This window comes from Carya illinoinensis, chromosome 6 (assembly GCF_018687715.1).
Source record: "Carya illinoinensis cultivar Pawnee chromosome 6, C.illinoinensisPawnee_v1, whole genome shotgun sequence".
Lineage (NCBI taxonomy): Eukaryota > Viridiplantae > Streptophyta > Magnoliopsida > Fagales > Juglandaceae > Carya > Carya illinoinensis.
Genome location: NC_056757.1, coordinates 24,025,978 through 24,098,066, shown reverse-complemented (window position 1 = coordinate 24,098,066; position 72,089 = coordinate 24,025,978). Strand labels below are relative to the sequence as shown.

General features: G+C 35.7%; 2 protein-coding genes across 4 annotated transcripts; one reads left to right on the top strand and one right to left on the bottom strand.

Moving 5' to 3' along the window:
• Nucleotides 1-15,013: 15,013 nt before the first annotated feature.
• Nucleotides 15,014-19,006, top strand: LOC122314269 (lipase-like). Of its 2 annotated transcripts, XR_006243665.1 has the most exons (9): nt 15,014-15,500; nt 15,585-15,679; nt 15,810-15,913; nt 16,016-16,116; nt 16,209-16,312; nt 16,869-17,306; nt 17,733-17,864; nt 18,571-18,788; nt 18,891-19,006. XR_006243665.1 is itself a non-coding variant. In XM_043129753.1 (8 exons), exons 1-8 carry the CDS (start codon nt 15,249-15,251, stop codon nt 18,722-18,724), a joined length of 1,380 nt encoding a protein of 459 aa, XP_042985687.1. In that variant the 5' UTR covers nt 15,014-15,248; the 3' UTR covers nt 18,725-19,006. The 2 variants fall into 2 exon arrangements, 1 of the variants encoding a protein (XP_042985687.1); XM_043129753.1 differs by having other exon boundaries at nt 18,571-19,006.
• Nucleotides 19,007-42,117: 23,111 nt separating this feature from the next.
• Nucleotides 42,118-63,921, bottom strand: LOC122313301 (AP-1 complex subunit mu-2). 2 transcript variants are annotated; one of them, XM_043128175.1, is made up of 11 exons: nt 63,427-63,919; nt 62,852-62,998; nt 62,616-62,678; nt 62,293-62,469; nt 62,078-62,181; nt 59,005-59,112; nt 58,757-58,853; nt 58,561-58,658; nt 58,254-58,395; nt 57,973-58,095; nt 42,118-42,541 (listed from the first exon to the last, which is right to left on the bottom strand). In XM_043128175.1, exons 1-11 carry the CDS (start codon nt 63,550-63,552, stop codon nt 42,443-42,445), a joined length of 1,284 nt encoding a protein of 427 aa, XP_042984109.1. In that variant the 5' UTR covers nt 63,553-63,919; the 3' UTR covers nt 42,118-42,442. The 2 variants fall into 2 exon arrangements, with proteins under 2 accessions (XP_042984109.1, XP_042984108.1); XM_043128174.1 differs by lacking the exon at nt 42,118-42,541 and adding an exon at nt 54,426-54,811 and having other exon boundaries at nt 63,427-63,921.
• Between the last annotated feature and the right edge of the window lie 8,168 nt (nt 63,922-72,089).

Sequence of the window (72,089 nt, the reverse complement as noted above, 5' to 3'; positions counted from 1 at the left end):
CGACCCCCGAACTCCTCAGACTCAGTCCGGAATCAACCAACCAACAGCAGATAAAATTATTGAAAGAGCAATATATATTTAAATTTGAAAATAGGGTTTAGAAAATACTTACGGCGCTATATGGCAATTTTAGAAAATACGAGGCGTTGCAAACGGCCGAGAAAAAGCAACGTCACAGTGAAAATTCATTGTGGTCGTGGGTTGTGAAAAATCCACTTTTGAACGGGGACAAACTAGGGCTTGGGATTGATAGGGAATAATCTAGGGATGATTGTAAAGCTATTGGAAGTGGTGGTTGGCCGTGGGTGGGGGCAGAAACGGCGGTGGGAGGTCGGATTACCCAAAACGGAAACTAAGCTCGTAGGAGCTGTTCCGGTGGTCGTTGGAGGCCGGAAATGGGTGGGTTAGGACGGGAAGGGACCGGTAATGAAGTGGTGAAGAAATGGTGGCCGGAGGTGGAGCGACGGCGGCGGATCGGAGCCAAAACCGTGCGGCTTTGTTGGGCTTTTTCCGGCCAAATGGCCGGCCGGTTGGGGGTGAGCTTGGGTGGGGTGGTGCACCGGAGGGAGGGGAAGAGAATGGGACCGGTGGGGGGCCGAACGGTGGCCGGACGGCGATGGGTTGGGCTGAGGAGTGTTCCGGCGTGAGGGAGAGGGAGGAGAGAGAGAGAGAGCTCGGGGGGGTCCGATCGGGGAGAGAGAAGAGAGAAAAAGAAAAAAGAAAAAAAAGAAAAAGAAAGGAAAAAGAAAAGAAGAAGGAAAAAGAAAGAGGAAAAAGAAAAAAGAAAGGAAAAAAGAAAAGAAGTGTAGGGAAAAGAGGAGATCTAATCCTCATCCGGAAAACAAAACTAATCGCCAAAAAGAGATTAAAACCACAAAACAACTAAAAGAAATAAAACACAACATCAATTAAATTAAATTAAATTAAAAACCAATTTTAAAACGCAAATAAATTAAAATAAATAACTGATATATTAATTAAAATAAAAACAATTATTTCAGCGAAAATACACTCAAAAGCGGGTCATCACATTTCGTATTGTTGTCATTGGCTTATTTGTGCTTGTTGATGAAGATGAATATAGAGAGGAAGTTGAAACACAAAAAGAGACAATATAGAGATGTACTGACCATAAGATATGAGATCAGGAATGATCAAGTTAGCACGAGAATAAAGTGGATGAACATAAAATTAATATGAGAAATAGCTACTTCTTTTCTATACTGGTTGCGTGTATATACATTCATAAATTCAAGGTTGTGGGCCTCCTTCCTAGTTCCATAACTTTTAATCAATTCCAAATATTTTCTAATAAAACATGTGTAGCATTTTATTTATTCTTCCTTAAAAAAATTAAGCAAATGTTGGGAATAAAATTCGAGAAGATCTTTATTTGGATGTTTAGCATTAAAATATCTTGCAACAGCCTCAGAAGTAACTATTCCTCAACACATATCAAAGTAGAAAATTATATACTTAATTTCTTGACAATGAAATTATAATTTTGTATTTTATTGTTAACAAAAGTTTAGAAATTATTAGTATCTAACATCTTTAAGTAAAAAAAGAATCAATATAGTTATATAATATAGGTATATAATCTTATTATCTAATATAGTAAAACAAGAATCAATTAGTATCTAAATATAATATACGTAAAACAATCTTATTATCAATGAACACTAGGTATAAGAATCAATGGTTAATTATTAACAAAAAGAAAAACAAGAAGATAAAACTAGATATAACTTGAATGGTATTGACTTGCATTGTATTGTTGTCATAGGTTTATTGGTGCTTGTGGATGAAAATGAATATAGAGATTTTGTTTGAAAATATAAAAAATGGAGATGGAGACGTATTGACCATAAGAGAGGAGATTAGAAAGCTGGATCAAGTTAGCACAAGAATGAAGTGGATGAACACAAAATCAATATGAGAAATGACTAATTCTTTTCTTTATTGGTTGCACGTATATACGTTAATAGAATCACGATTATAGGTCTCATTCCTAATCACATAACTTTTGATTTATTTCAAAACTTTTTTAATCAAATATGTATAACATTTTTTTATATTATTCCTTACAACAATCAAGCAACTCTTGAGAATAAAGTTTGAGCAGATCTTTATATTAATTTTTAGTTTTAAGACCTGTTGCAACAGACTTAGAAACAACTATCACCCAACACATATCTAAATATAAAATATACTTAATTTCTTGATAATAATAGATTATAATGTTGCATTTTATTGTTTACAAAATTTTAGGAATTACTAGTATCTAATAACTTTTCGCACATGGTTAAATAATATAGTTATATTTACATAAGTGAAACAATCTTATTTCAAATAAATACTAGATACAAGAATCAATGGTTTAATAATTTAAACCATTATTAAACGGACAAACAACCATGTACAAACAAAAAAGTAACACTAGATATATCTAGAATAGCAATGTCATATATCATTTTATATTTATCATAGGCTTATTGGTGCTCGTTGTTGAAGATGAATATAAAAAGGAAGTTGAAGCATAAAAGAGAGGAGATGCAAACATATTGACCATAAGAAAGGTGAAACAACCATGTACAAACACAAGATACAAAAATCAATAGTTTAATCATTTGAACTATTATTAAGCGGATAAACAACAAAGCAACACTAGATATATTTTGAATAGTAGTGTTATGCATCATTGTATATTTATTATAAATTTATTGGTGCTCGTTGTTGAACATCAAGGCTGTTGCTCTCCTTCCTAATCCCATAACTTTTAATCTATTCCAAACCTTTTTCTAATCGAATATGTGTAGCATCTTATTCATTCTTCCTTACAACAATCAAGCAACTTTTTGGAAGAAAGTTTAAGATGATCTTTATTTGAGATTTTAGCTTTAAGACCTACTGCAACAATCTCAAAAGCAACTATTGCTCAACACATATCTAAACAAAAATTATATACTTAATTTCTTGATAATAATGGAATTATAATGTTGCATATTATAGTTTACAAAAATTCATAAATTATTAGTATTTAATATCATTACGCTCTAAGTTAAATAATATAGTTATATTTAAATAAATGAAATAATTGTATTCCCAACAAACACTAGATGCAAGAATCATAGGTTTAATCATTAACATCATTTTTAAGTAGACAAATAACCATGCACAAATAACAAGAAAACACTACATATATATTGAATAACATTGTCGTGTTTTGTATTGTTGTCATTGACTTATTGATACTCGTTGATAAAAATGAATAAAAAGAAGTTGAAATATAAAAGAAAGGAGATAAACACGTACTGACCACAAGAGATGAGATCAAGGAGGATTAAGCTAGCACAAGAATGAAATGGATGAACACAAAAGCAATATAAAAAATAGCTAACTATTTTCTCTACTAGTCGCACGTATATACATTCATAGAATTAGTGTTGCTAGCCTCCTTTCTAATCCCATAACTTTTAATCAATTCCCAAGCTTTTTTAATAAAATATGTGTAGCATTTTATTTATTTTTCTTTATAACAATCTAGCAACTCTTTAGAAGAAATTTTGAGAATATCTTTTTATGGATTTTTAACTTTAATACCTACTGCAACAGCTTTAGAAGCAACTATCACCAAACACATATCTAAAAAGAAAATTGTATACTTAATTTCTTGACAATAATAGAATTGTACTGTTGCATTTTATTATTTACAAAAGTTTAGAAATTATTAGCATATAATATCTTTATGTGCTAAGTTAAAAAAAAAATCGTTTTTTTTTTTCTTTTTGGAAAGGAGAACGGCATCTCCATATCTTTATTAGAAATCCTTACTTTTAGCAAAGGAATATCGTGGAAACATATAAATAGTAAAAAAAAATGAACAAATAAATCTATAATAACATAAAAACTAACCAACCAACTAGAGCTGAACATTTGGTTGACCCAATTTCTTTAATTTCAAAGACCCTTTGAGAGGCTTTGGTAGCTCGACAACATTCTTCTATATAGCCGAGCACCCCTCTACCCCTAACCTAGCAAGATAATCAATTGACGAATTTCCTTTACGATAAACATGATTGACGTTAACATCTAAATTTTTCAAGAGCAATTAAACCTCCTTCCAAAAATAAAAAATCTTCCAAGTACCAAAATTGTATAACGTTTATTCTACAACCAATTTATAACCAACAAAGAATCATTCTCTATGTCAATACAAGAGAAATCCAATGATTTTGCAAGATGTAAACCATGTAAAAGACCCATAAGCTCTACTTTATTATTTGTTCATTCTTCAAGATTTATGTAAAAGCCACTTGCAATTCACTATGTGAGTTTCGAATAACTCCACCAACCCCCATCATGCCCGGATTGCCAATACAGCTATCGTCAACATTTAGTTTAAATCCACTGACTTCAGGAGGCATCCACCGAACCAATTTAGAAATTTTACGTTTAACCTGTTTAATTGGCAAATGGAAAGTTGATAAAATTTCTTCATCCAAACTATTCAAACTAACACCACCCTTCAATTTTTCCCCCGACCAACTAACCCAGTATTTTATTTTCGCCCATGTCGACATCATCAACTCTTCCTTATCTTCCATCCTTGCTTTGCATCTCCTATTCGATAAGCACCAAATCAAGATATCAATGAATGATACCAAAAAGAGACTCTACTTGTGAATTTGTTTTAGTCTTAAGAAACCGACTCTCTATCGAATCCATCACCCACTACCTCACATAGATGTCATATCAACCAGAAAAGAGGCCCGCTCCTACATCTCTTCTGCAAAATCCCCTTAAACCAAAACATGGTTCAAGTCTTCGTACCCCCCAATGTCACAGCAATTACATCTAGAAACAAGCGGTATACCAAGCTTATAAACTTGATCATCAACACTCAAGGCACTGATAAAAGCTTTCCAAACCATAACTGAAATTTGTTTTGGTAAGGATGGGTGCCATACTCAGTTAAACTAGACAACCTTTGGTGCTTGAAATTGAATATGATTCCAAGCACCTTTAGTTGAGAAATTACCATCCACATTATCGGTCCATACTAGAATATCATACCCATGCTTGTTTCTTTCTAAACTGTCCACCATAGCCATTGCATTGATATCCCACCAATCAAGAGATAACATTGATATCCCAGCCATCCTCCAGTTTGCATTCTTTAATGTTAGTTTTCGAAAATGAAACATTGGAACAATGATTAATTAAAGGGCCCTCATCCGAACATTTATCATATCAAAAAATTATTTTACCTTCTCTAACATTCCAACAAGAAAGATTAAGAACCAAAGGCAAGCACTTAGCAATCATTCGCCAATTCTTGGATCCCTTATTTGCATCTACAAACGAGACATAGTTATTCTTCACATATTCTGCTCTAAAAAAATTCGCCCATAAGGAATTCTTATGAAGCAATTTCCAAGCAAATTTTACATGTAGAGACTGTTGAATCTCATCCAACCTCTTAATTCCCAAACCACCTTCCTCCTCTGGTAGATATATTTTATCTCATACTCTCCATCTATGTTTATTCTTCCCTTCTGAGGAGCCTTAAAAAAATTTCCTAAAGCAAGTATTTAACAATTTGAACATTACATTCGGTACTCGAAGAGTAGATAACAAATGAATAGGCATACTCGATAAAACTTGCTTGATCAAGATCAATTGAGCACCTTGTGAAAGCAACTGAGATTTCCAACCATAAACTCTTTTCCGTACTTGCACCACTAAGTCCTCCAAATGTACAACTTTTAGTTTTCCTGAGATAATTGGAACTCCAAAATCAAAAAGAAAAAAAAAAACCCTCTTTAAAACCTGTAGACTAAAGAAGAACAAGTTTATGAGCAGATGTAATATGTTTTTTTTTTTAAAAAAGAGAGAACATTTCTCCACACTTACAACCTATCCTGACCGTGACTCATATGTTGCAAAAATTCTCAATATGTTTTGAAGGGATTTGAGATTACCACTTATAAAAATAATGATGTCATCCGCATATAAAAAGTGCGAGATAAGCGGAACTCCTATTGGATGAGCAAAAAATTCAATTTTACCTTCCATAAATTCTCACTTTAAAAGCCAAGATAGGATTTCCTTAACCAAAATAAACAAAAGAGGAGATAACGAGCCTCCTTGCTGAAGACTCCGACCTCCTTTAAAAAAGCCTTTGGAAACTCCTTTCATCACCACTGAGAACCAAAGCAAAATAATACAATTTCGAATCAAACCACAAAATTGACTAGAGAAGCCAATAGCTTCAACAACATGCAATAAGAAATCCCATTCCACGCTATCATATGCTTTTGCCATGTTAACCTTCATCAACATATTCACATTCCTCCTTTTCTTATTAATCAAACGAATCAATTCCTAAGTCAAACTTATATTATCAAAAAAGTTTCTCCTAGGAAGAAAAGCCCTTTACTCAGGTGAGATCAATCTAGAAATAATAGGAGTTAGGCACTGCACAAGTATGTTCTAAAAATAATGGGAGTTAGGCACTGCTCAAGTATTTTAGAACATACTTTATACATGACTGAACATAAGCTAATAGGCTGAAACTTATCAAAAGATGACAGATTCTCCACTTTTGGAATAAGCACTAAAGAAGACGTTGTGTAAAACCGAGGGAGATCTTTACCTCTAAAGAAATCACCCACCACCTCCATCACATCTTGTTTAACAATATCCCAACAAGAGTGAAAAAATCCCAATCCAAACCCATTAGGGCCTGGACTACTATCCACAAGTATCGAGAAAATAGCATATTTCAGTTCCTCCATTGGCGGTAACTGACATAATAAAACATTTTTTTCATGTACAATAGATTTCTCAACTAAACATGACAAATCTAGTAAAGAATTCCTTAGCCAAGATCTCAGGAGTTGATCAAAATATTCCACTGCACCTTGAAGTAATTCCTCTGGAGAAGAGAGGTGTTGCTCATAAAATAAATTCATTTCATAGATCATCTTTTTTTTGGTTGCCTTTACTACATGAGAAAAACTAACCAAAGCCTCCCCTTTTGTAAGCCAGCGCACCTTTGAAACCTGTCGAAGCTTTATTTCTTCATGTTGGAGCCAAGTGTCTAGCTCAAGTTTTGAAGTAACCAAGTCTAAATCCACCTCCTCTAAAACATTATCTTGCAAAGCAGTTTCAAGACTTTCAATTCTCTTTTCCAACTCACGAATATGGACATGAATCTTCCCAAAAATATTTTTATTCCATTTCCGCAAATAGCTCTTGACACATTTTAATTTCCAAGCAAGCCGAAAAAAAAGAGGAATCACCCACTTCCTCCCAAGCCTTCATGATTAGACCCATAAAAGACTCATGTTCCACCCACATTTGTTGGAATTTAAAGTAAGGAAAACCATAGAATTGAGATCTAGAAAGACTTACAACCGTAGGGGCATGATCAGATGTGGTTCTAGATAAATACTTCAAGTGAATATCAAGCCAAGACAACAAGGTTTGAGAAGTCACTATCGCACGATCCAGTTGTGCCCAACTACGCACCTATCCCCCTTGCCCTTTATACCAAGAAAATCGACTACCTGCAAAAGGCAGCTCAACAAACCTGCAGTTGTCAATACAATCATTGAATTCATGCATAGTTGACGCCGACCTTAGATGACCACCTCTCCATTCATCATTCAATCTGATAATATTGAAGTCATCCACAATAATCCATCTAGCTTGGTTCGGAGTAACATTCATCAACTCCTCCCATAAACTTCTACACTCTCATTGAGAACACTAGGCATAAATGAAAGAAATAAAAACATCCATTCCATTAACTACAAAACAAACTATAATCTATTGGGAACCTATAGACACAATACAAACCTGCCAGGCACCATCCCAAATCACCCATAGTTTTCCTCCATGATCCTCGTTAGTTACTCCATCAACGGAATTCAAAATATTCTTCAAAAATACCAAATGATCTTACGAATGAAAATGTTCAGCAATCCCTAAAATACAAGGCTTAAACTTTTTTTTTATCAATCTTGTTATTTGAAGTACACAACCCCCTAATATTCTAGAACATCAAAGATTGTATCATATATTCATGTGAATAGGCTTGCTAGGAGCCCTAGTGGAACTTCTTAACTTAATTCCTACTTCTTTTTCGTTTTTTCATTGTCTAGGTCATAAACCTTCTCTTTGTTGATATGTTGCCTCACAACCATTGCCTCCCATCAGAAGTATTACCATTTTCAACAAGACCCAAACTATTACCCATCTACTGTCTCCTCCGAGAATTATTACACAAACCCACATGTATCTTCTGTCCCACCTCTAAAGACACAGTATTTTCAACTTCCATCTCCTTAATCGGAGAAGTCAAAATAACTTCCCTTTCAATTCAATCATACCTATCACACCACAATCATCTTCTAGAACCACGTTATTCTCCTCTGGCAACACATCATTATCTTCCTCTACAACAGGTTCAATTGTAACAAGTTTAACTGCAACAAATTCCTCAACCAATGGCACCCCTTGATAAGATGAAATGAAAACTGATGCATCTACCTCCTTTTCCATTCTTCCCAACTTAGTCCTTTTAGACGAAACCAAAACAATTTCCCCATGAGTGATTTCTACCGGTACCTCATCTTAAGTTTCATTGCCTACAACAAGTGTGGGGTTCATCCAATACATTTTTTAAATTTCCTTTCCCTACATCTGGACTGACCAATGAGTTATTTCTTACCCGAGCTTTTTCTTGTCTACCCTCATCTGGACCATGATCTCCATCTTTTTGTTTTACCCGCACCCTTACAATTCTTAAAAAAATGCTATTGCACCATACAACGCCAACAATAGCCTGGAAGAGTTTCGTATAGCATGTCTTGAAACCAATTATTCTGATTCTAAGGAGTCCCAATCCAAAAACTAACTATGCAGCATCCATTTCAACACAAGCTCAAGCCCTATCCATCCTAGTAGCACACTTAGTGCTATTATCCGAATGTAAAAATTTGCCTAGAGGGCTAACACTTAGTGCTTTTATACGAGGTTTTTAGGTGGGGGCACCCTGTACCTTGCCTTATGGGACTCACATCGCTTTAACTGTTATTTGGTCAGAATCTTTTAATGCAGCGTGACTGGAGTGACATCATTAATGTGGCATAAGGTCTGAGAAGCGGCGCCATTAATGTAGTGTGACTTCTTAACTAATCTTCTACCTATGAGTGGTCATTGCCAAGTCTCTCCATACCTACTATCAGGAGATCGAGAGTCCTCCACATCTCTTGCCTACTTGTCTGTACAGGCTCTTGAGGGCCAAGCGTTGGATGTGTTAGGGCGGCGAGTTCCATCTGTCTTATTGTTTGTCTTTCCCACATGATGGTTGCTTCTTGGGTTGGTTTTGCTCATGGGCCAAGTCCCTCACAGAGGCCTAGAGACTTAGCTTAGAAGAGGATCGTTGGGCCGGATTGGGCTCTTCTGGCCTCCCCTTTTCCTAAGATCCTTAATGGGCTTGTTATTTAGGCCTATAGAAATGAGGGGAAATTCCCTTACAATATCCATTAAGATTTTAACTTCTTTTTATATTTTTATTTTCATCTAAATACTTCTTAACATTTAAATAATTCTCAAATTATAGTAAAATTATTTATCCTGAACCTAAAAAATAATGCAAAAGCTCATCAAACTCAGTTACTATGCACCGTCTCGATTTTTCTTATTTTTTGAACAAAGTCATTTAATCTCTTTGATGTTTTCATTTAAAGTTACATCTAAATACTTCTTAACAGTTAAATAATTCTCAAATAATAGTAAAATTATTTATCCTGAACCTAAAAATAATGCAAAAGCTCATCAAACTCAGTTACTATGCACGGTCTCGATTTTTCTTATTTTTCTTATTTTTTTTCTTCTCTTCTTTAATGATCAAAGAAGTGAGTATTAATCAAACTGTAGTTTTTTTAATAATTAAAGATATAAAAAAATTTATTTAAAACAAAATTAAAGAAAAAATTTCAAATATACTAAAATAGCAGTGCTAGCATGAGTTTGGTCAGAGTATTTTATTCATTCATTTTTCTAATGTTATTAAATATTTTTTTTAAAATAAAAAAAATTATAATATCATTAAAAAATATTTTTTTAATCACTAAGTAAAACGAAAAAAGAAAATTGGGACACAAATTTGGAACCACATTCGGTGGATTTAGATTATGTTTAAAAAATAAAATGATCTCAAATACTTTACAAGTAGTAATAAAAAAATAATAAATAATAATATAAAATAATAAAATTTAAATAAAATATAATAATAAAATAATAAACTGAAACTCCACCACCCAATCCAACGGTTTTTCTATACTTAAATGGCACCCCAGCTGTACGTGCTAGACGAGTTTAGAGCATTAGTAATAATTTATTTATTTTTATTTTTATTTTTAAATTTGAATAAATTTGTCTTAAAATTATCTATATTGATTTATCTATTTTTATAATTTTAAATAATTATGAACAGTAATTATTCATCTTTAAAGATATTTTTTTCCTTTTTTAAATATTATTTTATTATTATTTTTCTCTCTTCTTGACTATCTTTTTTCTCTCTTTTTTTTTTCTTTTTTTTTTCTCTTCTCTTTTTATTATTTTATTATTATTTGATAAAAAATATATAATCTAATATAAGAATTTTTTTTATATTCAAAATCAAATTTTAAAATATGTAATTTTATATGTAAAGATAAAAAAAATTTATTGTCAATGCTCTTAGTATTGTCCTTACATTTTACAGTCGGAATTTATGACTATTGCCTGCAGGCAACGTGGCATGTGCATGTACCACAAATCGGCCGCATGCAAAAACGTAAAAGGCTAAACTCACAGATGTCTGCACTGCGTGCTACCTACGCTCCATATTTCTTTCCTCACCTATTACATAAAAAAAATAAGAAAAATAATATTTACAATTAAGAGTATAATTGATCCAATCTAATCTAATTTAAAAAAAAAATTTAAGACTAAATTTGTATGCATCGATTTTATATTTTTTAAAATTAATTACGTACCGATCATTCTTCTAAATTGATATTCTAGTTTTATTAATTTTCAATTCAATTAAGTTTGATTTTTCAATTTTAATATATGATATCATATATTATATATAATATATTATAGTATAATGATAATATATTGTACTATATTATAATTATATTATAGATTGTAGTGATATATTATAATAAATAATATAGTGATATATTATAGTATATTATAATATATAATGATATAATATTATCACAACTATTAATATGCACTATATAATATTAATATAACTATTAAAATAATAAACTAAAATGATATATGATTTTAAAATTTAATATTATATTAATTAATAATTTATCATATAATATAAAATTATTTTATATATAATTATATATTATATATAAAAATTATATTCAATATAAAAAATTGAAATATATATAAACCGGTCCGCTCCGGTTTTAGAAAAAGAAAAATTAAAACTGGATTGATTTTGACTAGTTTTAAGAAATATAATATCGATACCGGATTGAATCAAATTCGGTATCGAATCAAACTCATCAATTCAGTCCGGTTTCATTTTTTTTTAAACCCTATTTACAATCATAAATATACAAGTGTTGTGTAATTATTTTAAAAAAATTGAATAAATATGATATTCATATGAAAAGAAAATTAATTTTTTAATAATAAATCATACTATTTTTTAAATTAACTACCCCATTCTTATACATACTATTTTTTAAATTAACTACCCCATTCTTATACACTTCTCAACTATATGTAATACTACTTTAAAAATAATAAATTTCATTCATTCTAAGAGAAAAAAGTTCATACGTTTTAATGAATATAATTACAGAGATAATGGAAAATTTTATTATAAAATCTTTGAATTAAAGGGAAAAAAAAATTAAACAGCTTACTCCGTCAATTTCTCATTATTATTCTTTGCAAAACCAATATTATTGGGATACAGGAAATGATATATACGCAACTTTTTTAAAAAATTCTATTGTAAATTATGAGCATTTTTATTGATTTGTAAAATATTTTTAATTTAAAAAATAATTCTATAAATGTTTTTGACATATATCCTTATTCGATAATAAAAAAATCAATTACACGGTGTTAAAAAACAAAAAAAAAAACAAAAACGTAAGATACAAAAATTGAGGGCACGTGGGTAGGAAAATAGAGAGCAGAATTCGAGAACGGATAAGGTGGGTTACAGATGGGGGTACGTGCTCGTTAGGGAATCTTCCAGCTTAGATCCAGCCGGCGCCACCTGTCCTCGAAATTAACGCCTCCAACTCATATTTCATTATATTAATAGTAGTATTAGATATAATCGATTAGCGTTAGCGTATTATGATTTTGAAAAACTAAAATTTATTATTAAAAGATTATTTTTTTACGTGAAGTATATATTTATTTATTATTTTTAAAAAAATTATGTGATATTTATATATTTAAGATTATAAATATTATTTCCCTTCTATTAATATTATAGTTATAAATTGTATATATATCTCGTAAATATTTTTAAAAAATAAATAAATATAAAATTTATATTAAAAAAATTAATTTTTTAATAATAGACTTTAAAATTCTTAAATCCAACCTTAAAATGATCTATTTATTCAGTGGTCTATAAATATTAATTGAGTACACAAAAATAACTATATATTAATAGATTATATAAAAAAAAATGATTGCATATAAAATTTTTATATATTAATTATTATTATGAGAATATATCTAACTAAAAATTTATAAAATCTATTTGTAATAAATATTTCTAGAAATAGATTTTACATGTACTGTAAAAATATTCATTCTGCTTGGATAATTGGCAGTAGAAATGAAAAATTGATATATCCATATTATTTATACTTTTATATTAACAAGTATTAATTACGGTTGAATATTTAGAATATTTTAGAATATTTGTAAATAATAATAATAAAATAATTTGACTTAAAATTTTTTATTGATTTTTAAAAAATGAGAAAGAAAAAGTTGAATAAAAATATTATATAGTTAAAAATTATTTAAATATAATTTTTATTTTGAAATTTAAAAAGGTTGTATTATTTTTCTGTTTTGTTTGAAAATTTAAAAAAGTTATAATAATTAGATAATGATTTGATGAAAAAATTAAAAATTTGAAATTGAAAAATATTTTATATTTAAGTGATATTTGGAAAATAAATATCTAAAAATATCTAGAGGTGTAAATCGGTCCAGTACGGGGTGGTGATGGACCAAAATTTTCGATCATTCATTTTTCCTAAACTAAACATCCAAAGGGACTGGACTGGACCAATAGTTACTAGTTTGGTCGATCTTGTCTAATTATGCTTTTATTGTTTTATTCTTTTTTTTCAAATAAATTAATAAAAATATTTATTTAAATTATTAAATTAAAATTAAGTCAATTATTAATGTAAATTATATAACTAACTTATTAAAAAAAATTTATATGGTCAATGAAGATAAAATAAATGAAAAATAAATCATTAACTTATATAATTATTATATAAAAATAATATATTAAATTATTAAAAATATATATAGGAATTATGTCTGGTCTGGTCTAAAATTTATAGATCCTAATACCAGACTGAATGATTTCGATTCACAATTTATGAGACCGAGACCGACCTGTTTAGAGTTCGGTTCGATCCGAACCAAACGGCTTACACCCACCCCTAAGAATATATGGGAATACTTACATTTCCAAAGGCACCTATATTGTTTGGTTACATAAATCATTTCATCTCATATAATCATTACAATTTTTTTAATTTTCACATAAAATATAATAAATAATTAAGCTTTTTTAAATTTTAAAATAAAAATTATATTTAAATAATATTTTATTTAATTTTTAACTTTCGTCTTATCTCATCTATATAATTAAATGAGAAGAGTCTACTCAAATGTTTTATACAAGAAAATATATTTGATGATGTAATTTGACCTCATCAATTAAATGTCCTTTATAGTAAAAAAATCTTACAATTAGATAATATAAAATTTTTAGGTAGAGCAAATATATACACATATATATATATTATATATGTATGTATGTATGTGTGTATGTATGTATGTATGAGTTGTGCTAGGCCACCGATAAGTAATAATTATTGAGTGTCCTGTCTAGCATATTTGTATTTTTTTAATATATTTAAATATTTTTAAAAAATAAAAATATATATAAATAAACTAAAAATTATTTTCATAATTATTAAGTAAAAAATTAAAATAATAAACATTATAATGCGGCGGCATTATATATATATTTGTATGGCGGCTGTTTGAATGTTTAGGTTTTTGTTTTTAGTGGTATTTTAAGATTTTTGTTAGGTTTAAAATTTGGATGCTGTGATTCCTATGAAGGAAGGCCATCGAAACTCTTAGAATTGGTAAAAGATTTTAATTTTTTTCTTTCAAATAATTTTTTAAACTCATTAATTATTCTAAAAAATTTTATTTAAAAATATTTACTTAACTATTAATCTAAAATTAAAAATAAAAACCGACCGTCGGTAGCCACCATCAGCAATTCCCTTAAAATTTTGTGTGCTGTTCGGTGGTACCACCAAGAATATTACTAGTGGGAGAGAGGTCTAATAAAGGACACGTGGGATGTACCCAGACCAATCTTTTTGATTTTATTTATTTATTTTTGTTGTCTCTGGTCCCTCTGGCAAATTCACAAATGTCAAAGAAAAATATTTTTTACAGTTGAAAAATACAGTTGGTATGCAGTCGTGAAAAAAAAAATGAATTAATACGGGACTTACATAAAAAAAATTATTTTTATAATTTTTTTTATTCATGTAAATTTTCTTAAATATAAAATAATTTTTTTATATTTTTTTTTTTTCATTTCGTATAATCGACTGGACTGGACGCCAATTGCATTTTTTGCAAAGAGAAATACATGATTAAACAGTAAAAGTGTTGCATTGATGGCGACTATTTTTGGTTTCTCCGTGAGGGGGGCAATGTCAGAATCGGCAGAAACCCATTTCAAAAGAAAATCTCTTTCGTCTTATTTTTGATTCCCGAAGCATTTTCCAGCGGGACGGAGCCTTCTTCCTCTTCTCATAGTGTTTTGGGGGTTCGAAGAAGGCTCTGCATTGATATATTTGCCCCCCCTGCAGGGCCATTTTCTTTTTGGGTATTTCTTTCTTTGTGTGAAAAAGAGAATGATCAGATGGGGGATGGCTGCCCTGCAATTAGCGGAGCTGTTCGTCAGCTCCATGGTTCATTTGCTCTATGGGTTTTACATATTCAGCACAGCGGTGGCCGGTGATCTCTCCCTGGCTCTGAACGAGTGTCTTTTTAAGCCCAATATGAATGTTGAGGTCAAAGAGGACGTGCCCGGCGGGGCGAGCACTAATGCTAAGGGTCTGCCTCCAATTGTGTTAGTCCATGGAATCTTTGGATTTGGCAAAGGGGTAGTTACGATTTTATTTGATCTCATTCTTTCTTTTTACCCCGATTACTGTTGGAATTTGAATTTGTTTGTTTTGTTCTTTTAGAGATTGGGAGGTTTATCGTATTTCGCTGGGGCAGAGAAGAAAGACGAAAGGGTTCTGGTGCCTGATTTGGGGTCTTTAACCAGCATTTATGATAGGTACGCATGTGCCTTGGAGTTTTGGATTCAGGTTCTTTCATGGCTTATTTTCTTTCTTTCCTTTCTGCCCCTTCTTTTTTCTTTTACTCGTTTGAGCTGTGTAGTTTCAAGGATGGGGTGCTGGTTTCAGGGCTCGCGAATTATTCTATTATCTGAAAGGCGGACAGGTCGATTACGGAGAACAACACAGCAAGGCTTATGGGCACTCGCAGTTTGGACGGGTCTACGAACATGGTTCTAGATCCTCTGCCTTGCATTTAGCTTTCCTTGTTAGTGTTTACCAATTCTAATGTCCAAATCGTCCACGAAGTTGACCTTATTCTAACTTATCTACAGGACATTACCCTGAATGGGATGAGGATCATCCTATTCACTTTGTTGGACACTCGGCTGGAGCACAGGTTGCTCGTGTTTTGCAGCAAATGCTCTCCGATAAGGTTCATTTGAAATTTTATATGCAGACGAAGGGTTATCTTGATACGTCTTTAAACTGAAGGGATTATCATTTTCTATTTCATATTATTTGCAGGCATTCGAGGGGTATGAGAATACTTCAGAGAACTGGGTATTGAGCATTACATCCTTGTCCGGAGCGTTCAATGGGACTACAAGAACCTACTTAGATGGGATGCAGTGAGTTCCTTTTCGAACTTGTTCTTTTCTTTTCATTTTCCTTATCTTTAGTTCTAACTACAATGATGAAAATCTCCAACTTGATGCTAGTTTTTGCAAAATTTAGTGATGTTGAAATAATACCCGTCAAATGAGAAAATGTGATTAATAGCAATTTAATCATGACTTTGTCTTACATAATGAGAGGTATTTGAGCAAACAGAGACCAAACCTTTAGCATAACAACTAGAAAATAGCTTGACTGAGTAAAAGCTTACTGCTACCCCAAAGTGCACACATGATCTTTTTTATTTCAATTTTTAAAAAGAAAGAATTTAAGAAATTCTTCATCCAAGAAAGAGGCAGCAGACCAATTTGAACAGACTAGCTGATCATTCTGCTGAAATGCCACATAAGTCGCTCAATTTGATTATGCATTAGTTTCATTTGTTTCTTCGAAGTTTGGTCACAGTTGAAACTCATTGGCAAACTGTCTGTATATGTTTTACCGCACTTCCCATTATCCCTGCACTATTCCGGATGCTTAACATGTTAAGGTTGTTTGAACTTGTACCAGGCCAGAAGATGGAAGAACCTTGAAACCCATATGTCTGCTACAGTTTTGCCGTGTAGGAGCAATAATATATGATTGGTTTGACATTCCATGGCTGAAGGCATATTACAATTTTGGGTTTGATCAATTTAACATGTCATGGAAAAAAATTGGTGTTTGGGGTCTTTTTGATTGCCTCTTGGGAAATTCGGGCCCATTTGCTTCAGGAGACTGGATCCTCCCGGATCTTACTATTCAAGGATCCATGCAGCTCAACTGCCATCTACATACCTTTCCCAACACATACTACTTCAGCTATGCGACAAAGCGTACTAGGAAGATGTTTGGTGTCACAGTTCCTTCTAGCATACTTGGCATCCACCCATTGCTTTTTATACGAGTATTGCAGATGAGCCAATGGCATCATCCAACAGATGCCTCTCTGCCTTATAAAGGCTACAGGTATATTCTTTTTTATGGCATCAACTTCTTAACCACTACCCTTCACCAATCAGTTGAGGTTTTTATTCTGATATAGCTAATTGCAGTTTGAAAGTATTTTGAATTTGCATTTAGAGAATTTATATCTGTTGATATCTTACTAAGTGTGACACTTAAATATCAAGTAATTATATCCTTTTCTGTAAGGAAAATACTCTAGCCACAAAATGATTACATAAAAGTAATCCCACAAACTGATGTGGCTTGTCTGATTATAAAATTACTTTTATTGTAAAGTAGATCTAACAGATCGGATAAAGCCACATTAGTTTATGGATGTAGCAGTACTCTTTCTATAATTATCATAAATACTACTATAGTAAAAATCCTTCACGATGTCTAATATGTTTCACTAACCAAGGCACCCTCGTGTAAATGCATGTTCAGGGACGAGGATTGGCAGGACAATGATGGAGCACTCAATTCCATATCCATGACTCACCCTCGTCTTCCAATTGAACATCCAAGTCAATTTGTAGAAAATGATTCAACATGCCAACCATTGCAACCAGGCATCTGGTATGTCATACTTTGTTGTAAATTGTTAACCTAACAAAGTTACTAACAAAATCTTATTTACTGTTTGGAGTCTTTGGCCCATATAGAGCTTGATTTTTGTAAATTCGATTTTGATTGTGATTGTTTGTCATTTACACCAATAGCTATGAATAAATTGTCATTTTAATATACAAATTTATCAACATAGGTCTTAGCAAATTCTTACTGTATCAAATTTAACTAATAGTATATATGGAGTAGGATGATTTTCTATTTTAAGAAATACGGTTGAGGATTCATTACATTGCTACTATGCCTGCTTAGACAAGATGGCTTAACTGGACCACCGGAGTCAACTTATTGACTTGCTGGGTGATCCAGAAACTACTAGTCATCTAAATATTGCAAATAATGTTCTTATGGGACATACATTACAAACCATCATTATAGTTAAATAATTCATCCTCAGAATCAGACCCATTCGTAACATTCAATGTTCTTGTAATTGTAGTCTCACATTATAATGCTAAAAATAAATGAACAAAACATCAAGATTACCGGTCCATAGTTCAATTACATATCAGTTTCAAAATATTAGAATTTTAAAATTCTTAATGAAAATTCCAAACTTGCTATGGTTCTCTGCCCGCGTTTCATGTGGCCATTTCATCTTAGTTTGGAGAATTCTTATTTGAGCTTGCTCAGATATGGTATTTGATAAATCCAGGTACTACAAGATCGTGGAAGCTGATCATGTCTTGTTCATTGTAAATCGGGAGAGAGCAGGGGTTCAATTTGATCTGCTTTATGACAGCATTTTTGAACGCTGCAGAAAGCATGTATTTAGGAAGACTCCAATGTTACCTAACGAAGCACACTAATAGAAACACCCCCGCGGGGGGCTCTCTCATTTGATAGTCTACAAACTTTATTTTTACCTCAATGGTATACCTTTACTGTTCTTTGTTTTCGCTGCTGTAAAATGTAAAATGTTTTTTGTACTTCACTTTCTTCGCCCTTTCTAAATTTACCAACTTGTCTTTGTAGCTTTACCAGAGATATCAGAGGCTCAGTAAAGATGATACGCATTAGAAGAGACTTTATCGCTTGTAACATTGTACTTTTCCGTCTGGTGGTACTCCATTTCTTAATTGTTTTGGTAACTAATCGTGTGAATAGAAGTACTGAGATAGAATATATATATATATATATATATATAGTTAATTGAGATGGTGTGGGCAGAGTGAAAAAATTAGTTATCAAGAAAAAACCATAAAAATAAAATTATTTAATTTGATCTTTTAGAAAATTTGATAAAATAAAATTCCATTTTCTAGTGCATTGCACTGTAATAAACAGCGAAAGATGTAGTTTTTGTAAGGCCAAGTTATTAAATGTTAACATAACAGCCACTTGCACCTTTTGGAAATCTGTAACATCCGATGGATGTTGTTTGGGTGAATAGAAAATGTGAGAGAAAATGCAGGAAAATTGTTCAGATTTGAGGCCAACTTAACCAAATAGAAATAAGAGTTTTGCTACGTACAAGCAAAGTCACGTACTAATCTACGTACCAATACTGATTCTTTCATATTCAAAATTTAAATTAGCACTGTTTTTAATAAAATCTACTTTTTAACCAATCACATTAGATTGATACACATATTAGTACACAATTGTGCTTGCAACTAAATTTTTCTTAGAAATAAATAATAAATAGCCCATATAATGCTCACAACTATAAATGGGTCATGGTCCAAATCAACACTAACATGTAAATAAAATAAATGGCCACAAGCCAACACACCCAACAAGACTGAGCCCACCAAGCCCCAATGACTTCGGTCCATCATTGTGCATGTATAGAATTGTGACAATTCCTTTCCCTTCAAAGTACTTTGCCCATAAGGTGTGGGTATTCGTTCAAAGTAGACCTTAAGAAGCCATTGCACCAACACACTTCGAGCAATTTGGTTATTCTCTAATCTAGCATCTTCCCTAGTCTTCTTGATAGGTCCTATGATGGTCTTTCTATAATCAAATTCCTCACCTTTGATATGAATGTCACCATTAGGGACAAAAGACTCAAAAACACCATTTTCAATTGTCAAGAAGCTTACATCAAAGGTCGCACCCCCACCACCAAGGATAAGGAAAGCCGTCACACCATGTTTCACAAAAACCCCACCATTAAGGAGTGCTTGAGCAACAAGATAAGTAGGTGTTTCCAGATAATTATCTTTAAATGGAACCACAATATCCTTCCAAGGTCCAATGCTCACCACATATTTCCTAATGTAGTCAAAGTACTTATCAAAAGTAATTTTCCAATATGATTGATTGGTGTCTTGAGTTGGAATAGTAATATCATCAATTAATAAAATCTTGGACAAGCCTATCAAATTTGAGGCATATATAAGTGAAGTAGGGGCAAACGCCTAAATGAATACAGGTTATGCCAACCACTCTTTTAACATATATGAACCCTGGTATCCATACTTCTTGAGTGTCTCTACAAACTTATCTTCAAATCTCTCACCATTAGGTCATTTCACTTGCTGGTTAATAAACAGTGGATTCTTAATTCTTGGATATATTCCAACAACTCTGGGAGCATCTAGTGCAATCAAAATGTACTTTTCAAAAGTAATAATGGTAAATTGTCCATTGTCCCCAACCTTATATTTAAGTAGATATCCAACATCAATTGAACTTTTAATGGCACCAGTAACCACCTGACCCACCATCGCACCATCAACATCATTGTAGGTATCCCCACTTTTTTTATTTTTCCCTGTGTCATCAATTGCAAGTGTCATGGTTTTATTCTTCCCTAGCATCATATTTTTATTCTTTTGTGAACGACCTCGTTTCCGTCCATGATAACCAAACACACCCCTAAGTGACCTTTCATCGAGCAACTGAAGTGCAAGGTAAAGCACAAAGAGATCGTTGGCATTATGCAGAATGTGATGACCCGCTTTCGCTTGTGTTTTCGCTAAAATGGTTGTTTTTATTTTAATTAATATATTAGTTTATTTATTTCAATTTATTGCGTTTTAAAATTGGTTTTTAATTTAATTGATGTTGTGTTTTATTTCTTTTAGTTGTTTACGGTTTTTAATCTCGTTGCGGCAGTTTAGTGTTGTTTTCCCGAAATGAGGATTAGACCTCATCTTCTTTCCCTACACCTCTTTTCTTTTTTTTTTCCTTTTTCTCTTTTTCTTCTTTCTTTTTCTTTCTTTTTCTCTTTTTCTCTTTTTTCTTCTTTTCTTTTTTTTTTCTTCTTCCCCTTTCCCACGTCGACCCCGTCCCTCTCTCTCTCCTCCTCTCTCACGCCGGAGCTCTTCCTGCCCTCGACCTGTCGCCGTCCGGCCACCGTGCGGCTCACCGCCCCCACCGGTCGACTCCCCTCCCTCCGGCGCACCTCCCCACCAATTCCCACCCCCATCCGGCCAGCCGTTTGGCCGGAAAACCCCTTTAAAGCCTGCACGGTTTTTGGCTCGATCCGCCGCCGTCGCTCCACCTCCGGTCACCATTTCTTCACCACTTCATCACCGGTCCCTTGCCGTCCTAACCCACCTATTTTCGGCCTCCAACGACCACCGGAACAACTCCCACGAGCTAGCTTTCCTTTTTGGAAAATCCGGCCTCTCTCCAGCGTTTTCGCCGCCACCCACGGCCAACCACCACTTCCAATAGCTTCACAATCATCCCTAGACCATTTCCTATCGATCCCAAGCCCTGGTTTGTCCCCGTTCAAAAGTGGGTATTTCACAAACCACGGCCATAGTGATTTTTCACTGTAATGTTGCTTTTTCTCCGCCGTTTGCAACGCCGAGTGTTTTCTAAAATTACCGTATAGCGCCGTAAGTAATTTCCAAACCCTATTTTCAGATTTAAATATATATTGCTCGTTCAATTATTTTATCTGTTGGTTGGCTGATTCCAGACTAAGTCCGAGGAGTTCGGGGGTCGGATGGATGGAGGACGGAGTTGCTTGTTTAATTGATATATGTTGGTTGTTTATTTTGGTGCATTGATATGGCATTTACATGGTGCATGCACGTGTGTTTTTGTGTATCTGTGAAAAGCCTGTTTATTGGCGTAAGTGGACTTACGGGTGCGTGTGTATCACGACCCCAAGCCGGGATGGGGTATTATCCCGGTGGAGCTCCTCTGATCACTCGGGAGCAGAATAAACTGAGTGATGTCTCCTGGGTTGTCGCTGGGCGACGACGGGAGCGGGGGCTAGGGGTTGGTTGGCTACGAACGCGCCGGGCGCGGAATCGGGCATCGCCCTATGCACCGACTCTGTGACCCTTCGCTGGTGAGGGCTAGAGGATGCTTGGCTACGAACACGCGGGGCGTGGAACTGGGCATCGCTCGTTAGGTGTCACATATGTAGTGGTACTCTGCGGTGTGGCACTGGAGCCAGGGTGTGCGGATGACCCCTAGGGGAGGTCATGGTGCATACGGATAAAATGGTTTTTGGTTTGAGACGGTTATCGAGGCCAAATGTGACTTTTGGTGTGGTTTTTGGGAAATATGTGTTTTTGGGCCAAATGAGATTTTTGGCATGTGTGGAAAAATCATGTTTTATGGGATTTGTGCATCGGGCATGCTTCATGCATTTTGTTTGAGTTCTATGTCTTTTTATCTGGTAGTGTTTGGGTTTTACTTATCTGCAGTACCATTTTTTGGTTCCGTAGCTTTTGGTGCAGGTTTTGAGGATGAGGAGGAGGAGGCTGAGCCCGAGGATGCGGCTCCGCCGGGTTGCTGCTGTTATGCTTTGTTTTTGGTTTAAAGCTATGTTAGTGTTTTGTAATATTTTATGTATGTTTTGAACAGCTTGTATTACGTTAAGAAAAATTCTGGTACTTAGTTGTATGACTTTCGTTATCCGCTGCGTGTTTCTTCGTGCACATATGTTGCCTTTGCACACACTCGGCACCCGTCGTTAGGGTGGTGACCCGGGTTGTCACCATCCGGACGTATCGATTTCCCCATGTTCGTGCGTGGGGATTTGGGGGCGTCACACAGAAGGCTCACAACAACATCGAATTCTCCATACACATACCTGAGGAAACCTCTCATAATATTCCGTGAATACAAACTCCAATCCATGCTTGCATTATAAAAATGTTGCAGCAACAATGAGTGCACCCTTGCATTGCTCTTGTCATTAAGGACAAGTCTTAGCCTCCCATGTCCCTCTTTTTCTCCTATTACTATAGTAGGTTGCCAACCTCTAGTGGTAACATCAACCAAGTAAAACCAAAAAGCCACTGGTCAATAAAAAGGTGTGATTGTGATTGTGGTTGTGTGTCGCTAGTTTCAAGTTGCTCAATTTCATTATTAACCCAACCCAACAAGGTCCCATCCTCTTGACGTGCCAAAGTTCAAAAGCACCAAACACCCAACAACAAATACCTAACAATCAAACCCAGAACACTCCTAATTGGCATTTTCACAAACAACTGAGGCACCATTACTACCTTTTTCATGCGAAGCACGAAGGCAACATTAGATCCTTCATATAATCCTCTCAAATCTTGTGGAGAGCCTCCCATGGCAACAAGTCCAAGAAAAACAATACAATCTATGTTGAAGACAATTTCAAAAGAGAACAAAATAATTGATACCTTCGGTGTCACCATTTGAGCCACTATCTCGATAATATTCTTGTTTTTCTGGTCATTCATGTGAGTTTTGTTGCTTGATAGGTTCATAGCAGAATTGAACAAATGCACACTTGCAAGTAGAAGATCCAGAGTTCTTACTAGTCCATTTCATTGTAGCTAGGTCGACGAAGTTTTCCTCCAAGAGCTATTCCATCATCTTGGCCCCATCCTCTTCATAAATCTTTCCAGAGGCAAGACTGGAATGTTTGGCCTAGCTATTGCCCACACCAGACTGGTTGAACTCAAAGTTATTGGCCGTGGGGGCCCTATCTGAGGTTGCCCGTGATGCGTTGTTCAAGATCTGGTTCTTGATAACCCCCTCAGCAGGGTTGAACTAGCACAGTGCCGAACTCCGAAGGTCCAGATGGGAGTAAATATTGGAACTGATTTCAACACAAATAACTATTGATGCTTTACTCGTGAATATGAACTGATGAGATCGTGATGAAGGGGGCTATAAAAGAGCTATGAAGGGAGGCACAAACTTAATTGAGGATTTAGGAAGGTAGTGTCGGTTTGTGTTGGTGTAGGGGAATAAGGGTAGTGGAGTTGATTTCTTAGGTATGTGGCCTTCCTCCTTGGAGTATTTGGCATGGCCATTCTTGATGAAACTTGGGTTCAAGTTAGGTTCAGGTTCAATTAGCACAGGAAGGTTTTGGAGGCGCTGCTGATTGGGCAGGTTGACCTCCTTGTCCTGAATTTGAAGGTTTACAGTGCTGCCTTCGGTAGGTGGAGGAAGTAGAATCTCGTCGGTATTCACTTCCTATTTTTCCTTCCACCAGTGTTGCATGCTCTTATTCCTATAGTGCACAAAGTTGACATTCTAGATAGGTGAAATCTTCATTAAATTTGTTCCAAAAATCTTCTAAGTTGTTTTTGATATCTTTGAATGTCTATAGAATAATTTTATAATGTTGCTGTGATTGTTTGACCAACTCCTTGATTTTGGGTAATGATGAGAGAATTTCATCCATTTTCATAGATTGAAAGTATAGAGATCGATGTCTCTCTTATACCACTTTGTAACACAACTGATGGTTGGTGTTTGGGTGAGTAGAAAATGTGAGAAAAAGTACAAGAAAATTGATCAAATTTGAGATTGACTTAACCTCCAAGAGTAGAGAGAGAGGAATAGAAAATATGTGTATTAAACTTTTGCATGCTTTACAAAGTGCATCCAACACCATTGCAAATACTGACATGCTCCCGCTAACTAATGGGCCCAGGCCAACTTAACTAAACAAAAATAAAATAAACAACCCATATAATCCTCACAACTATAAATGGGTCATGACCCAAATCAACACTATCATATAACTTAAATAAATGGCCATAAGCCAATACACCCAACAGGACTAAGCCCACCAAGTCTCAATGACTTTGGTCCATCACTATGCATACACAGAACTGTGACAAAATCTCAGTTATTGTAATCTTTCCTATAATCTCACATAAATTCGTAATATTAATGCTAAAGAAAAAATTCATAAAAACGATATTTATTGTTGCTAATTGTAATATTTACATCTACAATTTCTTTATAACTTCTTTAATTATATTGGCGTAATAATTATTTTACAATTTCTTTAATTATATTGGCGTAATTATTTTTTTCTTGCGTTTCTATGCAAATTGTAATATTCTTAATTAGCTCTATCCAACTTCTCATGAAACATTCCATATAATTAGTTAGTTAATAATGTGATTTAATGTATTTTGCTTGGGATCCTAAGAAAGATGTATAAAATTTATAAGAAATTCTATTTGCAGTCTTTATATTCCAATCAATTCTTGTATTAATTAAAAAAAAATACTTTAGCCACAAATTGATTATATATACAGAAATAATTTCAAAAATTGAGGTGATTTTATGTGAATCATCGTATTGTAAAATTACTTTTGTTAAAAAATAAATATAACGAATTACATGAATCCACATTAATTTGTTGGATTATTTTTACTGTGTAATCTCTAATTTGTGACTATAACACTCTAAAAAAAAAAAAAGGAAAAAAGAAAAGAACAACACATGAGGATGGCAACTAAACGATCGATTCTAATTTTCTAGCTCCCCACCCCCATGATTAATGAGTGAGTGTGATTATATACACAAAGAACCATATCGATCAAGAGATATCAGCCAATTAAATTCTGGTTTTAAAATGGGAGATGTACTTGAGTTTTGCTACACATAAACTCACACACCACACATAATATCAAATTATTGCATTTTAGGTTTCTCCTATGCATGCACATTTTGATCAACTGTATACGTTGAACCACTTATATATATATATATATATAATTTATATAAGTCTCAAATAGACAAGTCTCATACAAGTTCTTATTAAAAAGTGGACCCCACCTAAAAAAATATAAAAGAAAAAAAACTATTATTTATTAGTGGAATCCACTTTCTTTCTTTCTTTTTTTATTCTTCATTTTTTATTTTTAATGACTTATATGAAACTTATTTATTTGAAACTTGTATCTAACATTAAGCTAGGTACAAGAGTATGTATTTTTGTTAAGAATTCAGACAAATTGCTTCTCAGAGAAGAAATCAAATGAGCAGCATAGTAAAGTACAAATCCTCTTTGTCTTCTGCTGCTATATATTAATGGCTCGAGGACTGGTCTACGGCCATCAGACTCCATGCTCATTCTTGATTCGTGAGCTTAATTAGACACCCTTTTCTTTAATATATAGTTATTTAAAAATTGCATTTAGTTACATATTCAACAAGTCTATACAGCATGTTTAATTTTGCTGTTTAATTTTAGAGCTGCTATTCCTAAAATAATCATCAAGCAATTAACCTTGTAAGTGTTATAAACTTTTGAATGATAATTTAGTTCAACAAGGAATCATGCATGCATGCCATGATTCAACAATCACCCCCATATATAGAAGATCTTGCTTAAGATTTCACTTCCTTTAAGTGATTAATCTAATAACCATTTTGATCCGAAGATATTCGAATGATCATTCTGGAAAAAGATGGACGGAAAGTGGAAGATTGAGATCTAGTAAGGTGGTGAACATATGAGCTATTATAGTAGTAATGATGATAAGCATGTAAGCAGATTTTTTGAGCAGGAACTGGAGGAAGCGATCATGACAGGAGCTTGCATGCTGTGGTTGGAAAGGCAGCAACGAGAGAGCGACATTTCATGCTGGGAATTGGCTCGACCCTGGTCTTCGATCCATGCTGCACTGTATGCTCTCGCCACTTTCGGTGGGCCTGAGCCAGTCAGTGTGGTGTCTTCTACCCCTTACTACAGTGTAAGGCTTTTCTCTTTCTATCAGCTTTATTATTATTTTGAACCTAACGTATTGTTAGATGACATCATTTGAATGATTATAGACTGTCCCTTGTTTGCTAATGGTATTAAAATAGAAGAAAAATAACTGTGGAATATGCATCTCCTTTATCTCATTTTGGGTACGAAATAAAAAACATACGTTAAATCATAGAGTCGGGATCAAACTTGTCTAATATACGTAATAGCTCACTAGAAATTTAATGGTAGAATTTTTATAGACTTTAGGAATTTCATGGAATCTCTGTAAGTTTTCATGAATCGACCAATTACGTAAGTTTTAGTCTGTAAGTGTTACCATTGATCACTACGGTGTTAGAAGTGCGATTTTATTTATTTAAGTTAGTTAAAAGTGTCAGAATGTGATATGGTCTGTGCCATTAGACTCAATTGATTATTTAGTATTTTATAGCGCAATAATATAATTTTAAATTTTCGGATGAAATGATTGTTCGAAGACACATTTTGTTTATTTTGAGGAACTTTGTAGTTGGATTTTGATAAATGAACTACATAATTAGGTTAGTGTGAATATTTAGAATTTTACAGCACAAATTTTATTTTCACTTTTCCCGAACTGAATAGTAATCTCAATAATAGCACCAACTGCAGTATATTCAAAATCATAGTTTTGAATGTCCAAATTAGGTTAGAAAAGTTTTATTTGTACACTTGACAAGATCTTAATCATACTTAGTGAATATTATTGGCACTTGGCACCAAGATGAACCATGAGATGGAATTGTGAAGGAAATCAAAGTATGAGATCATGCTACCTAAGCAAAAATCTATTCCATCCAATCATCCAAATTGTGCCAAACCAAAGAGAATTTCAACTATAGTAAAACCTAAATGGTTGTAATCCAATTGAAACCCCAAAAGTTTCGTTGAAACCGAAATTCTAAATGGTTTCTCCAAACTCTACTTCCTCCAATTTCTAGCATTGTATTTAATCACTTGATTAAATCACTTTCACATACTATTAATTCTTTAAATTCATGTTATGACATCATCATCCAATTTTTTAAATCCTGAAAATTAGATTGGGTCAAGAAAAATTAGATTTAGACTTGATAGCATCTCAAACCCTAACAAAACTCTCTTTAAACCCTAGTTGAAACCCGCTTGTTTGAAGCCCACGAATTTTGGCAACTTTGGTAAAGCTTCTTGAGGAAGTTTTCCCCACCCATGGCAGACCAACCTCTATCCTTAACAGCCCCAAAAGTGTGCATGATGTGAGAGGAAAATGCTACCTCACGACCACCCTTGGAAGATTCCTTGGCTGAAAACCCCTAACTATTTGTACCTTTTTGTGACTTAATCACCACCCATCAAGATATCACTCAAGCACATACTTCACTTTTCAGAAGTTTCTTAGGCATGCAAGTCACCCATTCACTCACTTCACCCATTTTCATTTCCATTCTTAGAGAGAACACTTTAGAAACTCACTATGGCAGTTTTTTGAGCATTTTGGTGTGCAGTTTTGGAAACTTTTTAAGTATTTTATCACAATTATTAGTTCATAAAATTTGTTTATCTTTGAGCATAGTTTCCATGGGTATATTTTTTGTTTAATTTCATGGCCATTTGGTTGGTTACAAGTTATTTTAACCATTAAAAGCTCAATCTAGGCGATAATTTGGATAGTGTGTTGCATTTTAGAATTTTTGATCAAGCTAATAGACAAATCTTGGTCCGAAGTTTTTATGGAGTGTTGTCCACATGTTTATATGAATGATGTTTTGAGATTAGTTGCATGATCAAAACTTCTTATGAAATATTTTCTTAGATCTAAAAGGTTAGAAACTGGAGGAGGAAAAAATAGTTTATGTTTTAAGAAAGTTTAGATCTTTTGTGGCCAATTCTTACTCCAATGGCTTTGATAAATTTATTTGATGATACTAAGCCTTTTATCTACATTTTATGATGTTATTTTGAAGATCTTTTGTGTTAGTTTCAAAAATATGAAATTTTTATACAAGAGAATACACGGTTAGGTCAAAAGTTTTATGTTTTCGGCTAAATCCATGTTTTGGTTTATTTTTAGCCATGTGATTTTAAGTTTAATACTTGGATCTACTTTAAGACATATTTTTTAAACCATATAATATCTTGTTTTAAAGATCTCATCATTGTATGTCTCGGATAAAGTGTTTGATCAAAGCAAAGTTTAGAAACAATTCTGTTTTTGACTAAGTGTTGAAGCCGAGAACTTCAAGTGAGATTTTGTAAGTTTTTGTGATTTTTATGTGTTAATTCAAAGCATATTAGTTCTTAGGGATGTGTTATGAACATGTCAGTAGAAAGTTTTGGATTTTTAAAAGTTCTTGGAGATGTTTTGAAAATGTCAAAACCTTAAGATTTAAGGGTTTGTGTTGTTGTTAAAAGTTTGGATCTTTTGCTTAAAACGTATTATGTTTATGAGAAGTATATTTTGTTTGATGTTTTAAGCATGCTTTTAAACCTAGAATATGATGATCTTTGTTGCAATATTTCGGTTTGATCATGAGTTTTAGAGTTGGAAGAAATTATAACAAAAATTAGGAGATGTGGCCTTTGCAAGTTTCGGCCCTATAATGTTTTTCAAAGTTGTGATTGGTTTTAATTTTTTCTAAATTGATATTTGAGTTTGAGATAAAATTTATATTTTGGTATTTTTGGAGTTAGGGTGGAAAAAGTTATGGGTAAAATAATCATTTTTCTACGTCTAAAGGGTAAAATGGTAATTGTACTCTAAGTTAATAGTTTTTTTCATATTTCTAAGTCATTAGTAATAAAGTTTTTAACAAAATTATTATTTATAGTTTCTCGTATTTCGTACTTTGCCTCATAAAACACGACGATCATTATAAGTTAGCTTCTAACTTACTGTCAGATTACTGTGCATGTATGTTGGTTAGGGAACTATTGGTTATTTATTTATGTTAGCATATATGCCATGCCATAACATGTCACTAGATGTTTATCTATTACGCATATTATATTATGTTACAAAATAGTTATCTGTTAAATATTATGTCATGTCACGTAATGTTATCTGTTATATGTTAGGCCATGTCACGAATTGTTGTCTGTTACATGTTATGCTATGGTACTTACTGTTTGTCTGTTTCAAGTTACGCCAAGTCATTCATCTCACGTACATGTCAGGTTACGTTATGTTAGTCGATCTGCCATCTTATTTTATGTCACGTCATATCTCGAGTTTGAAGTATGTCTCCAAAATAATATGTCTCCATAAGATTAGAATACATTTCAAATTCATGTTATTTCACGTTAAGTTCATGTCCAAGTCAGTTCACGTTGGTTCATGTCATTTCAAGTCAAGTCAAATCTCAGTTCAGTTCATGTCAAGTTTCATGTTCAGTTTCAAGCTCAGTTGCACGTCATGTTTATTTCATATTCAGTTCAAGTTCAATTCATGTTCAGTTCATGTTTAGTTTTATTTCATGTCTAGTACACATAAGTTTAGTTCTTCTCATGCCAGTTCAAGTTATGTCAGTTCATGCCATATTATATGTCAAGCCACGTCATGTTTATTTATAATTATGATTATACATTCATGCTTTTACTGACATGCCTGTATTTATAAACTGTAAGCTAAGTTATTTGTTAACTTTCTAAGATTTGTAATCAAATCTTTCAACTATCATTCCACCTGGCATGGTAGATCATGTGCCAGGATTAGGAGATGCGGCAGAAGATCGTCTAACGGCAATCGACTAGACAATGACAGCATGATGTAGAGCCTATCGTTTCGATACACCATTTTATCGATAGTATTATGGCATCCTTGACTGAGTTGCACGAGCTACTCAATGGATTAGTTTAGTAGTTATCTTAGTTTTACATGTACTTAGGGAGCTCTAAATCCAATACTCTTTATTTTACAAACCTGTTGGATAGTTACTGCAACCTTTGAATACCAGTTATCATGTGAATTTTATGAAATATGTTTAATATTGCATATTGCTAGGTGCATTGCATCCTTAGTTATCATAAACGAGAGCAGGTAACCTTGTGTTGCATGTCCCGACACTTTAGAATCTGTCCGATCCCAAGCGAAATCTGGAGGCTTCACATCTACTCTCATAATATATATAAATATATATATATATATATTAAATAATCACTCCTCCCAAAAGCTTACAATAATAAAAAGAGATAGATATAATAATCATTTATCTAAACCAATATAAAAAAATTAGACGATTCCATGGTTGCATGTAGGGATGTAACAAAAAACTAGTGAATCGGTAAACTAGACTGCACAGGATTGAACTGGTGGGTTTGGTCCGATACAAAGTTTGGTTCGGTTCGATATCGGTTTTATTTTTCTTAAAATCAATCAAAATCGGTTTGATTCTGGTTTTTTTTTTTTTTTCCTAAAACCAGACTGAACCGGTTCATATATATATATTCTAATTTTTTATATTGTATATAATTTTTATATATAATATATAATTATATATAACATAGTTTTGTATTATATGATAAATTAACTAATTAATATAATATTAAATTTTAAAATCTTATATCACTATAGTTTATTATATTAATAGTTATACTAATACTATATCACTATATATTATAATATACTATAATATATCACTTTTTTTTTTTTGAGAAATAAACTTCAATTCCATTCATAACGGAAGTTACAGTTGTGACTGATAAATACAGAGAAACCCTGATTACAAGTCAAACTAATTATCTGTTTGGAGCCTTCTCGCACACAAATTTCTTTGTGGCGGACGTTGTCTAAAACTTCAATAAACTATCTAGTGGCAATGCCTTCTAAGATGCGAGCCTCTGTAAACAACAGAGGTGTCCATCTCGACTTGTTTGAGAAAATACTTCCAGGACCCTGCCCTCCAAAGGGAGAGCGGGAGAATAAACCTCCTCCTCCAAAGGAGGTGAGGGGAAAACCCTCCACCTCTAAAGGAGGTGAGGGGGAAACCCTCATCCTCCAAAGGAGGAGAGAGACAAACCTGCTATGGACCAAAGCCCAATAGTCTATTTCTATTTATTTAACCTAAACTACATTACTACATTAAACGATAAAGCAATAATACTAAAGAGCACAAAATTTACAAATAAAGGGGCACATAAATTGAGGTAACACGTGGGCTCAGCTAGGGCTTCATCTCTAAATCCCGCCTCCCCCTTCTTCTTTCTTCTCTGTTGCTGTGCAGCACACAAACTACTATGCCGACCACCACCATGAGGCACGAGAATCACCACGAGGCCCAGATTTATGTTCGGCAAACTGAATGCCAAAATCAAAAAGAAGGAAGGCCAACAACCCATAACCTAGATCCGCTGCTCGTACCACCAACCCTTTGTTACAAAACAGAGTAGCGCGCCTCTCACCAAAGAGCCGCCCCGCCATAGCCTCGCCGCACCTTAGTCCATTACCGTCAACCTTGCATCAACAAAACAGGGTAGCCAGCCTCTCACCGCTGTCTAGATCCACCATCCTCAGTGAAACCACCAGCCTTTGTGCACGTCTTCTCTGCAATGAGCCACCCCTCTTTAGGGTTGCACTCGGGAGGCATTTCCTTTACAAATGATCCTTGCTTTGAGACGGTGCCATAACTAGGGACCAAGAACTAAGCCACCATAACCATAAGCACTGAGTGAAAATAACCAAACAAAAACCAAAAACCAGACGAAAGCTGAAAGAAAGGAAAAGGCAAGAAACTAAAAAGAGGGAGGGAGGGAGGAGCCGAGGCTCCCACCTCCCTCTAGGGTGATTATCATATTAGCTTTCTCTCTAGAGAGAGGGGAGAGCTTCTCTCTCTTTCTTTTCACTATTTAAAGATGTATCAAATCAATCATAATATATCACTATATTATATATTATATTATATCAATATAGTCTATAATACAATTATAATATATATTATAATATACTACAATATATTATCACTCTAGTATTTTATACTATAATATACTATATTATATATTATTATATTATATATTAATAGTATATTAAAACCAAAAAACCAGACTGGAATCGACAAAACCGAAAGAATTGGTTTATGAGGGGTAACTAGTGCATAATCGGTTTTTGAAAATGCAAAACTGGTGCATACAGATTCGATTCGAAATTTTATCTAAAATTGGACCGAACCGGACCGATTACACCCCTAGTTGCATATTTAGCCTTGTTGAAGTTTACTGTTTGCAGTCATATCTAGAAGCAACAAATATTCTAAGCTTAGAACTGTACAAATGGGAAGGGGATGCATGCACCTTTCACAATGAGCTAGGGACAATACACTGAAGTCGTGAATTCATCGAACAATCTAGACGGTAGTTTCCGGGAAGCAACGATGAAGTGAGAGGGAGGAAAACTGATTCATGACCTTGCTTACTATTGGTGACAATGTACTCCCATTACCCATCAAGATGATTAACCCCTTAACTTTCAAAATCATAACATTACACTACGCTTCTAAATCCAACATCCATGACGGTCCACTCTATCAACATTGATCTGATGGTAACACTTTTCCTTTTGGCAACTTCACTCGTCTATCAATATTCAATGATTTAAAACTACGTGACTTGAACCCGTGACACGATCCTTGCTCTAATACAAATTGTTAGAGACCTAACCATTGATTCAAAAGCTCTAAGACTGTTAGATACTAATTTAGTTAATCCTTTAACCCTGAGGATCATAACAAGTGATCATTATGAGATTTCACAATCACCAGGAAAAATCTAATCCTTTTAAGCTTCTACAAGCAACTATATATTTTATATATGCAGCACATGATAGGTTGGATATCCTTGTTGATGCAGGAGGATTCGAGTCAGATGATGCTGAGTTATTAGATTGTACGTTGATGGTATTGAAATATCTTGAGTTGGCAGATCAACACAAAGATAACAGGAAACTATGATCTTTCCTTAATTGGGGTAGTTTTGGATGCGTTTCGGTATTTTGGCCATAACTTTGGCTACAGGTATCAGAATCGCACATATGACTCCAATTCGGAAAGCTCTTTTTGGCATTAACATTGTGTACATGGAGCCATGCTTAGTGTGCATCTATTTTGAGATCAAAATCTACTATTTTCCGCTCCGAATCCCCCTTTTTTAATTCTTTTTTTCCTTTTATGGTATTATTTCGTTTATCATTTAGGAAGTGATTCTAAACCCGATTTGGGTCATATTTTTTGTAGATTATTTATTTTATTACATATTTATTTTTGGAGTGATTATTGAAAATTTGCTATTTTTGGTAAAATTCTAATATGGATGATTTTTGGCTATTACAGCCCGGGTTGTAGGTTGATTTTCACTATTCTTGAAGTTGATAATTTTGAATTGAATATTATAGTTGTTTTCTCTGTATTTTGGGCGATTCTCTTGTCATCCTTTCCCTGCGAATTTTCTATTGAAACTAGTCTACAGAATAATCACTGTTTTGTCCGACATCACATGTTCATTGTCAATTTCCATGTTCTCCGTTAAAATGATTCATGCATGCAAAAGGTTCCCATTAAATCGTATCTATATCCAATTTTCGCAAAAGAGCAATGCCGCATCCACCGAGGATGTAGCATGAGCTCGGTCTTGAGAAGTGCAATTTTTTTCATTCATTTTTTATACTCTTAATTTGTAAAAAAATAATAAAAAAATCATAACATCACTAGAAAACAATTTCTTAATCACGAAGTTAAAAAAAGTAAAAGAAAAGGGAATTGAGACACATATTAGGTGGGTTTAGTATTTCTAATCAAAAGAATCCCAGCTCAATGCAACCAAAATCATTGGAGCTATTTGCAATGGTTACGGTGGATAGAATGTAGAGTTATCTAAATCAGAGAATATCTTCATTAATGGTCGTCGTCTTATGACTGAAAGATGGGAGAAATTAAGAAAATTAGTTCAGAATGTTGATTTTTTAAGTCTGGCAAAGTATAAGAAAGCTCTTTTCCTCTTCAGTAGAGAGTTCATTTTTTTTTTTTTTTGAATAAAGACAAAAATGATTTAAAAAAAAAAAAAAGAGGCGAAAGCCCCAGTTTTATTCAAAGCCTCACTGAGGCAGAGGAAAGCCACAAATACAATAAACAGGTGCATAATATAGGGAAGACCCCATTTATCAGTACATACAAGGCTACAAAAATGTCTCTCCCCAAACTCCTCACCCCAAAAATCTAAATGCCAACCTATTGCACTTCATTTACAAGAAAATCTGCAACCGTGTTTGCTTCTCTATAGATATGATGAACATTGACATTCATTAGTCGAAATAAATGAAGCGCTTCTTCCCAAAAATCCTATAAATACCAAAATTTGCACACATCCGAACTAAACCAACCGACGATCACCATCGAATCCGATTCTACCAAAAAATCCCTCAAATCAAGTTGATGACACAACTTTAATCCATCAAGGAACACTCAACACTCCGCAACGGTATTAGTGGCATGCCCATAACAATGAGCCCCTGCAATAACCTTACCATAAGAATCTCGAATTACACCACCCCCTCCAGACAAACCCGGATTACCACAGGAGGGGGTGGTGTAATTTAACTTTACTGAACCTACAGTCGGCCTAGACCAAGGAATCTTCTTCACCGCCTGAGAGCACACTGGTGCCATTGGGCAATGTAGCTCCTGCAAAATCAACACATCTCTTCTAGAAATTTTTTTTAGTTTCCTCAAAGAAGGTGAAAGCTCCACAAAGAAATTTTAACACATCACACAATCCGTTTCCAATCAAAAGTCTCCCCCTTCATATGCGTTGTACATCTCGCCCTCCAAATAGACCATGTAATAAGAATAGACACAACCGCACGAAGCCATCCCATTTGATAAGAAGTGGATGCCCGTACCCACCAAACACTAACAACCCCTTGCCAAACTCTATGCTGCGGCAACTTGATTCCAAACACCCCAGCAAAAAAATCCCAGACCCTCCTAGCCTCATGACCATCACATAAAACATGGTCTAGTGTTTCCATCTGTGCAAAATAACAGCAATTACACTTAGACACAATCGGAACTCCCAACTTTCTAATAATGTCATCCACTGGTAGAGCTTGAAGTTGTGCACTCCAACACACAAATGACATTTTCTTTGGTACTTGATTTTTCCAAAGCCATTTCTTCCATAAACAACATGGACCCTTGTTTCTAACCAACTCCCAGGTAGATTTAGAAGTGAATTCATCATCATCAGACAACTTCCATACATAGAAATCTCTATTACCTCGTAGCCTCAACTGGAAACTTGCAATTTTCTCCACAACCTGCTCTCCCACTAACTGCCGAATTTTAGATAAATCTCATCCATTTCCAACAACCAAATCCTAGATTCTCAAAGCTAGATCACCTACCACTATCGCTAAATTAGTAATAACTCCATCCCTCAGCCAATTACTAAACTAGAAACTTGAGTCATCCCCACGGATTAAGCATCTAAAATTATTTAACACTAGAGGGAGCACCCATAAAATCCTCTCCAAAATCTTGATCCTCTTAAGGATGAAATAACTTAAACTAGATAAGAGTTCCCAACATACTTTGCCTTAAAAAATTCAACACACAAAGAATCACCCTTTAACAACTTCCAAGCAAACTTTATGAGTAACGAGGTTTGAACATTCGAGAGATCCTGAATCCCCAAACCACCTTCCTCCATCGACAAGCAAACATTCTTCCATGAAACCCATTTTCTCTTTTTTACCTCCAAACTCGATCCCCATAAGAAATTAGTAAAAGTCACCTTAAGACTCTTAACTACCCCTTTCGGTAAATTTAGCACAGAAAGCAAATGGATCGGCAAACTATTTAAAACATGCTTCAAAAGAATAATCTTTCCACCAAAGGATAAGAGCTTTCCCTTCCATCCCGCCATCTTTTTTTGCACCTTTGCAAACAACGGCTCAAACGTACGTAATGTCATACATCCCACATACAATGGAACTCCCAAATAAATACAAGGCCACTCTCCTTTGACAAAACCAGTTATACTCTTCAAATCCTCTCCTTCCTTGGCAATGTAAATGTTGAAAAAAATATAGACGATTTGCTCGAACTAACCTCTTGGCCCGACATTTTCTCATATAATTTCATAATCTGCATAATACTTTGGATTGAATCCCTACTACCATTTGAAAATAACAAGAGATCATCATCATATAAAAGATGGCTAATTACTTTACCCCCGACCGACTCAAACAGCTTTATTCTCCCCAATAAAAATTCTCGAAGCAACAATCGGGACAAAATCTCCTCCAATAAAATAAATAGATAAGGGGATAAAAGATCGCCTTGACATAGTCCCTAGGAAGATCTGAAAAAAACCCTTCAAACATCCATTCAACATCACCATCCATTCAACATCACCAAAAAAACAGGCGAAGAAATACAATTATAAATTATAGAACGTCACTTCCCAGAAAAACCTAATCTATTCAAAACCACCATAAAAATTCTTCAATTCACCCGATCATATGCTTTAGCCATATCAATTTTAATCATCACCTTCCCACCTCTAGATTTTTTATTCAGTCCATGAACCATTTCCTGAGCAATGGATATGTTATCAAAGGTGCTTCTTCCGCGCACAAAAGCAACTTGTTCAGGCGAAATGATCCCCTCTAAAGTAGGTGCCAATCGATTCACCAACACTTTCGATAAAAGTTTATATAATAGTGAACAAAAACTGATCGGACGAAAATGTGAAAAGGCCCCCTGAACCTCCACCTTTGGAATTAAGACAATATTCGTAGTCCCAAAGAATGAATATAATGGCATACCTTCAAAAAGTCCTTGCGCCAAAGCTAACAAGTCTTCCTTAATAATTTCCCAAGCCATGATAAAAAAAAGTTTACCAAAAAACCGTCTGGCCCTAGGCTAATGCAGAATAGACCAAAGAGCAGCTTGTAGCTCCTCCATAGTCGGAGTCTCCACCAAAGCCTCATTCTCCTGCTCAGAAACTACTAGAGAGAGCAACTTAATATCAAACTCATCCCATTCAATAACACCTGCCGTTAACATTTCGGAAAAAAATTCCACAACCCCCACATGAACTGAGTCTGCCGAATTCAACACCTGCCCATTCGCTAATGACATCTGATCAATAATTTTATTCTTGTTTTTAACTCTCAATGCTGCATGAAAAAAAGCCGAATTCAAATCCCCCTCTATAAGCCATTTAATACGAGATTTTTGACACCTAAGAATTTCCTCCCGATGCAAGTATTGGTATGCCGTTGCTTACAATGAAGCAACTCCTCTTCAAGCTCAGCCTCTTCTAAATCCACCAGGCTAGCTTCAATAGTTTTTAGCTCAATCTCAACTCTCCAAAAAATCTCAACATTCCATTTTAGCAATTCTTTTTTTAGCAACTTCAACTTTTTACTAAAAATCACCATAGGACAACCCTCCACTGGGCGGCTCCAAGACTGCCGAACCACCTCCGAAAAACTCTCATGAGAGGCCCACATACGTTGAAACCTAAATGGTCTAACACCACTTCTTCTCTCTCACACCAAAGAAAGTAACATCGGAGCATGATCTGAAGACGTTAGTAAATATTCAACAAAAGCATCTGCAAAAAGTCTCAAAAATCAGTATTAACCATCACCAGATCCAATATGGCCCAAATTCGCCGACCACCTAAACGTCCATTACACCACGACATTTTTTGACTCTCAAAAGGAAGTTCTAACAAACTACAACCTTGGATGCAAACATTTAAATATTCCTTTGCACGAGTAGCACGAAACAAACCCCCTATTTTTTTCTTCATCCCTCCTAATAATATTGAAGTCCCTTGCCAACTACCATGGCCTTAGACCTGGATCAAGACCTCTAAAAGAATCCCATAACTCTTGCCGATTACGTTGAAAACAGCTTGCATACACAACAGTAACCAAAATACACATACCACCACTAACAAACCAGCCTGAAAGATTCTGATCCAAGCACGAGATAAGTTCAAAATCAAGCCCATCCTCCCAAAATAACCAAACTTTACCTCCAACTTCAGCATTATTCACATAATTTTGCAAGCGCATCCATTTTGCCCACCTACCACATTTATTTGCCAAAAGAAATGGTTCTAAAATAGCCACCACCGAAGGATGGTGTTTATTTAAAAGATGCCAAAACCTTCTCTTTGACGAAAGAATTTCCCTAATATTCCAAACCAAAAAATTCATAACCATTAATAAAATTTATTCAAATGCGTCACCCTATTAAGGATAACAATAGGCTTTTTCTTCTTAACCCCTCGAAGCTTTTTTAGAGGGATATTCAATTCTGTATCCAATTCATAACATTTCCAAGCCAACTCCACACCACCCTGTCCCGTCTCATCCTCTGAAAAAGAATGTTCCAAAAAATTATTTACTCTAATAACCCCTCCTCTGTCATATTCCCCCCTCTCTGCCAAATGGAACAACTCAAACCCCATAGCTTCATCGATGGCTTTAAGAGAACTTCGAGGGGACAATAAACCATCACACGGAACCTCTCGATCTTCTTTATCTAAACCCAGTTCAGATTGTTCAAACCAACTTCCCCTGGCTTTATCATTAACCTGCATTGACCCTGCCTTATCTTCCAACACACCATCTGTATTGACAAATGTTACCGCACCAGTTTGTAAACAAGCCCCAATTTGTTGATCCCCAGAGTTGACCTCCGAAGGAGGTTGAACATTATCACAAACCTGACCATTCCCATACACATAAAAAATCTCCGAAGAAGCCTTAACTCCATCAAGACAGCATTGCTTAACAGCTTCCAACAATACCTCTCGCCTAGATGGCTTCACGACTACCACTTCATCTTCTCTCTTCTCTGGCGCACGAATCCCTACCGATTGCCAGACTTTTTTCGATTTCTCATTTCCCCCCTCGACATCCTTCATTTTCACATTTCCCTTCCACTCAATCCGACCACACTTACTCTTCTAGTGCCCCTGCCTGTGACACCTAGAATAATAAACGAGAAGAGATTCATACACATCCTCCTGGAAATTACTGGTCGCCACTCCTAGAGGATCGATACAAAAGGATTGCCTTAAGGGTTTGGAAACATCCATCTCTACACATATTCTCGCTGCCTTTGAACGCATGACACGCCGTCACATTATCACGCTTCAGAAACCTTCCAAAACCGCCCCCAATACTCCTAAAAATAGAAACATGAAAATAATTGGGAGGCAACCCAGGGAGCGTCAACCAAATCGGCACCCTTGGAGAGTCATCTTCTCCACTAAAATCCGGTGTCCAATGGAACGCCTTATAGGAAACCCCCATAATTTCCGAATTCCCCCTAGCTATCACTTGAGTAAAATCCTCCTCATTTGACAAACGAAACAGAATATTCCTTGGATTTCTAAGTTGCCCCACCACAGGTATCGATTGAAGACCCCATCGATTCTTAATGAAACCTCTAATATGATCCAGAGAAGGTCCCTACGCAAAAATTTCAGGGCCACCGAGAAACAAAACAGCTCTGCAGATTGTTTGATCTCCACCTTGGAGAATAGGAAGAACATCTCACCCTCATTAAATCTGGACTCCCTCAAAGGCAGATCAACTTCTGGGAGAGGTTGTGGCCGCGAGATCACAATATCGGCCATTGAAAGACCAGACGACACTGCCCCCAACAAAACCACATCCTTATTCTTCTTCTCTGAATCCTGTACACCCAAAAACGACTGCGACCCACTCACCCCCTCCGTCCGCCCCATGGAGGCGACGACAGAAGCCATTTGAAAACCCTAGGCGATCTCCAAACCCGAGAGAGAATTCGGGATACACCACCTCAGCTTATTGTTAAGACAAAAATGATTTAAAGTACTGGAGAGTTCATTGAATTAGTGCCCAGTTGTACTGCTGCAATTCCATGATATTTTCCCTATCAAAAATTTTACATGCAGTTATTTTTATGTATTTTTTTATACACTCCAGTGATATAATTAATTGGATATTAAAAAAAATTAATCCAGCCAATTATATCAGTGGAGTGCGCAAGAAATACGTAAAAGTGATTGTATGTAGCATTGCTCTTTACCTATTGCAAGAAAATTCAATTTTTTTTTTTTCAAATTCTGAAGAACCTTGAGACTCAGATACATATTTCTGATTATTTGCTTGTTTTCTTTTGGTGCCAAAGAGAGTATAAAGGACTGTGAGAGTTTTTTTTTAAGAGGATTTAAGATTATTGGGAGAGGTGGAAGATAATTTGGTTCTGATCCTAAGCATGTTAGCGTTAGCCTGCTGGGCAGGAACGAGAAGTTTGATGATTTCTTCGAGCCATTATCAGATATCAACGAAACTGTTGATGGAAATTGAGCTTTATATTTTAATATACGAGCGTATGTGTATATATATAATGAATAATGCTAGATAAAGATATAAATTGTACAGACGTGATATCAATTATTAAAAAATTAATATTTTTATATAGATGATATATTTACTTATTTTTTTTTTAAATGAATTGAATGCACAACGCTTGTACATTCTATAACTGCAATATCATTTCTCTATATATAACATGCTGGCCATACTCATTACTTTGTATGTGTATTAATGGGCAAAAATTAGAGCACCTATTTCTTATAAAGACCTCGAATTACAATGTTATCCTAAATTGTATAAAGTTTCATCGTGTCTATATTCAACTTCTTCATCTGTTAAATGAATATGGATGCTACCTTATTGATAATATTTGAGATTGCTCAGGCTATCATACCAATCATTAATCTAATGGTCTAACCCCTAATCTGCCATGCCAGTGAAAACAAAGAAGCAGTGAGCCATCTGTTACATGAGGATACCACTCTCAAACTAGGAAATTTCTAGTATGTATGGAATTTTATTTAGTGACCCATGTCAAGCATTGTCCATCATTACTAGATGAATATCAAACTATTATTAACGATTATATGCATATGCATATGCTATATGATATTTAAGCATCCATAAATGTTAGGCAGTATCGACCGACCACCCAAGCAATCTGACACAAATTGCCATGAGATCTCAGGACAAGCATTCTTTTCGCTCCTTTCAAATTTGTTCTGAGACAGGGAGGGTAACCAAATTCCAACTATTTTCCTCTTCAAGCAGAAACTCTTGCGGGTAAAAAAGCAAAATAAATTGGTTACAGGTAACGTAAGAAACAACCATGGAGGAAAAAAAAAAAAAAAAAAAAAAAAAAAAAAAAAAAAAAAAAAAAAGAGGCTATTCATATAAGCATAAAGAATAGATAAGAATTGCCTCCAGCAATAAAATTTGAATAAAAGATCAAACAATACTGAAGTTACAATATACGCTCTTTTATTCCAAAAAAAAGAAAAAGAAAAAGAAAAAAGGAAGATAACAAAAATATACTTCCTGGATATGCGTCAACTAACAATCCTGTTACAATTCTTAACAATGAACAGACCAAAAACAATGCCACGGGGAAGAAATCTTAACCACCATAAATTCAGGGCGGTGAACTTTCAAAACTTCTTGATTTATCTGCTTTGTGTACTAAATCGTTGATGAAATATACATGGTGGATGGTAACCCCCCAACATGTGATGTGAAGCAGATTTATATAAGCCTAAGTTCATATTCACCAGCCATCGTTATGTACCTCACCCAGGGAAGAGCTTGGTATCCACTTTTCTCAATAATCTTCAGGTAACGAACCTACAAAACACAGGATATTCATAGATTATAATTTCATCATGTTTTGATCTGTCAAGATTCCTACAAATTTAACAGCACCGTTTTAATATGTAGTGAAACTCACCAAAATTCATCTCGTTGGTGGTCTAGGGCATATTAAGCCTTACTACGTATATAGCTTCAATTTCGGACGCTACTCAAAAAAGAAATGAAGCAAGAATACCAGAATAGTTTGTTTTCGCAGAGAATGGACTTCAAAAAACCGCATCTCCCTTTTTCTTATTACTTATCCAAAAAAACAAAAAACTTCATCTCCTTTTAGTCTATATTCCATTCCATGTGTAGATCTTTTAACCAACTATTTCTTTTCCTTTCCAGTTGTGTCCATCCATATTTTAGCTTTCTAGATTTTATTTTTGAACTGATTCTTATTGCTTTTCCACCAGTGGAAGGAGATTTACATGGTCAAATAGCCAAGACACCCCTGATTCGTCCAAAATAAATAGATTTCTTATCTCTTCAGGGAAGTACACTTTACTGACTTTCCTCAGTTCATTTTCCTACTATTATCGACTCTGGAGATTTTTGGGGGTGATAAGAGATAGTTCAAGTTAAAAAATATGTAGCTAAAATCAGAAGGACTTTCGGAAATGGCAAGACAATGGGGGACTTATTAACGCTTTTCAAGGTTCTCCAAGCTTTATTTTGGCCCTTGTTCTTAAAACTTTGAAAGCTAATCCACCTTTATGAAACAAGGACTTGTTTTGTAATGTTAGAATAAAGAATCAATTTCATCTGGAAAACTTGAAGGCCAAGACTTTGTGTGACGAAGAGAAATTAAGGAAGGAAATGTTCATTTGTGATTTGGAAAGGGAAACCCTTATGGAAGAGATATACTTGAGACAAAAATCAAGGGCTTTGTTGGAGAAATATACTAAATTCTTTCATAGGGTGGCTAATTCAAATAAAGGAACAATTCCATTAATTCCTTATTTATCAATACCATAGTTTCAATTGACCCTTCCATGATTAGTGACCACATTGTACTTTTACAAGAGCTTGTATACTACACAATTCAATTGGAGGCCAAAGTTGGATGAATTTTCTTTTGATTCTCTTCAGAGGGTTGACACCCTTTGTTTGGAAAAATCTTTTGAGTATAATGGGATATGGGAGGAGGTGAAAGCCTAGAATGGGTGATAAGGCACCAAGGTCGGATTAATGTAACACTCAGTCAAACACTGGGAATATGAATAACCCACATCAAGTGCAGTTTGTTATAAAGGTAGTCATGAATGCTAAGTCCCACATTGGCTACTTACTAGGTGAAATCAGGCTTTATAACGGATTCTGGGGAAGTTTTTGATTGACTAGTCTTTTGGTGTTACATAGCACAGGCGTGGCTAGCACTTTTCCAAAGTTAGACATATATCAAAGCAGATTGTTGTAAGGTCAACCATATTATACTAGAGCACTGCACGATAATGCCCCCAACGTGTTAGGATTCAAGAGGGGCACCCTAGTTCCACATTAAGAATATTAATAACGACATAAAGTAAATTATAAAGGTAGTAATGGGTACTTGTCTCACATTGGTTACTTTCTAAGACTGGACTTTATAACTGATTCTAGGGCAACTTTAAACTAATTAATCTTTTGGGGGTAATAGCGCAGATGCGGCTTAACACTTTCGCTGGTTTATTACAAGTTACTCCATAGCTTTTCTCAAAGTGTGCTGGGAAGTAGTGAAAGAAGATGTTATAAATATTTTTCATTAGTTTCGCTCAAAAAGCAACTTTGAAAGGAGAATCAATATTCAATTCATTAATTTTATAGAAGCCAAGGGCAGGTGGTTAAAGTTGTTTGAGCACTGTAAAATATAGAATTTGTTGTTTTTTAAACATTCTCTCTCTCATGTCCTCCCGTCGTTTTCCCATTTCCGGTGCTTCTCGCAGGAATTTTTCTTAACCTTATCCTCTTGTGCCTTCTCGTGTTCCATTCTCCTTTCATTTTTTCTCGTTAGTTGGGCATTCTGGTTTTATTTGTCTGTTTTTGTGATGGGTTCAAGATGGAAGTTTCTCATTGATTCCAAGATTTTTGAGTTTCAATGTGAGAATGAGCAGTGGTGGCGGATTACGGAGAGAAGTCACAAGGTTAGTTTATCATTGTGGATGTATCTGCTGTGGATTGGCTGGTTACAGTGGTGGGTGCTTGCGGTGTGCTGGCTGGTCTGTCAGAGTTCAACAAGTCTAGATGAAATGGGAATCAAGTGCTGTTAGCCCAGCAATGTCATAAAAAATATGGCCGCTTTTTAATGTTGTCTGAATATAGGAGAGGTGAGGTGTGGTTTTATTGCTGTCCCAAGAGGTTTGAAGGGTGAGGGTTGGAGGCGGTTTGCTGAAAAGTTGAAAGATGCAGTCTCCATGTCCTCTATTTCGGGTATGAAGAACAATAGAGCATCTCACAGAGCTCCTCCTCACACTCACGTTTTGTTGGGGATCAAAGGGGTCTTTTGTGGAGGTCCTGACAAGATCATCGTTGTCTTTGGAGGTTCATGGTTGCTCGGTAGGCAGGCGGGAGGTACGTGGGGGTGGCTGGAGCCTGGTGGTGCAGCCCGAACTTAACTTCCCCAAGAATGATGTTTGGTTTTCCAAGGGGTGCTCATTAGGGGTAAATGACAGTCCTTCATTGATGGCCGGCCATGCAAAGGGTCATATTGGACATGAGAGAAAAGGTGAACGTTAAGTTACGTTGGGTTGACATGGGCCTGGGCTTGTCTAAGGGCTGTGTAGGTAGTGAATCTGGCAACTTGGGTAAATAGTTGGTGGCTAATGTAGATGGGCTAGACTGTTCTATGGACCCAAAGCTATCTGAAGATAAGGGAAAAAAGAAAAAAGTTGGGCCAGGCTTGGTGAAAAGCCTACATTGTGTTTGGAGGGTGAAATCATGTACCAGGGCCGTTTCGGAAATATCGGGATCGGTTCCTTCACCATACACTAAGGTGCCGATCATTGTTTAGCCGTCGTCTGAGCCAACACAAACTTCATCGCCGGTGTTAGGCAACCCTTGGATGGAGCGCCAGCGCCTGAAATGCCACTGGAAAGTGAGGAAGGAGAATTTTTACCACGATTTGAGCTTCAGATGGCAGTGATTGAAAAGGATACTAACTCTTCGTTGTCTTTGGTCTTGTATGCTAAGGGTTTGCATTCTATGGATCCTATTCTGATGTCTGTTCAATCTTTGTTCCCCATGGATGTTCTTCTGCAATCAGTGATGGACAGAGGGCTTTCACAAGTGTTGATTAATACTGACGAACTACAACTTCCAGGGGAGGTTTCTGATACTTCAAACTTGCAAATGGTACTGTGTGAAGGGGAATATTCCGATGGGGATAAGGTTGATGCGATCCCTCTATGTGCTCTTCCTCCTGGTCACACTTCCTCATGTGTGGTGTCAAATTGGGTCTTAAAAAAGGTAGAAGAAATACAGGATTGCGTTGGGATATCTTGTAATGGTTTTGAAGAACATTTCAAGGCTCTCCTCATTACTTTTGAATCTGAATGTTCCTCGGCGAGGAAGGGGCAGATTGAAAGGGAGGGGGTCTCACCTTTTCTCATGAAGCCTAAAATTCTCTCTTGGAATGTTAGGGGGCTTAACGATTCAAGTCTTTATTCCGTAGCAGGAAAGTTGATATTGTTTGCCTTCAAGAAACAAAGTTATGTTTAGTAGATAGATGTTTAATTCATAGTTTATGGGGTATTCTTTTGCGGGTTGGGCTGATTTGGCATCTATTGGAGCTTCTAGGGGTGTTCTATAAATCTGGGACACAAGGGTAGTGGAGTCTATGGAGGATTGTATAGGGAACTTTTCCTTTTTCCTTTTTTTTTTTTTTTTAATGACGGGGGAACCACCCTAGGACAAAGCCCTTAGGACTCACCAATGGAACCTAAACCCCCGGGGAGACTAGCACAGCAACCCACCGCCATGACCTCCCTCTTAAATTGCAATTTGATCTCAGGGGGAATCGAACCTGTGACATCTGGCTCATGCACACAAGTTTGGCCTTACCACTTGGGCTACCCACGGGTGGGTATGTATAGGGAACTTTCCTATAGCTTGTTAATTTAAAAATGTAGAGAATGATGAGTGGGAGTGGGCCTTCGTGGGTAATTACGGTCAAAATCCAAAGGGAAATGAGTTTTTTGTGGGAGGAATTGGTGGGTTTGTATTCTCTTTGGGATGTACCGTGGAGTATGTGTGGGGACTTCAACATTACTCAGCTCTTGAGTGAACGTTTAGGTGATTCTAGTTTTTCTTCGGCAATGGAGGAGTTTGAATTTATCTTTGATTTGGATCTCTTGAATCTTCCACTTGTGGTGGGTGTATCCACTTGGTCCAATAGTCAAAGTTGGTTAAGATTGGATCGATTTCTAGTTTCTTCTTCTTGGGAAGTACATTACCCAGAGCTATGTCAAAAGAGATTGCCTCGTGTGTGTTCAGACCATTTTCCTATTTTGCTGGACAACGGTGGCATTAATGGGGGTTGGAGGTATTTTAAGTTTAAAAACGTGTGGTTAGAAGTTGATGGTTTTGTTGACAAGGTTAGGAGCTGGTGGTCTTCTTATTAGTTCATGGGTACTCCCACTTTCATTCTTGCTGGTAAGCTTAGAGCATTGAAGTTTGATTTAAAGAAGTGGAATGCAAAAGTTTTTGGGAATATTAATGGTCAGAAAAATTCTCTTATGGAGGATTTGCAGGATTTGGAGTCTAGGGAGGAGTATGGGGTTCCTTCTGAGGAGGTCTTTTTGATAAATTAAAAAAAAAAAAAAAAAAAAAAAAAAAAAGGAAAAAAAAGAAAAGAAAAGAAAAGAAAAAAAAAAAATCTGTGATGGCTGAACTTGAGAGGGTTTGAGACTTTGTTGGAGGAGATCTCTTTGCGGCAAAAATCAATGGCTCTTTGGCTGAAAGAAGGGGATAAATGTACTAGATTTTTTCATAGGATGGCCAACTCGCACTGAAGAAACTGCTATTGTGATGCTTCACTCCAATGGTCGTGTGATTTCATCTCCACCTGAGATTCAGGATCTTATAGTGCTTTATTATGAAGACCTTCCCACTGAATCAGGTTCTTGGAGGCCTAAAATTGATGGGCTGGTTTTTTATTCTCTTGATCCTCTTAATGCGAGTTGGTTGGAGAGACCGTTTGATGAAGATGAGGTTTTTTAGATTGTTAGTGGGATGGTCAAAGATAAAGCTTTTGTCCAGTTTTTCTATGGCATTTTTTCAAGTTTGTTGGGAGATTGTGAAAGAAGATGTGATACAGGTTTTTTAAGAGCTTTTTTTTTTTTTTTCCCCTTTAAGAAGTTTGAAAAATCTCTTAATGCTACTTTCATTGCTCTCATTCCCAAGAAACCTGGGGCTTTAGAGCTAAAGGATTTTCTACCTATTAGTCTTGTGAGCAGGGTTTATAAGATAATATTAAAGGTTCTTGCTATTCATACGAGCAAGGTGATGGAGCAAATTATCTCTAAGCCCCAAAATGCCTTTGTTCGGAAGCGACAAATTCTTGATTCAATGCTTATTGCAAATGAATGCCTAGACAGTCATTTGAGGAAGGGTGTTCCTGGTGTTCTTTGTAAGCTTGAAAAGGCATTTGATCATATGAATTGGGACTTCCCTTTCTACATGCTTGGGAGATGCGGTTTTGGGGAAAGGTGGTGTTCGTGGATTAGGCATTGTATTTCTACTACCCGATTCTTGATGTTGGTTAATGGTAGCCTTGCTGGTTTTTTCCATAGCTCACATGGTTTGAGAGAGGGGACCCTTTATCCCCCTTCCTTTTTGTCATTATCATGGAGACGTTGGGTCGGATGGTGGAGGTGGTTGTTGTGGGGAGGTAGGTTTCTTGGTTGTTAATGCCATTAATAGTTCTACCACTCTTTCGTTTCGCATCTTCTTTTTACAGATGATGCCCTCATTTTTTGTGATGTGGATTGCGGCGAGATTCAAGCCTTAAGCACTATGTTATTGTGTTTTGAAGCTGTTTCGGGCCTCAAGGCGAACCTCGGAAAATCAGAGTTGGTTTCGGTGGGGTTTGTGCAAAACATCAATGGATTGACAAGTTTTTTGGGCTGCAAAATTTCTTTTTACCTCTGAAATATTTGGGTCTTCCATTTGGGGCGCCTTTCAAGGCTTGTGCTATTTGGGATGGGGTTGTAAAGAAAGCTGAGAAAATGTTGGTTGGTTGGAAGCAATTATCTTTATCTAAAGGGGGTAGACTTACTCTTGTTAACAGTACCCTTTCTAATGTCCCCACTTATTTTCGATCATTGTTTCCATTGCTTGTAGGGGTGGCCAACTGAAGTGAGAAGTTATTTCGTGCTTTTTTATGGGGTAGTATGGGAGAGGAAACTAAATTCCACTTGTTAGATGGAATAAAGTTTGTTCTCCTATTTTGGTTGGAGGATTGGGGGGTAATTTGAGGATCTCTAACAAGGCTTTATTGGGGAAGTGGCTATGGAGATATCAATTGGAAGGAGAGTCCCTTTGGAGGGAGGTGCTGGGGGGGTTTGGCATTCTAATAAAGTTCGGGGAGTTTATGGTGTGAGACTTTGGAAGTTCATTAGAAAGGGGTGGGAGAGTTTTGTTAGTCATGTTAGTTATGATGTTGGAGAGGGATCTAGGATCCATTCCTAACATTTGGTGTAGTGATCGCACCTTCAATAGTGTGCTTCCGGCTATCTTTTGATTGGCTTCAGATCAGTTTGCTGATTTGCTTTGTCATTCTAACGGCTCGATTCAATGGGCTAATTCATTCGTACTATAAGATGTTGACTTTTCATAATAGTCCTCCTTTTCCTTGGAAGTGTATTTGAACGTCTCACATGCCTTCCAAAGTGGCTTATTTTCATTTGGACTGCCTCTCTTGGGAAAATTTTGAAACTAGATAATTTGAGGAAGTGAGGTATTATAGTTATGGATTGGTGTTTCATGTGTAAAAAAATGGGGTAACTGTGAATCATCTACACTTGCATTGTGAGGTGGCAAGGGCTTTGTGGGATGGCATTTTTTGTAGAATTCACTTGGCTTGGGTGATGCCTTTGAGAGTGTTTGATCTTCTTGCGTGTTGGAAAGGGCTTCATGGTTATTCTCAAGTGGACACGGCTTGGAAGATGGTTCCTTTGAGTCTTATGTGGTGCATTTAGATGGAAAGAAATGAGCGGTGTTTTAATGACAAGGAGCATTCTTTGGAGAAACTCTGGAATATTTTTTATGCACTCTTTGCTGTTTTGGTTTTCTGCTTAGTCATTAACAGAACTTCCGTTCATGATTTTCTGATGTCAGTTCTGTTTCCTAGAATGTATTTAGGTGTTTTCTTTTGTATACTTCCTATATACATGGGCTTCGCCTATACATTCATTTTACTTATTCAAAAAAAAAAAAAAAAGAAGCCAAGGGCAGGTGACATCAAGAACATTTGCCTTATTGATCTCTTGGATGTTTGGTGTAAGACAATAAAAAAGTGAGAAGAAAGTAGGAAGAAAGAGAGAGAGAGAACCATAAGGGAGAAGATAGCAAACTGCCTCTATGTTTCACCTAATAAGACCATAACAAAACCCTTACCCAAATCATACTTTGGCTAATGGCCTACCAATTCAACATAAAGCTCAAAACAAAATGCAATCCAAAGTCTAATAATAACATAAATAAATGCAGAATAGTAATTGATCATAAATTTTCAATTATCAATCGCATGTCCAATGTCCCTATAAGTGGTGCATATAAAACTATTGCCAACATTCTTGCAAACAGACTAAAATTAGTGTTCTCAAAGATCATTTCCAACTCCCAAATGCCATTGTTTAGGGAAGAAAAATCATTGATTTGGTTCTCTTTACTAATGAAGGCCTTCATGTAAATTGAGCTTGAAAGATCAAGGACTGCTTTGTAAACTAGACATAAAGAAGCCTTACGATCATATGAATTGAAGATTCCTATTTTTGTTGAGATAGTGCAGCTTTGGAGAGAAAAAGGTGCAGTTGGATTCCCCCTTCTTCAGTAGTTTGTTTGATATTGGTGAATGGTACTCCCATGGGATTTTTCAGTAGCACCCAGGGATTAAGACAAGGGAACTGTTGTGCCTTTAGCCATTTGTAACAAGGACTTGAGCAAGTTGAGGTCTGCTACAGTACATGGGGATCTTTATATCAGGCTTTCTTATAGGTGCCATAAATGGAATGAGGCTCCATATTTCTCACTTCTTGTTTGAAGCTGACTAGTTAATATTTTGTGAGGCGAACTCAGATCACCTTAATTTCTTCAATTTGTATTCTTATGCTTTGAAGCAAACTCTGGTTTGAAGGTTAATTTACCAAAATAAAAATTGCTCAGATTGGTAATGTAGATAACATGGCTGGTTTGGCGGATATCCTTGATTGGAAAATTTCAGCCTTACCAATAAAAAAGTTTAGTCTTTCCTTCAGTCCCTTTGAAGCCAAATCTATCTGGCATGATATTATTAAGGAGATGGAGTGATGCTTGAATGGTTGAAAGCGATTTTATTCATCTAAGGGTGGTAGAATTACTTTCAATAAGTGCATGCTATCTAATTTGTCTACATATATGTCTTTTTTCTCAGCTTCCCGTGGGTGATGCCGATTGCATATAGAAGTTACAGTGAGCTTTTTATGACGTGTGGGGGAGAGTCTTATTCTTGAGAAGTAGAGTAGTCTTCACTGAAGTAGCTATCAATCATCATATCATAGATCTGTTCACTAAGGTGTGTTTGATGGCAGCATAGAGTGATTTAGGAGTGAGAAATTTGATTTTTTTTAACCGAGCACTCTCAGGGAGGTGGCTATGGTGTTATGCCCTTTCAAGAGAGCCTTTGGAAGGAGCCAGTGGACACAAAGTATGGGAGCTTGAGTGAAGGCTGGTGTTCTTAAGAGGTTTATGAGCCGTTCGAGATTCATCTTTAAACAAACGTTTAAGAGTTTTTTTCACTTTACTAAATTTGTAGTGGGCAACGGGCCTACTTTTGGCATGATATCTCGTGTCAATATCAATCCTTGAAAGGTACCTTCCCCAAGCTGTTCAGCATTGCATGTTTTGACAATGCTTATGGGGCAAATCATTGTCAGCTCTTGCACGATTCTCATAAATGTTTATTAGTTTGTCTGAGAGACTAATGATTGGGAGGTGAATCCCTTTGCATCAATCTTTGCCTGCTTCTATTCAAGAAGGGTAGGATAGGATGGTGAAGATATATTGAATTGAGGTCCATCTAATTAAAGAGTATTGCAGTTGTCATTTTAAAATGAGTTATGTGCTCATGATAGCTATCCTTTCTGTAATCGATATTGAGAGAAATTACACACTGATATTTTATTGATCTTTAAGCTTATATATACAGTACACAAATGACACTAACACCCTTATATACATTAGTTACAACCATACCCTCTAACACTCCCCCTCAAGCTGGTGCATATATATCATATAAACCTAGCTTGGAACAAATAAGCTTTAACCGTTTACAACACAATGGTTTGGTAAATATATCTGCAAGTTGATCAGCAGATTTCACAAATGGTGTAGAAATGTCACCACTTAGTATTTTATCCCGAATGAAATGACAATCAATCTCAATGTGTTTAGTCCTCTCATGGAAAACAGGATTAGATGCAATATGCATTGCAGCTTGGTTATCACAAAGTAATTGAAGAGGGACAGGAGCTGGAAACCCAATCTCTTGAAGAAAGTGTTGCAACCATGTCAGCTCACTAGTTGTGTGAGCCATTGCTCTGTATTCAGCTTCTGCACTAGACCGAGCTACTACTGTTTGCTTCTTACTCTTCCATGTAACCAAGTTACCACCCACAAAGGTACAATATCCAGTAGTTGATCTTCTATCTGAAGGAGATCCAGCCCAATCAGCATTTGAAAAAGCTTCAATTCTAAAATGTCCATTTGATCTATACAACAATCCACTACCAGGAGCCCGTTTAAGGTAACGAAGAATATGAATTATAGCATCCCAATGTGAGACCCTGGGCATTTGTAGAAATTGACTCACTACACTCACTGCATAAGAGATATCAGGTCTAGTAATAGTAAGATAATTCAATTTACCAACTAGTCTTTGATACCGACCTAGACCTCCAAACAACTCCCCTTCATCTTTCAAGAGTTTACGATTTGGATCCATAGGTGTGTCAATGGGCCGTGCACCCAACATGTCAATTTCTTCCAGAAGATCAAGTACATATTTTCTTTGAGATAGGTTAATACCTTTCTTCAATGTACCAACTTCAATTCCAAGGAAGTATCTAAGTTTGCCCAAGTCTTTTGTCTGAAACTGATCATGTAGGAATTGTTTTAGCCTGGCAATTCCAACCAAGTCACTTCCAGTAATGACAATGTCATCCACATATACAACTAACAAGATATGACATGCATCACTATGTAGGTGAAATACCGAATGATCTGTTTGGCATCTATGAAGACCAAATGCCAATACAGCTTCCGAGAACCTTCCAAACCATGCTCGAGGAGATTGTTTCAAACCATATAATGCCTTCTTTAACTTGCACACAGTACCTCGATACTCCCCCTGAGCAACAAACCCAGGTGGTTGCTCCATATACACTTCCTCATTTAAGTCGCCATGTAAGAATGCGTTTTTAACATCCAACTGAAATAAAGGCCAATCCAGATTAGCAGCAAGAGAGATCAATATTCGAACAGAAGAAATTTTGGCAACTGGGGAGAAAGTCTCATCATAATCAATGCCATAAGTTTGAGTGTAACCCTTAGCAACCAAGCGAGCTTTCAAGCGTTCCACAGAACCATCAGGGTGAAATTTGATGGTATACACCCATCTACAACCAACCGGGTGTTTACCAGGTGGTAAAGGGACAAGATCCCATGTCCCATTATGATGAAGAGCATCCATTTCATTTTCCATAGCAGTCCTCCATTCCAAATCAAATAAAGCATCCTGAACAGTCTTAGGAACAGAAAGTTTTGAGAGTTGAGAAGAAAAACATGAGAAGGATGGAGATAAGGCATGAAAAGAGACATACTGGCTAATTGGATGTTGAGTAACACAAGAGTGAGTACCTTTTCGGAGAGCAATAGGTCAAGAGTCTGAAGCAGTAGATAACTCAAGATCTGAAGATGGAGACAAGGTTGGTGGAGACATGAGAGCTGGGGGCCGCAAGCGTCGCGAGTACACCTGTAAAGGAACAACGGAAGTCACTGAGGAGGGTTGGGAAGAATTGGGTGAGTGAGCAGGAGAAAGAGTAAGGGTAGGTAATGGTAGAGGATCACACTCACCAACCGAAGATGTTTCCGAGAAATAGGGTGTGGACTCAAAGAAGGTGACATCAGCACTAGTGAAGTAACGTCTAAGAGCAGGACTATAGCAACGATATCCTTTTTGAGTCAGAGAATAACCAATAAACAAACACTTAGTAGCACGTGGATCAAGCTAATCAAAGCCTGGGCCAAGATTATGAACATAGCAAACACACCCAAAAATTTTTGGAGGGATAGAAAAAGGTAAAGAAGAAGGGTACAAGATGGAGAATGGAGAGGAACCATTGAGGACTGATGAGGACATACGGTTAATAAGGTGACATGCAGTAAGAACACCATCACTCCAAAAGTGTTAGGGTTACATCTAACAAATGGCGATTTTTGCGTTCAGCCACCCCATTTTGTTGGGGTGTATAAGAACATGAAGTTTGATGGACAATTCCTTTATTACTTAAGTAAGTAGTAAAGGAATTAGATTGATACTCTTTAGCATTGTCAGAACGCCAAGATTTGAACTTTTTGTCTAAATTGAGTTTTAATTTCTTTCCGGAAGACTTTGAATATGGAAAAAAGTTCAGATTGTGCCTTCATAAAAAACAACCATGTCATTCGAGAGTAGTCATCAACAAATGTAACAAAATACTGAAACTTGTTTGATACAATGTTAATTGGTCCCCATATATCAGAGTGAACCAATTCAAAAGAAATAGAAGCTCGATTATCAAGTCAAGGTACAAAAGACACACGATGGTGTTTGCTAAGCTGACATGCTTCACAAGAAAAGGGAGACACATTTCCAAGATTCCTAACTTGGCGTTTCAAAAGAGAAAGGGATGGGTGTCCAAGGCGACAATGCCATTCAAAAGCAGATGATGAGGCTGTGAGAGCTCGAGTAGGTGACTCTTCGACATCAAGGTAATATAGACCACCAGTTTCATGACCCGTACCAATCTTCTTCCCCGTCTTGAGATCCTGAAAGATACATACAGATGGATAAAAGGTCATGGAACATTGAAGAGTTTGAGTAATTTTACTAATGGATAGTAAACTAAAGGGAAAGCTGGGAGCGTATAAAACAGATGACAAGGATATAGAATCGGTGAGATTAGTGGATCCAATGCCTGTAACTTTAGCAAGAGAACCATTAGCAAGAGTGACACTCTTTGGAGATTTCATATTTTCTAACTTAGACAAGGAATAAGACAAACCGGTCAAGTGTTCATTGGCTCCTGAATCGATGATCCATGGATGTTGAGGAGATGAGACAAGACATGCGGACGTTGTACCTGAATGGGCACGAGTAGCTATGGAACATGAAGCCGTCTGTGTGCGACCCAAAAGCTGATCATACTCATCCTTGGATATGCTAATCATCTATGGAGTTAGGTTGGAACTCGTTGATGGTAGATCATCTTGGAAAGTGGCTTGATTAGCGGATCCAAATGGTCTACCATGCAGATCCCAACAATAATCCACTAAGTGGTTAGTGCGACCACAATGGGTGCACTTACGAGATTCACGACCTTGAGTACGATTATCACGTCCCCCACGTGCACCTCCACGTGCACTTCTACCACTTCAACCTCCACGCCCAGCAGGAGCAACATAGGAGGCAACTAAAGCAGATCTCTCATTACTCTGATTAGAAGACAATGTAGCTCGCTGAAGTCGGGAGAATACATCAGGAAATGAGGGAAGCTGTGGACTTGCCAAGATTTGAGAACGCACTGACTCATACTCAGGTTTTAAACCAACAAGGAAGCGAACAACATTAAAATCTTCCCGTTGTTTCAGCATACTTGAAACATCAGAAGTGATAGGTTGATACATTTTTAGCTCTTCACATATGCTCATCACTTGAGAGTAATATTCTTCCAGGCTCAAAACACTTTGTTCCAATGCGAAAAATTGTTTACACAACTCATAAATACGAGTTATGTTTCCAACATCCGAATACATCTGTTTGAGATGCCTCCACACCTCTTGAGGGGTATCAAAATGTATTAACCTTGTACAAATATTAGGCTCAATACTGGTCAACATCAAAGACAATATTTGAGCATCTTCTTGCTCCCATTGGGCAAAGGTAGAACTAGTCGAATCAGGAACTGGATCAACCAAATGAGTATGACGAAGACCTTTGCCTTTCAAAAACATTTCAACAGATCTTGACCACAACATATAATTTTTTCCATTTAACTTCACCGAAGTCATAGGCATACTAACATTTGGTGCAAGAGACATTGACTCAAATTTAGTATCCATGGAAAACAAAAATATCACAACAATTCACTTTAGAAGAAAAGATTTCACATAAAAACATGAAATATGGATGAGAAATTGGAAAAAGCAAGCTGGAAAAGTACAAATCCAGATTAAAAACCCAAATTTCGGGCCTGTATCGTGTGAAACTAATCTGAACCGGTCTAAATAAGCAAATATCGGGTCTGAACCGGCCTGTTTCGGGCCTGAACCGGCATGTTTCGGGTCTGAATCGGACTGTTTCGGGATATTTCGGGTTTCGGCTTGTACCGGGTTCACTGCTGACCAAAAAAGGATGATGCTATCCCTAACCAAGAATAAGCTTACCTTATATCCATTACCAAACAGGGCTTATTCCGAATAGGAATAAGTTCCTATTGCAGGTTTGAGGCATACCCAGTCTAGAACTGGGTTTTGTTGAGACCCGCAGCCAAACACCCCAAGCCGAGCTCCTTGCCGGCGATATACGGTTGCTCCGGCAGCCGATGACGACGGAAAATACACCGGAATGCACAGAAAACGCCGGTGAAGTGTATTCCGATGACTTTAACGCTTGAAATCACCGGAAACACGTTGAAAATGGGCTTATTCCACTCCCTGCCGCCAACGCCGAAGACAACACCACCGGAAAACACCACAGACCACCACAGACGGCTACGGTGATTCCACACAGCGCCACTAACCACCAGCCACCACTAACAACCACTAATCACGAAACGCGTTGAAAAAAGTAAAAATTTGTCACACAACACTACCAACCGACTACGCAGAGTGCTCTGATACCATGTAGTCGATATTGAGAGAAATTACACACTGATATTTTATTGATCTTTAAGCTTATATATACAGTACACAAATGACACTAACACCCTTATATACATTAGTTACAACCATACCCTCTAACACTTTCCATTGGAGGATACTTTGGCATGACAAAGCTCCCTCCAGAGTGAAGTTTTTTCTTTTTTTGTATACAGCTGCCTTAAGATAGATTCTTACCTTGCCCTGAAGTGGCAAGTTGTAGCGGTTGATTGGTGTTACATGTGCAAGAGAAGTAGGAGAACAATGAATCATCTTCTACTTTACTATGAGTTAACTAGTACATTATGAGATATGATATTTGGCCTTTTTGGGATAGACCGAGTCATGTCCTCTTGAGTGCTGGATCTTCTAACATATTGGACAGGGAAGTTTTTTTTTAATAGGCTATTGGAAATGGCAGTTTGGTAGTCAACAATTTGCACTGTTTGTTTGAAAATGATCATGACTTGCTTACCGTGTATTTGGAGAGAGAGAGAGAGAGAGAAATAAGCTGAGTTCTGAAGGTTGTAAAAAGTCAGTATTAGACACTAGTCATTCTTTTTCAACATGCTTTACTATTGGATAGTGGACCACAATAGTACTGTTTTTTCTATTTCTACATTTTTAGGATTTTCTAGATTTTTTCCCTTCAGCATCAAGTGTTTCTCTCATTTACACTGTATTCAGGTAAGTTGGCAACACCTTTTTTATTAAAAAAAAATTTGTTAAATGTCCAATAAAGTTCTTGACTACTATATCAGTGCCATGAATCTATATTCTATAACACTTGCTGTATGTGACAGATGCTGAAAGATACAGGTTAAGAAAAAAAGAAAAAACAAAGCGGTGTCTTACCAAATAATATTGTAATACAATTGAAAGAACAATAGTCACAACCATCCCCCGGTACCCACTAAGAGGCAAGTATTAGCACCGTGATTGCTTTTAATCATTCCATTGACATGAAAAACTACAAGGCATCTCAATCTTGGAAAAAAAGAAAAGGTAGGGGAGTTGCTTTATGGCATAACATGCAATATATTATGCATTATGTATGTATAAAGGCATACCTGTATTCCAGAGACAGTAAAATATGGTATCTCAAACTTCACACGTATAGGAGCTTTTCTCTCAGGAGTTGCTTCTTCTGCTGTAATACTTGGAAGTCGAAACTCCGCTCTTAACATATACTCCTAAACAAATTAAACTTGAGAATAGCATAAAGAATGGCTAAATTGTAAGGAACATGAACAGAGCAATCTCCTGAGATCATGACTATTGATGATAAGCATCAATGACACAATGTCAACACTAAAAAGGAGAGAAATTTTATTTTACAGCTAACACATACCTTACCACCTGGGAAAGATCTTATTTTCCAGACCATTGCATCTTTTTCAGGGGCATATGATGCAGACCCCATTGATGTACGAACACTTGGATTTGTAGCATCTGCTGGCACAGGCAACTCAATCTCAACATTTGTGGCAGTGCTGTACAATTTAGTTTTCGTCAATACTGAAGAAAAAAATAGGATGCACAAAAGCCAGGGCAATCGACCAAACTAGGGACACAATCCAACAGCTACACCCCCCCCCCCCCCCCTCTCTCTCTTCTCCCCCCCTCTCTTTTCAAATGAAAAAGAAAAAGTTTAATACCTGCGCTCCTTGAACTGGCTCCGAGCTTTTACCATTATCTCAATACGACTTTTTGAATGCCTTTCAACTTGAGCTTCCACCCAAATCAAAGGCTTGACCTGATAATAGAATTATTATAATTTAACTCAGGAAATGACATGGAACAAGCAACCCAAAGCCAGGAAAGGGGAAAAAGCATTCGTAAAACACGAAGTACCTGAGTAGTGAGTCTATATGTCATGAGATCAAAAGATCCGTCAGGTGGTATGAAGGATATTGTCCTATCATTTTCAAATCGGGCCAATCGCACACACCTAAACCAAAATTTGGCTATTACTTAAATATTTGTAGCAAAATAGCAATATCAAATCCCAGCTCATAAAATACCAGCAGTGCACTAAATACTTACAAACAATTGAATATCAACCCTAGAATTCAAGTAGACCAAAGAGTTAAGACACGTACTGATGAAATTTGATGTCTTCCAAATCAATGGCCTTTCCCTTGGTTGACCGACCTTGTGCCTCCAATAAAACTCGATCATTAAGGCCAAGCTTACACTCTGGCATGCCACTGCAACAGACATACAGGTAAATATTTCTAGCATCCAGCTATAGCAGCTGACCAGAACATAGAGATTAATAGCAAGCTTTGACAATAAGAAAATATATTACCGCAAGCATTATTACATTGAATTATTAGATGCAAGTTCATGCACGTCTCTAGAACTTGGAGTCACCAGTCAACATTATAGCTTAATAACCATGAACTTCCAAAGTAGAGCCCACAGGAACCGTAAAGGGCTGAAGCATCAAGTCGACAAGTGGAGCCCAAGCAAACACATTCAAAACAGGGGTTCAAACACTGTTGGTAAAAGCGAACATAAGCACAAAACTTCAAGACCAAAGCACTTCACTTACCAAAAGCACACTTGCAAAAGTACAAAAAGAGGGCTTTGTAATTAATTATTTATATATATATATACAAAGAGTATCAATTTTAACTATTACTATTTGTTTGGAACATTTATTTGTGGTACAAGAAGAGAGTAATGAAGAGACAAGGAATTTTCAATTTCCCCTCTCTGGACCACCCATAGAGCACCCCACCAAAAGTTGAGCAGTCCATTGGACTCCTGGGATGTTCTTACTCCCCAAAGGACGCACACAATCCTATCCTATCTGAGTCCGAGTTTACCGTACATCCGGCCCTTATGTTATGTGACAGTAATATTTTGTTACCTTCCTCCAAACCTATCCCTAAATTTTCTTTTGCTCTTTCTCTATTGGATGCTGTATAAATAATCAGATTAGAAAAGAATTTGGTTTCTGAACATTTGAAACTGTAGCATAAATGCATATATATAATCAATAACTGTTTAGTAATTGAACATATCACATGGAAGTGATGGCCTTTGAAGATTCTAGGAAAAAAAAAAAAAAAAAAAAGATTGCATGGAAGTATGTCTATCTTGCTGATATAAAAAATATAAAATTATTTGAATTGCAATTTTGTGGTAAAGACGCAAAAGGAGGGGAGACAGACAGAAGCAAAACCTGGCTAGAGATTTTCAAGCTATTAGCAATTGTAGAAAGTTTCCTGAACGGGTGAAGGAAGAAGTGAAATGGTATTTTTGTTAAAGAAAAAAAATGGAAAAGGAGCAAATAAATTTAGTACCTGATTTTGATAAAAAGCACTTTAGGATTGCATTGTATTACTTAAGTAAAGGTATCAAACTATAATTAAAAGAGCACTAGAGGCGCCATCATTTACATAGGTAGTATACCAAGAAGCACACCTAGTTAAGGTGAGGCATGAAAACAAGACTTGAGAAAGTCTACAAAGGATGAGAAGCAAGTGACATTATGGGTGGTTGTCCAATCATAGAGTGCTTTGAGCATAGAGGTTTTCATCTCTATCGACGTTCTCTCACGATCTTTAAAATTTCAAGCATTTCTTTTCAACCATATACTCCCCATTAAATAGAAATGAGTTGCCCACCATTCCTCTACATTCAATTTACTTCCCAATTTAGCTCCCTCATGAGGCCAATAACTCCACCACCCTTTTTGGAATCACCCGATCAATCCGTAAGAGTTGTAAATTAGAATACCCAAAAAGCCCTAGCCACTTCACAATGGAGCAAAAAGTGGTCGATAGATTACCCAATCTTCTCAAACATACAGCACCAATTCATCACCACCATTACGCGCCCCTTTCCTAAATTATCTATTGTTAAGACCTTCCCATGTCTAGTCATTCAAACAAAGAATGCCAATCTTGAGAGAGACTTATTCCACCATATACATGTCTAGGGAAAGGAGGTCCCCATTGTAGGGTGTAGAACTTGATAGTATCAACATACTTTAAACCTCATTCTTCGAGAATAAATCAGCCCCATTTTTTCCTCATGATCTCCCCTCAACCTAAATGAATATAGAAGGTTGAGAAGTAAATGAACTACTTCCACTTCCTAACACTGCACTAGTTGAGTAAAAGTGATACTCACTGTGGAGATATTATTAACTTGGTGAAAATCCACAGCAGACACCTCTCAGCGCAAGAGATTTTAAACAGGTCGGGTAAAATTCCTTCAGGGCTCAATCTCTGCACCATACATCATGCCGGAAGGATAATCTTTGTCCCATCAGAATTATATGAAATCGTATGTTACAAGTCTCTAGAATTAGTTGATCACTTGATGTCATGTTGCAAAATAATTTAACAAATTGAGTTAATAGGTTAAATATTACTATCTTGGTTTTTTACATGTTTTCATTATATTTAAGGAATATTTATATTGCAAATTACTTTCAAAAATGTTCACTTTACTTCAGGCGGGTGTGTGCTTACACTTTGTGCCTAGGATCTAAGCGGTGTTTGTGCTGAAGTATGCCAAAATCTGTCACCAAAACTGGCTTCAAATAATTGGAAATATAACTTTTCACTTTTTCCCAATATACAAATGAAACTAATAGGCTTTCCTTGAATGTTAAACTAACAACAAGGTAGGTGAAGCCTTAATCAATAAAATGTAAGTCACACAAAATAGGACAAACGGAGAGATCAATATGTACAATCCATGAAAGGATGTCTGATCTTTTTCCTTTTTTCTTTTAATAGGTAAAATCGGATGCCTAATCACTACTATAGCACAGCAAAAACCACCATTTGGTTGGCTATTAATCCAAGATTTTGGTGTGTTTTACAACAACGTACATAAATTGCAATTCTAATGCCAAACTGAATAATAGCAACACTTACTAGTTCTCATACTATTGGCCTTCAAGACAAATTTTTCAATGGAAATAGAGTTGCATTCTTGCAATAACATACGCTAAACTGTCATTCCAATATAGCAGTTCCATTGCAAACATGTCAATCCTCAAACACAGAAAATGTTTTGATTGAAATTGAATCAAACTAGCAGTCACAATCTCTTGATGAAACTAAATATGAATTAAACAATTAAAACACATTAATTTGAATAAATTAGCAGCTACTGAGTCTTGATGACACTAAAACTCAAATGGCGCACCTCAGATAAGTTCTCATCTTCAATGCCCCAACAACATCAGACCTAATTATTTGTCCATTGCTGTTGACAAGAATATTAACACTCTCCACCACATCCAAGAAAACCTGGCAAACAAAAAGATAGGAATATCATCCAGAAAATTACACCATCAATAAACAAATCCAAGCAAATCTGGTGTTTGTGTGTGTGTTAGAGAGAGAGAGAGAGAAACCTACTTCATTCTTCTTGTATTGTATCCCTTCACTTCGCCAAGAAACTGCATTTGTTACAGCCATGGGAGGCCTCTGTGTAACTTCCATCCTGTAAGCATCAGTCTTGATGAATTCACTAAGGATCTTTGCTTCTGTAAACTGAGGGTAACCAAAGTCCATAATCTCATCAAGTAACTCGTACTGCCAAGAACAAGAGGTATCAGCATAATGCCAAATCTAATCTTTCTTTAAATCATATTTTCATAACATAAAACCAAACTATTTGAATGAACAACACCAAATCTACTTAAGCATTAGATGTAATGAAATATTAAACATCCTCTTACCACTACAACAAAGTTGTCCCTAAGTGATTCTTCTTCCAACTCTTCAAAATAATGCTTAAACACCTGCCCACGGAGAAACCAAACAGAATGAACAATCTCAATGATGAAACTCATTAAAAGGCAGAAACCCGTGTCAATTTATATATGTATATATGTATATACGTATATATATATATATATATATATCAGTTATAAACGATTAGGGCAAGGACCTATAATTACCAATAGGCGCTTACATCAATGATGCGGTGTAAAAAGAAAAGAAGGCTGGTGGCATTGCAGTTCTGCCTAGATGCTGCCATTAGGAACACATTGTTGTGTTGAACAAACATGTAGGATACACCACCATCATACACAACTGGATCCTGAGTCTCTGGATCACCCTGAATCATACCAAGAGGTGATTAGCAACACATGTACATATAATGATTGACTAGAGATGAAAAAACCCATATATACAGCGGATCCAACAGCTAGATTTGGTCAATCGCTAACTTCAGGTTGAGGAAAGTCATATTTCAATTAAAAAAAAAAAATAGCAATGCCTGGTAGCATAGAAACAAAACTAAAGAAAAGTCTCTCCGAATTCAGGACCTCCACTCAACAGTCTCAACTAGTAATTCACAATTTTATCACTTTGTGCCAAGTACTTGAAGAAGAGACAACAGGAAAGACAATAATTGCAATAATTCTCTTTTCTCAGCATGCAACCAAATCAATTAGAAGAGAAAGATCCCCGCATATCAACAAAGGCGAACCACGAAGATTCTAGAGTGCAAGCTAAAAAAAAGGAAGAGAGGAAGGGAATCACTTTCTCTATGAGCTTGGTGAAGAAGCGCTCGGCCTGGACAGCGGTGACGTCGCCACGGTAGTCGCGCCAAATGAGAACGCGACCTTTAACGTCCAAGAGGAACAGTGCAGACACTGCCCCAGCCATGCCTTCGTACTCTTTTTTCCTCTTTCCCCTCGTATATATTTTGTAGGGTTCCGACAATAGGATCCGATCCGATCCGATCTGATCTGATCAGCGTTTATAAGAAGGATTAGATAGATGAGATCTGGTGCCGGATTAATTGCGACGGGCGGATGGATCTAAATGCAGTGGAAAAATGATGAGCTCGACTCGCCATCAGCCCGTTGCTCTTTGACGTTGAACCATTACTGTGGAGCGGTTTTGAACGATCTGTAAAATATCAATTAAAATCCATTTGTACAGATATTGCACCTGAAAACTCAAATCAGAGACTCTCAGGACCCGGCAGCGGCAAGTCTAACCGTTAAAGTTAGGTTAATCAGCAGTAATGTCTAGTAAGAACTGCTGATCTCATCTTATCACAGGCCTTAACAATTTATTTTAAGATAAATTATAATTATAATCGTAAATGAGGCATAATTATTTTTAAAAAAATAGTTATGAGGCTCACATGAAATTTTTTTCAAAATAATTATATGATATTTGTATATTCTATCACTATATATAACATTACTCTTATTTTAAATATTAATCTTAAGTATACTCTTAGACAATCAAGTATTAAGAGCGGTGCTACTCTGCCATATGAGTAGCACTCTCCATTTGACCACTAGTTCACTTTTGAACTATTTTTTTCTTTTTTCTTTTCATAAATTTTTAGTATATTTAAATATTTTTTTCAAAAATAAAAAAAATATACCAATACACTAAAAATCACTTTTTTAATTATTAAGTAAAAAAAAATTGGACGAGTGGTTAAATGGAGTGGTCACTTTTGGGAGGCAAAGTAATGTTTTCCCTTTATTAATTCATGTATCACTCTTACATCTTTTTTATCCTTATATGCCTATAAAAATGTGTTTCGAGTATTATTTGTACAACACAAAAAATTAAAAATAAATGATATTGAACTCTTGAAGAGTTAAATCTATATTGCAATCTTTCTATTCTCTTGCTACTTCTTCTTAATTTCATAACATGTTATCAACACGAGACTCTAACCAGCCGTTGTATTCTTTGATTTTTCATAAGATACTCACGTAACAGTTCCTAACCACGGTAAGTTTCTCTTCTATAAATATTGAGATTTGCTTATTGCGTTATAAATTATTTTATAAAATCTTGATATATGATTGTTGTAATATTATATAGAGTATGATGTTATCATATGATTCATATCAATATGATGAATCTTTTTAAAGTAAAGCTAGATACAGTCGTAGAGTGTGCAAGTTTTGCGCAATCCTTTTACAAAAGAGTAGGGTTAATTATTAAAAAATTAATTTTTTATCACGTAAGTCCCGTATTTACTGATTTTTTTCAAAAAAATTACACATCGCTTGTGCATTCCATAATTAAAAATATCATTTCTCATATTTCTATATTCTATATATTATTTTGATTTTAAATATTTTTTCTCATTGAATACTTAATATATTAGTTATAAATCATGTCAAATATTAAAAAACCAAATTTGTTGTGTTTGATATTTCTGCCAATAATTATTTATCAAAGATCATTGATGTCAAGATTCATCTTGATGAATAATTTTTCAAAATACTATTAAGGAAATGAAGCATCCATGTAGAATCACGCTAAAGTAATGACTTTCTTTCACCACTATCAGTATGAAAAATTGAAGATAGAGTATCTCACAATTAAATATCCATTAATTCTATGGGATAGTCTAAGGAAAAGATGTGTTCCAAAAGACTGTGATTCTCGCAAAAGCTCATTATGATTGGATTCATATGAAGTTACACAATTAAAATTGTGTAGAGAAAAAGTCACTAAAAGGGAGATGTTTGAAATGAAATATATAATATATTCATGCCTCAAATGTTCTCCTGGAGTAACAATATCGAAAGGGAAAGTTCATTAAGTATTTTGAGTTAACATCTTGTTTGCTAGTAGCTGAACAAAATACTTAAAAAAATCACCAGTTTTGTCTAACCAGTTCTACTCCCTTTCTTGAAGCGATGAAATCTTATTTTACCTTAATAAATAAAATTGTAATTGTGAATATGGAAGTGATAAAAAAAAACTATCGAAATCAAAATGAGCATACTTAGTTCTTCAAAGAGAAATGCTACATACCACAAAAAATGGAACTACATATTGATAAAGTAAAATGAAAATAAAGGCTTGCAGACTAAGCATGTAAATAAATATAATGATAAATGTCACATGTGTGATATGAAAGGGTATTGGTCAAGTACATGTTGTATGTCCAAACATTTGATAGACATATATCAAGCATTTATAAAGGAAATAGAAAAATAGGTCAAAATGAATTTTACTGACCATAAGGATCCAGAAGATCATCTAACTTATTTTGATAATTCAAAAAGATTGGATCTAACTTATCTTGATATTTCTTATTGTTTTGTGGATCCTAACGGAGACAATAATCTTTTAATCGGTGACCCATATGATCATAATAATTAATTTTCTTTATTTATTATGTAATCATATTATGTTTGAGTTGTTATATTTTAATCCATTTTGTTAAACTTTCTTTTGCATTAATAATATTTTATACATATTTTTGTTTGCAATGAGATATGGTATCTATTGATGTATTGACCAATTTTAAGATGATTAATGAAGATATGTGTTTGATAGATAGTTGTACAATACACACAATTTTTAAAGATAATAAATATTTTCAATATTTAACATTACATAGAGCTAACGTCAATACAATATATGGGTTATCAAACCCAATTAAAGGCCCCAGAAAAGCCAATATCGTGTTACCAAAATGAACAAAATTTTATATTAAAGATGATTTGTATTCTTCAAACTCTAAAAGAAGTTTACTTAGTTTTTAAGATATTCATCACTATCTTAATTTGGGGCAGAAGTTTATATTTTTTAAAAAAAAAAAAAAAACTACTAGCTTTCTCTTATAGGTTATTATACAACAATAAAAATAATTGAATCGCATATTATAGTGCACTAGAAGTATATGATCCAAAGATTCTTATGCTTTGGCATCAATCATGATGCATCAAATAGTTGAAAATTCATATGGACATCTTTTAAAGAACCAGAAGATTCTTTTAGCAAGTGATTATCCATGTGAAGTGTATTCTAAATGAAAGCTAATAATCAATCATCCTATTCTAATGTAATTATTGAATCTCCATTATTTCTACAAATAGTCTATGAATATATATGTGAACTTATACATCCACTATGTTGGTTGTTTAGATATTTTATGATTTTAATATATGCATAAACTAGATAGTCACATATTTGTCTACTCTCTATTTAAAATGTTGCATTTGCTAGACTTCTTACACAAACTATTAGATTACGAACTTAATTTTCTAATTATCTAATTCAGTCTATTTGATTGGATAATGCATCTAAAACTTTTGATGATATTGTATGACAGTTGGAATTAATGTTGAACATCATGTTGCCCATACACATACTTAAAATGGTTTAATTAAATCATTACTAAACATTTGCAATTAATTGATCGATCATTACATTTGAAAACAAAACTACCTATTTCTGCATGGGGATATGTAATTTTGCATATTGCATTATTGGTTCGTGTTAATGTAAAAGTTGGTTAGGATAAGATGAATAAATGATAAGCTTTATCTTATCATTATATTTGTAATTTTTAGATGAATGTAAAATAATTATCGATTTTATCTCTAAACAACATTGAGTTTATTTAGAAGTTTTAGAAGTTGTTTAGATAAGTCATTTAGGTAAAATTCAAGTTTATGAGGATTTACATTTATCTAAAATAGAAGCTGAACAGAAAATAAATCACTGCAAAAAAGAGTTATCGCAAAATATCAGCAATCTATCAGGAGACGATTTCATGACTGTTGCTAATTGTCAACAGAGTCATCCACCCAAGACTGCACTAATAGGAGCTACTACTAAACACTTCACTTATGTTGAAGCTGAGAATGCATATCGCAACACATTCTAAAAAAGACCTGAATTAAGTAAAAGGGAGGTAAGTATAAATGATTTTCCTTCATATACCTTTCAGCTCATCCAACGTATATTTACTGAAAAAGGCTAGGAGAAACTTACTCATACATCTCCCACACCTTGTGTTGAGGTAGTCCAGGAATTTTTTTTGAACATTGTCCACTTCAATTTAGATGATCATAGCATAATTTCTATATTTAGGGGAACTCAAACTGAAGTTTTCCCTGCTGTTCTTAGAGACTTGTTTGATCTCGCTGAAGTGGAAGTACTACTACACCCCTATAAAGGCATGGGGGCCCCAACAAAGACTACAATGCGCAATCTTTTGTTGGTCCAGATGGCCCAAAATGGATTGTCAAAACCCATAGACTGCCTCTTAATCATATGCTCCCTTAGTTTTGCCTCTTGGCCAAAATAGTGCTCATTAATCTCTAGCCCATTAGCCGCCACATAGAAATTACACTTGAAAGAGCTTACTTTATGTATGCTCTGGCTATTGGGGTATCGATTGATTTTCCACGTCATATTATTGATATCATTCATCGCTCTCACACGGAAAAAGCAAAATCTCCCTTTTGGCAGCCTAATCACAAAGTTGGCTATGAAAGCCAAAGTTCCTCTTAGGGCAAATGAGCCTACAATGAAGATGCCAGGATCTATTTTCAGCATTAATTGTGGTAAAATCTGAGGCTGTTCTCAGTACAAAGAGAACCCAAACTACTGAGTCAACATCTTCACCCCCTAAGCCCTTTGTACCTATGTCTCGAGTCCTGGAGAAAATCACTCTTCTATCTCAAAAGATTGATTTATTTACTGCTAAATGGGAGAAAAGTCAGTCCAAGTTAGAGCAACAATTAGCAATTGTACGTTCTAATTGTGTGCAAGCAAATGATAGGTTGGTTCAGCTCTCCTTGGATGTACAGTAAGTCATGACGAATGTGGCTGATTCAAATGATGATCAATAGACTCTCATGGCTAATTGCTGACAAAAAAGGGGAGAAACATTTGAGGGAGAGCAGCGGCAGTAGAAGGGAAATAAGAAAAATTTATAAAATTTATTTTGTTGGCATTGGCAGAAATATATCTTGTAACTCTACTTTCAATTCCAATTTTTTTTTTTTTTAATTCAAATACAATTTGGTATGTTCTTGTTTATGCTTGTATTAGGATAACTTATACTTTTGGTTATGCTTTTATTAGGCTGACAGACAATTTCATTCAGTTGGTTAGGGTTCATTTTATTGGTATTTGGAAATGGATTGATTTTTGACAGTATGGTTGATTTCTAAGTTGGTTTATTGAATCACAACTCTTCAGAATTTTTTGTTTGTTTTTCTTGGTCTGTTGTTTGAAATGTTCACAGGGAATTTACATTCATTTAACTGGTTTAATCACAATCTGACAAAGGGTGAGATTGTAAATGCGAAAATTAGCTAAAATTAGAAAACTAAATGATAAGGTTTATCTTATCATTATATTTGTAATTTTTTGATGAATGTAAAATAATTATCGACTTTATCTTTAAATAATATTGAGTTTATCTAGAAGTCTTAGATGTTGTTTAGATAAGTCATTTAGGTAAAATTTGAGTCCATGAGGATCTGCATTTATCTAGGACAAAAGTTGAATAGAAATTAGTCACCGCTGAAAAGAGTTATCATGAAATGTCATCAATCCATTAGTAGATGTCTTCGAGACCATTTCTAACTGTCAACAGAATCCTACTTTGATTAAAACTATTTCCAGACTTTCTATTTAGAGGGATTTGGTTTTATAACTCTTTAAAGAGTTTTAGCCATAATTCTAGAGAGGATATTCCAAGTGTGAATGATCATTGATTAGATTTCAGCCACTGGAGTTCTAAGAGGAAATAAAACATTTGAAAATCACCAAAAGTTCTAGATTTTATTACGGTAGAAGACAAATATGTCGTTTATTTAGGCAAGTAAGAGAGTCAAGCTGCCAAAGTTTTATAATTGATTATTACTTGTAATTGATTTTTAAATAATAAGATTGATTTTCCTAAATTTGGTTGTCCCATAGAGTTTTACCTTTAAAGAGTTTTTAAAAATATTTCACTTCGTAACCAATAATTGGATTATACAAGTTTGTTTATTTACTTTAAGTATTTAATTCATTTAATAATCATAATATAGAGATCTAACCAATTTGTTTTAGGAAATTGATAGACAATTTTGTGGTTTTACAGAGATATATTAGGAATTTCAATTTGAATAAGACCAATTGCCTGTAATAAATGTCTTCTAATAAAACTAGCATTTGGTTTACAAACAAATATTTTTCATTTTTGTACTTTCAGTTGTGTTGTGTATATTCCAATTGCACCTCCCTAACACACAAATATAAGTCCTCAATGTAGGTTTGAAATTTATATTGATTTTGATTGTCCGTCCATCATTAGATACCTCAAGCCTTTAACTATAAATATTTTTAAAGCACATTTTAAATTTGTCATTTTAATGAAATAGTCTTCCCATCATTAGGGGAGAAAAGTTGCAAAAAACACAAAAACAAATAACATAGAACACTTTTAACGCTATTTCATCTTAATCCTTATACAAATAAATTGTGACGCCCCCAAATTCCCACGCACGACCACGGGGAAATCGAGACGTCCGGATGATGACAGCACGGGTCATCACCCTATCGACGTGTGCCAAGTATGTGAAAAAGCGACGAATGTGCACAAGAAATACGCAGCGAAAAGCAAGTCAATAACTAAGTACCAGAATTTTTTATTGTGCAATACAAAGCTATTCAAAACATACATAGGTAAATATTACAAGACACAAATATATTTTTAAACTAAATACAAAACATGACATCAGCACCCCGGCGGAGCCGCATCCTCGGGCTCAGCCTCCTCCTCCTCATCCTCGATCTCTGCACCAAAATCTGCGATACCAAAAATGGTGCCGCAGGCAAGTAAACTCCAAACACCACTAAATAAAAACATATAAGACTCAAACAACATGGATGCAAGAAAAGCCAATGCACATGTCCCGCAAAACCACATTTTTTACCACGCACGCCAAAAAAACCCATTTGGCCCACAAAAACATATCCTTAAAACCAAGTCTCGCCATTATCCCATATAATGGCCTAAACCACCATTTTCCCAGAAAATGGATCAAAACCTCGGAAATCAAACATCGCCATTTTCCCAAAAAATGGCCCACATCCGAAAACCATAAAAACAATCCGGTTATGCATGCACCATGATCTCCCCTAGGGATCATCCGCACGTCCTGACTCTGTGCCACACCGCAGATAACGACCACGCATGTGACACCTAAACGAGTGATGCCCAGACTCACGCCCCGCGCGTACCTGGCTAGGCCATCCTCTAGTCCCCGCCACTCTAGGGACCACGGAGTCGACACAATAACGTTACCGTATCGTGCGATCAGGTCGTCGCCCTGCGACAACCCAGGGGATGTCACTCAGTTTTATCCACTCCCGAGTGACCAGAGGAGCTCCACCGAGATAATAACCCATCCCGGCTTGGGCTCGTGAGACACACGTACCCAAAAACCATTTACGCCAATAAAACGGGATTTTTTCCGATTAAAAACAATATGCACATAAACCCAATATGAAACTCACGCCACATAGCACAAATAATCAAGCAACCCAAACAAGCAAAACCAAACACTCCGTCCTCAATCCATCCGACTCCCGAACTCCTCGGACTCAGTCCGGAATCAGCCAACCAACAACAAATATTTATTGTATGAGAAAAATATATTTAAATCTAAAAGTAGAGTTTGGAAAATACTTACAGCACTATATGGTATTTTTAGAAAGCTTGCGGCGTTGCAAACGACAGAGAAAAAGTAACGTAACAGTGAAAATTCACTGTGGTCGTGGGTTGTAAAATACCCACTTTTGAACGGGGACAAACCAAGGATTGGGATTTATAGAGAATGGTCTAAGGATGATTATGAAGCTAGTGGAAGTGAAGTTTGGCCGTGGGTGGCAGCGAAAACGGTGGTTAATGGCCAGATTTTCTAAAATGGAAAGCTAGCTCGTGGGAGCTGTTCCGGTGGCTATTAGAGGCCGGAAATGGGTGGGTTAGGACGGCAAGGAACCGGTGATGAAGTGGTGAAGAGGTGGTGGCCGGAGGTGGAGCGACGGCGGCGGATTAGGGCAAAAATCGTGGGGCTTCTTGGGCGTTTTCCGGCCAAACGGTTGGCCGGATGGGGCTGAGGTTCGGTGGGGTGGTGCGTCGGTAGGAGGGGGTTCGACCGACGGGGGTGGTGTCGACCACGGTGGCCGGACGGTGATGGGTCGGGGCTGGGGCTGAGTCCGGCGTGGGAGAGGAGAGAGAGAGAGAGAGGGTCGACGCACGAGAGAGAGAAAAGGAAAAAGAAGAAGAAAAAGAAAAGGAAAAAGAAAAAGGAAAGAAAAGAGAAAAAAAATAGGAAAAGGAAAAAGGGAAAAGAAAAGATGTAGAAAATAAATGAGGTCCAATCCTCACTCTGGAAAGCAAAACAAATCTGTCGAAAAAGAGA

What these genes read in the sequence shown, in the direction of transcription:
- LOC122314269 (XM_043129753.1), top strand. Translation starts at nt 15,249, where the DNA reads ATGATCAGATGGGGGATGGCTGCCCTGCAATTAGCGGAGCTGTTCGTC. An exon ending in TCTTTGGATTTGGCAAAGGG is followed by an intron (nt 15,501 to 15,584) that starts GTAGTTACGATT and finishes TTGTTCTTTTAG; the next exon opens with AGATTGGGAGGTTTATCGTA. An exon ending in CCATTGCAACCAGGCATCTG is followed by an intron (nt 17,865 to 18,570) that starts GTATGTCATACT and finishes TGATAAATCCAG; the next exon opens with GTACTACAAGATCGTGGAAG.
- LOC122313301 (XM_043128174.1), bottom strand. Translation starts at nt 63,552, where the DNA reads ATGGCTGGGGCAGTGTCTGCACTGTTCCTCTTGGACGTTAAAGGTCGC. An exon ending in GGGACAACTTTGTTGTAGTG is followed by an intron (nt 62,470 to 62,615) that starts GTAAGAGGATGT and finishes TGTTCTTGGCAG; the next exon opens with TACGAGTTACTTGATGAGAT. An exon ending in GAAGACATCAAATTTCATCA is followed by an intron (nt 58,854 to 59,004) that starts GTACGTGTCTTA and finishes ATTTTGGTTTAG; the next exon opens with GTGTGTGCGATTGGCCCGAT.